Source organism: Sciurus carolinensis, chromosome X, assembly GCF_902686445.1.
Source record: "Sciurus carolinensis chromosome X, mSciCar1.2, whole genome shotgun sequence".
NCBI lineage: Eukaryota > Metazoa > Chordata > Mammalia > Rodentia > Sciuridae > Sciurus > Sciurus carolinensis.
The window spans coordinates 84,736,396-84,808,484 of NC_062232.1; the positions used below are offsets into that span (position 1 = coordinate 84,736,396).

Sequence of the window (72,089 nt, forward strand, 5' to 3'; positions counted from 1 at the left end):
TTATTCAGATCAAGTTATGGTGCCCAAAACAAAATTACAAACTGTGCAGCATCTTACATTATTCTCAGCAGCATAATCTTAGGCCTATCTACTAATTAGAACCTGAGGAAGAAGCCAGGTAACTCTAAAATCACCTCAAGGTGAGACTGAGATACACATGGCCATGGAGATAATCGAGCAAGAGGAATGAAGCAAGAATTAAAGACAGGCAGTCAGTGTAGACAGGTCATCAGGTTGGATAGTGAAAATGAAGGTCAGTTTGGGTCCTGGAAGTTAGAGACCCACCTTGGGAGATTGGAATGTTAATGCCGCCAGAGCCCTTTGATTACCAAGACTGCCTGCCTATACTGCCCTTCCCAGAAGGCTGTTAATGAAGCAAACCCTGAGCAGACAGGGAGCTGCTACTTAATGTCCCCTGGGCTGCTTCCTGCCTGGATCAGTCCATTTGGCCCTTCCCCCTGCCCATCCACTTCTGACCTTTTGGCATCTCCTGCATCTCCTTGGTCTTACCATGTACACTGGATGGGGAAAGGAAGGAGGGAAGAGGGCAGAACAAAGAAACCTAAGATGTATAAAAGGGGCAGGACACTCTCACTTCTTGGGATACCAGGACACCAACTATGGCCCCCTTCTCCCTCCCAGGAAAAGTCTCTGTTACTATTTTAAATAAAACCTGCTTTCTATGCTTGCCTCAGTGGGCTTCTCGATTGTTCAAACTTCAACATTTGAGGAAGCAGAACTCATCACTGATAACTGGCAGTATCAAGAACAAGAAAAATGTCAAAGCATGGAGACCCGACCACAAAGATCCTAAGTACACTGTGCTGCTTTATGAGCTACTATCTCAGATAAGACTTTTGTGTCCCCACATAAAGAGAAAGTCACATAATAGAATCGCTAACTACAGAATAAATGCACCAATTACCTTAAAATCCCCGACCACATCTATTTTATAAAATCAAGTATTTATTTTGTTAAAGACACATTAAGGTGGATTTCAAAATTTCATCTTAGATGTAATGTTTCTAAAAGGAATTTCCATTAATACAAAGATGGAGGTATGAACATAACCCCCATATATTGTGAGAGCTTTGACATCACCATCAAAAAGACACCAGCTGGGGATATAGCTCAGTTGGTAGAGTGCCCGCCTTGCATGCATAAGGCCCTGGGTTCAATCCCCAGCACCGCAAAAAAAAAAAAAAAAAAAAAGATACCAGCCTAATTACCCACCCATGGACAAGGGTTCCACAAAAATTCACTGAACAACAGAAACGGGCAGATTATTGAAAAGCAAGTGCCTGCTCCCTGAACAGCCTTCATTGTCAGGCTCACACAGGAACAGTGGAGGGGAAAAAAGAAGCACTGCAGCTTTTGATTGTTTCTGGTCATGCAGAAATTTATGATGCTGTATTAAGTAGGATCTAATGTGGTGACTGAAGGGTTATGGAAAATAATATTCCTAAAAGACAGCTCTCCAAGAAAAATGGAGGGACACTGTGACTCAGGAGAAGGGAGGGGAAATTGGCCAAACATTAAACCTCTTCCAGCACACTCTTTCCTAATAACAATGGGCCCTAAACCATGACCTTCCCCCATGACTAATTAGTCCTAAACAGAAGCATAGCAAATACCAATGGGCAAGATTTGAGTACTCATACCTGGGATCTGGACTCTTATCTCCCCAGACAATACTGAGTTTCAATCTTTTTATAACTACCCTAAAGTTTTAATTTAAAACTTTAAATTAAAGTTTTAACCTGTTCAACTAGCCCCTGACTGTCAAAACTGCACATACACATCTTCAAATGATTACATCATTGTACCCTCTGTAACTGAGGGTCATTTTCCCATCCAGAAAATGGGCCCCATGGTGCCGTAGTACTCGAAGGAATAAAGGCTGCTCTGAATCCATTGAGGTCTGCCTCCCATCCTATTGCGCTTATAGTGATTCCATGCCTTTTTGTCATATGTGAACATTATTGTGCTTCTGTGTTTTCTTAGCCTAGCTACACTGTATGTTGCTTTATTATGTTATAGGATTTCTTGACTGAGCTAAAGCTCAGATAAGGATATTCCAGGAAAATAGAATTAGGCAAGATCCCTATTCCCATCTTAGTACTATATTCCCATTAGTACTTGTATTTATAATTTACTTACATTTTGAAGAGCATTTTGGGAAAAAGAATTAAACCCTGTCAACTTGAAATGTTTGTGCTGATATGTAAATTCTTTTTTTCAGTCATATTTTATAACCTGTAGGATAAAATTGTTTTGTGAATAAAAATATGTTTTTATTTTTGTTTTTTTTTTGCGGTGCTGGGGATTGAACCCAGGGCCTTAGTGCTTGCAAGGCAAGCACTCTACCAACTGAGCTATATCCCCAGCCCTTGTTATTTTAAATATAAGAAAACACAGCTAAGACCATACTGGGTTGTGAAAGCCTGAATGTATTCCTCATATATCAGAAACAAGAAAAGGATGTCCATCTTTCACCATGTCAATTCAACATTTTACTATCAATTTTATTTAGATCAATGAGGCAATATAAAGCAAATTAGAAAGTCATCTTAATTTAAAAAGAAAAGGGAATTAACTTTATGTGCAAATGGCACAATCTTATATATAGTGAATCCTAAAGAACACACACATGTGTATACACACACACACAAACTTTTAGAGATGACAAATGAGTCCAGCAAAGTTTCAGGATACAATATCAACATTAAAAAATTCAGATGCATGCTGGGCATGTTGACACATGCCCATAATTTCAGCTACTCAGGAGGCTAAAGCAGAAGGACCCCAAGTTCATTTCAGCTACTCAGGAGGCTTTCTTCAACATGAGAGCATCATCTCAAGAGACCTCTCTTATAAAGGTTTCTATTTCAGGCTCTGGTCTCTGTTTCAGGCTCTGCTTGGAGGGAGCCTGATCAAAAACTTGAAGTGTCGCTATAGCAATATTCCAGTTAAATATCACATGATTTGTTTTACACTTTAACAGATATCAAATCAAGAGACAACAGTCATCTCTTGGCAAAAACTGAATTGGAATTGAATTCGTATTCAAACTTTCCTAGAATTAACTCCCATTTGGTAGGGAACAAAGAGTAAAGGGGTCTGTTAATAATGACACCACCAAGGTCCAGACTGTGGGAAAACATAGAACAAACAACTTCATTTCAACAACAATTAAATCGAAGGAGAACTTAACAAGTGACAAACTGTACATTAAAAGAAATTTAGGAGATATAACAACAAATCAAAATGTGTGGTTCTTATTTGAAACCTGATTGAAACAAACAAAATGTTTAAAAATATGATAATATGATACAATTGGGAATTTAAACATGGATTAGACTTAAAATGGTTTTAAGGAATTGCGAATTGTTAGGTGTGATAACTACTGTGCTTTTATGTGCCTGTGTGTGTGAGAGTCCTTATCTTGCAGATATACACTTTGAAATATTTATGCCTAAAGTGATGTTATATCTAGATTTTTCTTCAAAAATTAACTAAGTGTAGGAAGTGGGTAAAGAAAAAGATCAAATAAAATTGGGCATGAGTTAACTGTGGAAGCTAGAGCCAGGTGAAGAGTACATGGGTTTCCATTACTCTATTTTTGGATACATTAGAAGTTTTCTATAGGAGAAAATTAAAATAATATAAACTATAAAGAGAATTCAATTCTCAACCAAAAAAGGAACAAAACTGAAACCTATTAAGAGAATTAGATGGGACTGGGGGATGTACCTCAGTGGTAGATGTTAGGTCGGAATTTGAGCTGCAATATGAAGGGGAACAAAATGACAGGAACCCCGCAGGGGCGCCAAACAGCGACCAAACAGGGGCAGAAAAACTCCACTGACTCCACCTATCACTCATCAGGACCCCCGCCTATTCCGGCCTATAAAGACCCTAGGCAGCAGGGTCACCTGCGATTTTCTCCAGCTCCCCACCCTGATCAGTACGGGGGTCGGGGAAGTTGGAAATTTCGCCTCAGAGTCAAATTCCAATAAAGCTTTCTGTTCGTTTTTGTTTGGTCACCAGCCCTGCCCTGGAGCTGTCTCCTTAGGCATTCTTGTATGGAGAAAACAGTGGGAACTGGCAGCAGGGAGGACCCCAACTTGAAAATTGGGCAAGTGGTACAGATCAGTGTGCATTATAATTTTTGATATCTGGCTCATCACAGATATTATTGCATTACTTCTTTTTCAAATATTATTGCATCAAAATGTTATTTTTTGAACTACTGAGGTTTTTTGCACGCCGTTAATTTCTGCAAACCAGAACTGGTGCCAGAAGATTGGGGAGCGAGGGGAATCCTGGGAACAGGGAGGGCCAGGCAACTCCCCAGTTCTAGAAGCAGGGATGGACAACAGCCCCCTGAAAAGATACCGCCCTTTCCTGCTTTCCTGACAGGCAGAGAAAAGCCTAGGAATACACAGAAGCCACAGCAACAGCGCCCAGGCTGCTGACGTCCAAAGGCCCCCGAGCAAAGCACTGGCCTTGCCGCCAAGCCCCGCCCACTCTGGGCGGCGGGCTGGGGCGTGGGTCGCGGGCGGAGCCGTTGGCGGTGACCGAGCCTCACGTGACCCGCCGCGCGCCCGGCTCCAGCGCCAGATCCAGCCTTCGCTCGCTCGCTCGCTCGCTCGCTCCCTCCCTCCCTCCAGGCGGTGGCGGCGCAGGTGGCCCTTGTGGCGAGCGGGCCGGGGGCGGCCCACACAAGTAGGAGGCGCTGGGGGAGCAGGTAAGGAGCCGGAGGGGGCCCCTGGGGCTGGAGCGAGGGAGCGCACCTTGTGCTGCGGGTCCAGCTGCCTCTGGGCAGAGACGCGGCCAACGGGAGCCGCAGTCCCCGGCCCGGCTGAGGCCCCAGGCGGTGGGCCCCGCAGGGGGCACGGCCCCGACCCTCGGGCAACACCTGTCTGCGCCAGAACCCCGCTTTTCCCACCCCTGCCCCGCCCCCGTCGTCTGGTGCAGAAAATGGTGGTCCGCTCGGGGGCGGGGCGGCGCGGCGAGGGGACTGGGGACGCGGCGGGGAGGGGGCCGGGGCGGCGCCGAGCACTCGGCCCTAGCTGCCCCCTGCGCCCCCGCCTCGGCTGTCTGCAGGTCTGCGGACCAAGAGTCGCGGCGGCGCACCTGGTGGCGAGAATCGGGCGCAGCAGGAGGAGACGGCAAGGATAGGCCCAGGTCGGTGAGGGGGCAGGGCAGGGGAGCGGGGGCGGGGGCGGGAAGGAAGGAAGGAGTGCAGAGCCCGGCTGCGACCTCCAAGCCCCCTCTGCATCCCTGTCTTCCCCACTCCGCCTCCCCTCATCTCTGTCCTCCATTTTGGTGCCTGCGGAGGCCAGGAGATGCATCTGCAGGGAAAATGGTGGGCTTTGGGGGAGGGAGGGGCCGGGGCCGGCCCCCTAGAGGGCGCCCGGGGCCTCTCAGGTGGGAAAACGAACTTGACAAAAGGCCTTTCAAATCCAGGCCTCTGCATTTTCCAAAGTGCGTAGTAGGGCCTCTGTCCTCGGTGCTGATCAGTCCACCACGAATTCACTCCCTTCTCTGTCTCTTGTCTCCTAGGAGTAATGGAGTCCAAAGAGAAACAACTGTTAAAAAATCTCACTGTGGAAAACAACCATAAGGAAAATGAAGGAGGGGAGCAGGCTGTGGTGCAAAATGAAGAGGAATCTTGCCATTTGGTAGGGGGTGAAGGCCAGAAGCCTGGAGGAAATGTAAGGCGTGGGCGAGTTAGGCGGCTTGTCCCTAATTTTCGATGGGCCATTCCGAATAGGAATATTGATCACAATGAAGTGGGAGACGATGTAGAAAGGTTTGTAGGACAGATGATGGAAATCAAGAGAAAGACTAAGGAACAACAAATGAGACATATGCGCTTCCAAACCCCTGAACCTGACAATCATTATGACTTTTGCCTCATACCTTGAATCCTAAGGTTTTATAAACCCTGAGTTTCATAATGTGGCCACAGCTTTAAAATCTTGTATCTTTGTGATTTCCTTTTTCTGTAAAACTTTTGGTGTTTACACTTTTAAGTGTCCAATCGAGTATTGTTTTGTCTCTAAATTTTTTGTCAGCATGGCAATTTCACCAGTTTTAGAAAAATATTCTTTTCATAATATGAAATTAATAAAGCAGCTTAAAAAGCAGTCTATATTTTATCAAGTTCCTCTTTTACCCCAGTCATTGTTTTTGTTAATGATACCTTTCCTCTCTCAGCTACTTGAACTCAAAATTTCACTTGTCTTTGTCAGTTATTTTCCTTGTCTTCAACTAATCAGTAAGGAAAATCATACCTATAATTCAGCATCTGATATCATTTTAAGAATTATACCCTAGTGTTTTTCAAAGAGTGTGAGTCTACCATCTTTATAGAAACACTTTAGTGAATAAAAGGTTTGTGATTGTAAAACCTCTGGTCCCTGCCCACCAACAGAGTGGAGTTATAAAATTTCTATTTTAACAAGTTTCCTAGGTAATCCTGTTGTACTCTGAAGTTTACTTGCCAATTTTTAAGTGTACATGTATCTACATATATACGTATGTGTATATCATGTGTCTGTTGAGCATCAACAATAAAAAGAGGATGAGTATCTGAGTTTGGCAAAACATGAAAAGTCAAGACCTTAAAATAGACTGATTATAGGATTGTTAGGGGCAATAGCAAACTAGAAGGTGTTTGCTGTTCAAGACAAAGTATGGTTGAAGGTCACATTCGGCTTGAGAGACCCAAAGGTCATCATTACTCTCAGCACTTTAATTTCTAGGATCTCTTCTTATCCTGAGTCACATCCTGTAGAGTCTACTGTTACCTCTTCTTTATAGGTGAGGTTACTGGAGTTCAGAGAGAGTACTGGGACTCCCCCGCCCCTGCTTTATATCTTGGGGATGTATCTGGGCTGAGACATTTTCTATATAGGACTGTTTCATCTTGAAATACAGAACATTTGATAAAAGTCTGAGAAACATCAAAGAATCAGCAAAAATGAGACTACTTTTCTTTACATTTTTTATATCTCCAGTACAGATATTAATTGTTAGAATTTGGGGCCAAAAAAATCTTAAAGACCCTCTAGTATAGTGTTTGAGGTAAGGATTGCCTCCTATTGTGGCTCTTGAAATCAGTTTTGTGGGGCATAAGCAAAGAGATTAGGGGCTGGGACTGTAACTGAATGGTAGAGCCCATACTTAACAAGCAGAAGACCCTGGGTTCAATCCCCAGTACACACAAAATCAGTCCATCTCCCACTGGTAGTGTTAAGAATTGTGTTAACAAGCTTTTTTAGTTTTACATGTAGAAAGCGTTACCTTTAAAGTGTATTTTTAACTAGACCACAGAAAAAACAGCCCAAACTTGATTTTACAAAAGAGGAAATTGGGTAGGAAAGTGATTTGCCTTAAGTTACACAGCCAGTCAGAAGAAGAGCTGTGACAACACCACTGATCTCCCAATGCCCAGTTTAAGATGCCTGTTTTCTCACCCCACAGCCTCCATAAAGTATTTGGAAATTATGGCAGTATGTACCAATTGTCAGCCAGCATGAAGAAATGAACATATACAATTATTACAAAATCAGTGTCTTAACGCTCACTATTTATTTATTCATCAGAATCCCTACATTTTCACATTTAAGGAGAATTCCTTGCCTTTCATATTATTTTGAAACTGAAGTGGTCTCTTACCTGTGTAGAGGAAGGGGATGATGGTCTCATCAGAAAATGCGGTGTTATTCTCTGGCACTTAACACAGTGCTGATTGATGTTAAAGGAAAACATGCACCCTTGCCAGGGCTTCTTAGGGAGGATAAATAATAAGGGCAGACATTCTGGGAGAAATAAGAGTAAATGGGCTCAGAATATTTTTTAATACTGAAATAAGCCCCATTCCCTTAATGTTTCTGGGAGAGTGGAATGAAAAGGATAGAACATTCCAGAAGTGGTGAAAGGGAATAGAGTCACAATATAATTGATTTAAAGCCAAATTAATATTCATCTTCTGGTAGTTTTTATGATAATGTCAGATGAGTACAGAACTTTCTAGAAGTAATGTCCAGGGACCATTATCAGAACATGTTTGAAAAAAGCTCACTTTTCTGGGATTTTCTGCAAGGGCACAGGAGTGAGGAAAGAATTTTCTGGAAGAAGTAAAAGAAGGCTAGATCAGAAGGTGATTTAAAGAAAACTGAGCTAAGTGTTTCCATTAATTTATAAATTCTATAGAAGAGACAACTTTGCCTGATCTTGGTAAGTAATACATTTTGTCTTTCTAAGGTGATAACAAAGAAATCAATGAGAGTCTCTAGATGCCAACAAAAAGAAAATATTTTATGAAAATCAAAAAAGTGAATAAACCAAGAACAACAAAAGGGATTACCACATTCATACCTATCAGTCCTTTACATAGTCATGTTTGTAGATTTTTAGTTTCTTGAAGAAAAATGTGCATTTTTTAAAATTTTGAAGCAAGGATTGGGATACATACCTGGTAATTATAGAGAAGAAAGAGTGAGGAGACCTCTAAAAAGTAGAGAGTCAATATTACAAAGCAGCATATACTGCTGCCTTCAGATTACAGCAAATGGACATCACTGAGGGAGTCTAAAAAGACCAGTGATATGAAGTGTGTGTGTTTCTCACCTAAAACTAATACGTTGAAATCCTCACCCTCAAGGTGATGACATTATGAAATATGTTTTTAGCACTTTTATATGAATTGAATCAGAGTATAAAATACTTTGCTCGTCTGGCTTCATTCATCACACAATGATTTTGCATGTAATAACAACATTCTTTTCTCTTGCAAAATGGTGTTTCATGATATAGTGAATATCCATTCACCTGTTAAACATTTAGGTACTTACCAACTTTTGGCTATCAAAAATATAACTAAAACAAACATGCACATAATTGTTTTGTGTGAATGTATGTTTTCATTTTTCTTGGCTAAACGCTTAGGAATGAAATGGCTACATTATATGGAAGCTATATATGTAATTTTTAAGAAAATTCCAAACTTTTTCCCAGGCAACTTTACTATTTTACAGTCCATTAAGTAGAGGAAGAAAGTTTCATTTACTCCACATCCTCACCAACACTTAATGTAGTCAGGTTATTTTTGTCATTTTAAATTTTATTCCAAAGACTGTATAGTGGCATCTTCTAGTTTTAATTTCCATTTCTCTAATGACTAATGATGTTTGGCATCTTTTCATGTGCTCATTAGCCATTCATATATCTCTTTTTTTTTAAATAACCTATTCAAATAGTTTGCTCATTGTTTCATTGTTTCTGAAGATTGAACTTGGGATCTTGTACCTGCTTAGTCAAGTGCTCTAGCACCAAGCTATACTCACATTTTTGCTCACTTTTAAGTGGATAATTTATCCTATTATTACTGAGTTACAAGAGTTCTTTATGAATTTTATATTATTAAAGTTTTTGTCTGATATATATGTTAATATTTCTCAGTCCCAGCTTGTATTTTCATTTACCTAAGTTTCTTTTTTTTATAATTTCTTAGTTGTAGATGAACACAATACCTTTATTTTATTGATTTGTTTATTTTGTGTGGTGCTGAAGATCAGACCCAGTGCCTCACATGTGCTAGGCAAGTACTCTACCGTTGAGTCACAACCCCAACCTTACCTAATAGTTTCTTTTAAAGAACAAAAAGTTCTACATTTTTATGAAGTCCATTTTGTCTACTTTTTCTTTTATAATTGTGTTCTATTAAAGAAATGTGCTGCCTAATCCAAAATTATGAAGATTTTTCTCCTGTTCTCTTCTAGTAGTTACATACTTTAAGGCATTTTGGTCTATGAATTATTTCAAATTCATTTTTGTGTATGGTGGGAGGTAAACTCTGATGTTCCATACAATCAAGTGCCACCATCTTCAACATGAGAACATTCAAATTGCATTTGGTGTTTATATCCAACATAAAGATATAGGAAGAGAGAAGGTCTATGAGAGATTATGCTGGAATTTTCATATGCATGAGGCTTGTAATTGGTAAATGTAACTTCTACTCAGAGTCCAGTGGTCAGATATCAATCACCTAACTGTAATGCAGTCTGGAAAATGCAGAAAATAAGTGTGAAACTCTGTGAAAGATCAAATGGAATTTGATTAACACACATACTGTCTGCCATAGTATCGCAGCATCAGTTAACCACTGACAGAAATTCTTCCAACTTAGACTATTCTGTCTACTATGACATTCCTTAAAAGTTTTTATTTTATCCTACCTGAAATGCTGGCATCACTACTGAAATTAAGGGTCATGTGAAGTTTAAGAGTTATTCTCAGCCTAATGAGAAAAGCGATTAAAATATTTTTAAAATAAAGCTTCCCTGTTTGCTCAATTTCTTATTGAAAGTAGCATCTTCTGGCCCTAGTGTCAGACATAGACAGGAGCTAGATGAGTACATAGTGCACAACAAATGCACTCCAACGTTCTCTTTTCCATGGCTCTTTATATTCTGCCTCTATATCACATTAAGTAATCTCAGAAACTTTGCTTAGTGTGATCCATAAGGATACCATATTCAGTCAACCAGCTAAGTAAAACAATTCAGTTGCATGATATAATGCATTGACTTAGAATCTCTCATATGCACAAATATTCATAAATTATCTTTTTATTAATTTAACAAATTATTATTAACCATCTCCCATGTGTCTGATGTTGTCCTAGGTATTCGGAATAACAGCACTGAACAAAATAAAACAAATCTCAGTCTTCAAGGAACTTGAATTCTTATTGAAGAGACAAGCAAAGCTCAAGAGAAAATAGCTAAAGAATTTGAAGGAGTAAACAAGGTAGATATGTAAGGGTAGTTTTCCAGGCAGAGGGGATAACAAATGCAATGGCTCAAAGTTGAAATAATACCTGACAAATGTAGCAAAAATCATGATCCTTCCCACTTAATTTAATAACTTCAGAAACTAGTCTCTTGAGATATTTGCCAGTGTAGCAAATATATTGAAATAGCAGGATTTGTATGATGCAATATATAAGAATTGTTTTTTATTCCTGCTACCTGGCCACACTTGATTTTGTAACTATTTCTCCTTTCACTTGGGTGAAATCTAGTATATGTCCCATAAATTTTCTGCTTGTAAAAATTTTTTGCTTATAAAGTGAAAATCCTCTCAATCCTAGTCATGAAACAGTTTTCACTCAAAGAGAGCAGAGAGAAAATGGGAAGAAATTAAAGTCTTATATAACTGATACTGTTATGTTCATCTAATGTTGACATTTTTGTCAGGCTGGGGTGGTATTTAAAGTAGACCTTTTATGTGATATCTTTAAAGATTCTTAGGAAGTTCTTATTGTTGAGGAGCTCTCACATGCTCTTCTCTTGAAATGTATAAATACATATTCTTGGACAAGTTACTTTTGACTTTTTTAACCTTTAAGTTTCCAGCAGCATAACTCCAGATTACTATTTCCTTGCTCCTCCAGAAGACCATTGTGATCTGTATTCATGACATCCCCAAATAGTTGTATCTCCTCTATGACCCTTGTCATATATATGGAGTGATTCACATATCCTTTGCCCAATATGACTCCCAAATTCAAACTTTCTTCATTCTGATATCACAATGAATTAGTTGACCAGCCAGTCATACACCTTTTAGATTTCTCAGGGATGACTCAGATACCTACTGTAATACCAATTTCCAGGACCTCCAAATGGTCCTATTAAAGCTTATTACCCTAGGTTTGAGGTGATGAGAAGAGCTCCTGTTCCTCCATCTTTACATGGGGCATTAATGGAATACTATCATCTCTCACTAGAGATTCTCTTCTTACCTTGGAAGACTGAGGTAGGAGGATTGCGAGTTTAAAACCAGCCTCAGCAATGGCAAGGTGCTAAATAACTCAGTGAGACCCTGTCTCTAAATAAAATACAAAATAGGGTTGGGGATGTGTCTCCGCAGTCAAGTACCCCTGAGTTCAATCCCCAGTACCCCTAAAAAAAAGAAAGAAAAGAAATCTTGGCCTCTCAGATGTCTTGTGTAGGCTGTAAGTGAATGCTAATCAAAAAGTAACAAAATCAATAATTCATTCCTTGGTAAGTCTTACTTTCATCATTTTTTTCCCCACTTTTGAATTTGGTAGCAATATAATTGACACCACCTGTCTTGGGGTCTAACCAAAAATGGGACTGAAATAGACAAGGTTCTATTTCCCATTTTAATAATATGAATATTAAAATTCTTATATTCCTTGTGTTTGTTTGCTGTGGTGTTAGTCAACTTTTCATTGCTGTGACCAAAATACCTGATAACAGCCAACTTAGAGGAGGAAAAATTTACACTATGCTCAATGTTTCAGAGGTTCAGTCCATGTTTGGTCATTTCCATTGCTCTGGGCCTAACATAAGGAAGAACATCATGGTTGAAGGGCATGGCAGAGGAATACTGCTCAGTCCATGACATCAAGGAAGGGGAAAAAGAGAGGTGACAGGGATGAACATAGTCCATGGCCACACCCCAGTGACATAGTTCCTCCAGCTGTGCCCACTCACCTATAACTACTACCCAGTAGCCTATTCAAAATATGAACCCAGCAAATAGATTAATCCACTGATAAGATTACAGCCCTACTAATCCAATCTTCAATTCTGAACGTTGCTGTATTGCCTAACACATGAGCTTTTCAGGGGACACCTCCAAGATTCAAATCATAACTGCTATAAGTTTGATTTTCTGATTTCAGTCTTCCCACCCTCCTTACTGTGCATGCTCATGCTTTGATTTATTCTAGTTATAAATTTGGAAAAATGATTGTGTCCACAGGGCAATCGGGAAGGACTGAGAACAATTAGTCTGACTTGCAAGGTGCTTTCAGGCAGGTTATTGAAGATGTTCAAACAAAGCAGAAACACCTTTATTTATATAGGGGAAGAAGAACTGATATAGCTGATAAGGAAGACCCCAGTAAATGTAAAAAGTAGGGTTGCTGTGAGTCAGAGCTCCATTGTCCTGCTTCCTTATCATGGCTTCCTCTCCCTCTTGGATCCTTCATACTGATTATTCTTAAAGCCCTGAATGTCCAGTCCTGATCATATAACATAGGAGACCATGCCAGCTAGAAGTGATCTCCCCTATTCTGGACATTGATGCCAGAACAGATTCTCAACCCCTTTTGTGGACTGTAGTAAAGGCTGAACTTCCCCTTTCCCCTTACCTGTGTGTGTGTGTGTGTGTGTGTGTGTGAGAGAGAGAGAGAGAGAGATATGGGGGTTAGGGAGTGAATGGGGTGGCTATCTTATCAGAAAGTTGGGTGCTAGGGTAACAGGCAGATGGCCATTCTCATTCTGCCTCAGTGGCTTCTACAGGGTTTAGCTGGTGTGTCTGCAGAAATTTTAGTCTTTGGCTCACAGACGTACCTTTTCTCTTCCAACACGATATTAGGAGCAGATGTTTTATTATCTCCTCTGCTTACATGTAGTCAGAAGGAACCTTAATACCATTTTAAAGGAGCTGTTTGACAGGACATCCTCAACTGGTAAAAAGTTGGTGATCTATTTGTGATCAAAAGCTATTTTTTGGAGCAGTTTCATAACATAAGCTATATTTACCTTTGAATTTTACTTAAACCCAACATATTTTATACTTTTTAGATTGGTAATATAGTCACATAGTTCAGTCATAAAACAGAATTAAGTATCTCTTGTTCATCTTGTCTTCATCCTTCCCTTCCTTTCCCTTCCTTACCCTTTCCTTGCCTTCCTCCACAATTCAGTCCTAAAAACAGCAGACTGGGAAGGGCAAGGCACATATCTTTACCAAAAGGGGAGAGAGAACTCTGTCTACCTCACTGGGTGAGAAAGGCATTCATGCTGGGAAGGTGGCTTATTGTAAGGAGTCAGAACCTAAAGATTGTAAGAGGGCTTTCCAGGTAGGGAACAGCCAAGTGGAGGAAACTAGAATTCCATCTGATTGAAGAAGGTATTCACATAGAAGCAGTACATGGCAAACTGGAACAGGATTACAGAGTGTGTGTGTGTGTGTACAGGTTGAGAATACTTATCCATGAAGCTTGGGACCAGAAATGTTTTGAATTTTAGAATGAAAATCTCCCATCAGTGGCATATGATATTTCTTTTTACTGACAGAATCGTCTCAGTTTTCTTAACCATTCCTAATTCGATAAGGAAGGATTTCTTTGTTTTTTTGTTTTCACTTATATTTCCTCCATTGCTAGTTTCCTTTTGTTTATTACTCCTTGATGTTGCCCTTACTATGAAGTTCCTATTCATAATCCTTATCCATTTTGCTATTTAATTGTGTTACTCAAAATATTAGGAATAGTAACCCAAATCTGTAATGTATGTTATATTGTAGTTTATATATATTTTAACATGCATTAAGAATTGTTTCACTTAAGGAATTTGTAATATTCCATAAGGAATTTTCTGATTGCAAAAATAACATGTTTTAGCCAAAAGAGAGAGAGGAAGAGAGAGAGGAAGAAAAGGAAAAGAAATTATAATTAAATAGTGAAAAATGTTCCAAACACTACAGTGTGGTAACATCTTTTCCTTTTCTTTTTTCCAATTTATAAGTATTTTATTGATGTCTTCCCTAAACACAGTTCATTTACACAATGAGGTCTATATTCCATTAATTCATGTTGTAGCACTGAGGTTGCAGCAAGACATAGTTATTAAGAACTGCAACTTTAGATTTAGATAAATTGGGTTCGATTCTTACTTTGTACAATTAGTTTCTTTGTTTCTCATTTCCCTTATCTCTAAAAAGTAATTCAAATATATTTCAATGCAGTCATCATGAAAAGGAAGAGATTTTGAGTCAAAATGACATTTGTGCTTTGTTGTTGGTAGTTGTTTTGTTTTGTTATTTTATTTGTTTGTTTTTAATAATGCATCAGGTTCCAAGCAACGTGGAGTGGTACCTATCTGGGTAGGTCCAATATTAAAGTGGAAAGGAGTACATTATCTACACTTATGTAGGAACATAGAGGGGTTTGGCCCATCAGAGATTTCAAATAAATAAATAAGATTTGTGTCAACTTGAAGACACCCATACAACTACAGCAGTGCCAAGCAATACATGCCATTCCTCAGGTAAGGCCAAGGAAGAGGTCATAGTAGCAGGAATCCAATCTAAGAGTGGGCACTCATCTGTGCTGTCTAAATCTATTTTGAAGCACATACCTTAGATGCTGCCTCCACCAGTAACAGAAGGAGAGGTAAAGGGAACTGAGGCTTTGCATGTGTTTGGGGTGGAGAAGAGGTAATCAAGCATCTGATATTTATTCTATACTCATTACTTCATCTGATCTACTCAGTCCTGTGTGATACTTTCCCCATATTGCACATAAAATAGTATGAAATTAATGTACATATACTAATGTCTTGTTTATACTCCTAGACCAGATTTTCAAATAATCACTTGAAATGTATCATCTTTTTGAGATTTTGCAAGTATTTATCATTAGGTGTTTACTGCTTTATAAGCCAATCAACACATTACTCTCATTTTCTTTTTTTAAAATTTTTTAGAATTTTTATGACACAGACATGTTCTTTTGGAAAAATGAGAAAATACAGATTTGTAAAAAATTCAAAAGAAAACACAACTTTCCTATAAATCTGCCTCTTAGAGGAAAACAAGCATTATTAGTTTTTGGTTTACATCTGCTATGCATATATATGATATATACATATACATATTTTAGATTGAGATACATATATATGTGCTTTGTGTGTGTGTGTGTGTGTGTGTGAGAGAGATTGGGTCTATATATGAATTTTTTTCTATGTAATTGGAAAAATCCCTAATTAAAGTATAGATTTGCAAATGCAGTCATGACAAATCCATGAGCAATGAAATACCAGTGGCAACAGGAACATCTAAATTGCTTTTTTTTTCTTTCTTTTTTGTTTTTATTACCAAGGATTAAACCTAGGGGCACTTAACCACTGAGCCACATCCCCAGCCCTTTTTATATTTTATTTTGAGGCAGGGTCTTGCTAAGTTACTTAGGGCCTCACTAAATTGCTGATGCTAGCTTTGAACTCATGATCCTCCTGCCTCACCCTCCCAAGTTGTTGGGATTACAGGCATGCACCACCACACCTGGCAACAACAGAAACATCTAAAACCAGTACTAGCAAATGGTTAAAATAAGAAGATGAGTAAATGTATGAGTAGAAAATGCAACCAACAATGGAAATGACCCTCTAATAATATCAGAAAAAATAATTTAAGACAAGTCATGTGTGCATGTCTGTAATCCCAGAAATTTGGGAGACTGAAGCAGGAGAATTGTAAGTTCAAGGACAGTCTCAGCAACGTAGCAAGATTCTATCTCAAAATAAAAATAAAAAGGGCTTGGGATGTAACTCTGTGGTAGACTGCCCCTGGGTTCAATCCCCAGTATCAAAAAATAAAAATAAAAAAGAAATAAAGGATGCAAGACAAAAAGCACTAAATGGGATAAGACCACTTCCTATTTTCCTGGATAGATGGTACTTTTCCTTGATTATTATTTTCTATGGCTTCCTGCCCTTTTCACTTCTTCCAAAGGTACCTGTCCTACATTCTGAACCTTTTCTTCATTTTCCTTTGTGTGTTTTTCACATTGAGATTTGTTTTTTCCTTTTTCTTCTTCGAGAAAACAAGAGAGAAGGAATGTTGAGTATGTGCTATTAAGTCCAGCACCCATCTGCTTTCCCAAACCAGGGAAATGGGTACAAATGTCTCCTCTTTCTTCTGTTCCACTCCTGTATTCCTCCAGATTCTTGCCTTTCTCTCATACCCAAAGGGCATGTATAGATTCCTTTGATCTCTCTCAACCATTTCTCCTTTAGGCATTTTTATCAGCCTCTCCCTTGACTGAATGAGGGGCAAGTAGGGGCAGTGTCTCCTACTAGCTTTTTCCTGGCTTGGATCATCTCCACCCCTTTACCCTCTACCCGCAGGGTTACAGTCCAGAGCACTACACAAAACAACCTGCGCATATTCCCAAGCAGTTTTTCTTCCTTTTTGTGTTCTTGGGACATGCCTAATAGACATTCATACCTACAGACAGAGGTACAGAAGTACATAGGGGACATACCCATGAAATAGGCAAGGGTTTTTTCACCAATCTCCTCAAGTCTCAAGGCTTCCCTTTTCTACCCTGCCCCACCTCCATCTCCCACTGACCCACCCTCATCTTCCCCTGTCGCAGCCCTCTCCAGATGCAAAATGCCCACCATATTGTATTAGAGGATTAATCTCCATTTATCCACTTCTCTGAATAAATAGATATCATTTCTTTTGCCTCCTTCCTCTTCATCTCAAAGTCCCTCATCCCTGTGCTTATTGACCATTTCCATATAGGTAGGGTATGAAAGAAGCAGATTATTTACAACCCCCAGTTCTATGTGTTCCCAGATGGCCTTCTTTCTCCAGTCCTTCCCTCCATCCCAAGGATATGTCCAGTAAACAGACCAGGACTAGCCACTCACACTCACACTTGTTTACACCACACCACCTTGGAAGAGGTTCAATTGCTCACATAGAGTTGCTCCTCCTTGCCCTATGGACCAGACACCAGTGCCCCAGTCAGCCCCAGACTGTCTCAATGGGAAAGAGAAGTGTTGCAAAGGGAAAATACCTAGAAAAGGGACCTTATGACTATCTGAGAAAATGGTCACATGAGGGCTTCATCTCAACCCAAACTTCACTGCCCACATCTGTGTCCCCACCTTCAGCTCTTGCTGGCAAGCAGTGCAGCAGGAGCCCCTACCACTCACAGAGAGAACCACCTCCATCCCCATCTCTGCATCTAACTCCTGTCAGCACACTAGTTCTGAGGAGCCATAAGTGGCCTCTCCTCCATATATTTGGAGTCTACCTTTCTTTGGAAGGTCTGTACCATTCCTATCCCCCTAATACACCTACCTCCCCCCTCATTCCCGACAGGCTTTGATTTCTTTTCCTGTCTCTCCACACACAATCTTTCCTCCTGACCCCACCCCCAGCCACCAATGCCCACCAAGTACCTTGCTTTTGTTGTCATACAAGGTGGTAGGGATCTATACTGCAGTTTTTTTTTTTTTTTTTACTAATTCTCATTGCTTCCTTCCATGGTTTCTTTATAAATATAATTTAAATGTGTTCATTTATGAGGAGAAAGGTTTTGTTGTTGTTTGTTACATGGTGCCAAGAATGGACCCAGGGTCTCAAGCATGCTAAGCAAGCACTCTACCACTAAGCTACATCTCCAGCCCTTTTAAAAATTTTATTTTGAGAAAGAGTCTCATTAAATTACCCAGGCAGAGACTGGATTAGGAAACCTCGCGACTAGGGGTCCAGAGACCGGCTGACGGTTCCCAGACACTTGGGGTAGAGAAGGTTGAAACGATGCATCAGATTTATAGCTGCAGCGATGAAAATACAGAAGTTTTCACCACTGTGATTCCTTCCGGGGTGTCCAGTCCAGCCAGGAGAAGAGTCAAAAGCTTTCAACACCTCTTGACCAAGAATGTGGTGATCGAGTCGGACCTCTACACGTCCCGGCCCCTGGAACTGCTGCCGCACCGTAGCGACCGTCTGGACGCAGGCGAAGGCCACAGGTTCAGGCGGCTGCAGAACGCTCGGCCTCCTGGGGCGCATCCCGCCAAAACCCCCTCCAGACCTGTGGAGATTTCTGAACCCAAAGCATCAAATCTGTGTGGGAATCGAGCATATGGAAAATCATTGATTCCTCCCAGTGGCCCGGATCTCAGTGAAATCTCCCGCTGCAGCAGAGGTGGTAGCCACAGGCTCAGAGAATGGAACTGTTCTAGGAAGAGGATTCAGACATCTCAAGAAGATGACGGAAGAGTATCCAGCTCTCCCCCAGGGTGCGGAGGCTTCCCTGCCACTGACAGGCAGTGCTTCCTGCGGTGTCCCTGGCATCCTCCGAAAAATGTGGACCAGGCACAAGAAGTCTGAGTCTGTGGGAGCCTCCAACAGCGCCTTCGAGGCCGACTAAAGGTGACCCCCTCCCAGGTGCCTTGCACTGGCTGAGTTTCACAGGACAAGGGAAGAAAACTTGAGGATTGTGACTAAGCCACACTCACCTGTACTAGTAGCTGGTCCGAACATCATTCTCCCTCACTAACTGATCACCCTGGCTTTGGGCATGGAAAAGGAACGGTCCCTTGAAGGAAAAATAAAACTGTTGGTCTGAAAGTTACTTTGGGAGGTCATAAAGTTTATTTCCCTATCCTTAGGCACAACTATACCAAAAGCAAACGTTGCCAGCCCATTTTAAAGAACTACAAGGGAGAACAAAAGCAATTCCTCTGTTTTCCTTGTGGGCTTTTCCAAAATGTATAATTTCTGACATGAATGTAAAAGCTTGACATTTGAGGGGTTTGTAAACTCCATGGTTCTCACTATTCTCATTTCATATTTATTTCACCTTGATGAGGTACAAATTTTAAGGACAAAGCACTAGGTATTTACTGAATAGTTCTAATATCTACTTGACAGTGTCATCAGAATCAGTTCTGATGGTCATTTGGCATGATTGCATGAATTCTCTGTTCATTTATGTGCAGTTTTTCTATAGAAAAAGATTAAAATTAAATATTAATGTTTTCTTAAGTGGCATAATCTAGTAGAATTAACAATACCTTGATTTGGTACAATGATTTTTGACTTTCAAAAGTGCTTTCCCAGCCATTATCTCTTCTTATCATCACAAAGCCCCCCTTGGAAAAAAAAAAACAATTATTCCCAATCTACAGATGGGGAAATTGAGGCCTCCAGAGGTTATGTGAATAGACAAAAGATGGTGGGATTAGTCATCAAGTCCTCAACTTCCCTCAGCAGATTCCCTGCTGTGCTTACACTAGCAACTGATTTGAGGAACTTTTTAAATGGTGGGCATATGTCTCTGGGGACAACCATGAAGCAAAGAGTCTGATAAAGTTAGAACATGTAAGTGATTTGAATGAATTAGACCATTGCTTATTGGTCTATAGGTCAAAAAAAGTCAAATATCCATTTCATATGGTTTGACCTAATATATAATATTATGCTGTCCTCTGTCAATGGAAATGTCATTATCAATTCCATTTTCAACATCAGTAGCCTTAAAATTATCCCATAATAATAATGGTAATAATAATTATCATTTATTAAATGCCTACTATGTGCCAGGCATGATACTGAGCACTTTACACAAATTATCCTAATCTTTCCAACTGCTGAGTTAGGTGGCTTTATCCATTTATATATAGACACCAGTTCAAAAAGACTGAATGATTAGTCTGAAGGCACCTAAGATACATAGGTGTCCCACTTCAATGCCTCTTTCACATTAAAGAGTCTAGTACATAGAGAAGGACTAGGGTTAGTAATGAATTTTTGTCTCAAGCATTAAAACTAATGGATCGGTAGAGGCTTACTGGAGTGCTATATGGAGGAGGGATCTGAGCTAAAAGAGTGCAGTGATTGATGAGTAATGCCTTGCCTGCGAAGGGGATTAGTGACAGGCCTTGAATAGACCTCATCTGTGACCTAAACTCTGCCTCCTGAAGGCTTGTTTTCTAATTAAGAGGTTTAAATTAGTTCGACCTATTTAATGAAATCAGAAATTCTGTGGTAAAGTTTAGCCTGTGACTGTGTTAGAAATTGCCATGTCTTGGTACAAAGTAGAGTTTGACCATTCAGCATCTCAGACTCAACTGACATTTCTGACAGCTTCACTGTGGTAAGTCTTGCTTTGTGCTCTTTGAATTTCCTGTTTCTGTATCTCTGGGTAAATTACAAGAAGGTGTGGTGGTGGGTAAGAGGCCTGGGCTTCTGAGCTTTCACCTTGCTGATCTCTGCCTTCAGACACTGCGCTAGACTCTGAGCACCTGACCCCAGCATCCAAATATGATTTGGAAACTTGTGTTCAAGGGCTTTTTCACTGAGGGGCTAATCCCAATGAACTGTCCAGTGTCTTACACAGTGTAGAAATTGGGGTCCAGAACAAAGGGAACGAAGAGGTGATCTTGCTGGACCACACAGTCTCCTACAACTATCTATTTTAACTTATTTAATTTATAACTGATGTCTTTTATTTGTATGTGGCAGCTGAAGATCTATGTAGGATGGAATGAACTTATTTATTTTTAATTTAAATATTTCATGGTGAAGTGTTTGCCTTGCATATAACATTTGGCAAATTCAAATAAAATAAAGTGTGCTTTGTGACATTAATAAACCAAAAAAAAAAAATTGCCCAGGCAAGCATTGAATTTGCCTTCTTCAGCCTCCCAAATAGCTAGGATTACCAGTGTGTGCCACCAACCCTGCAAGGAGAAATGTTTTTAAGGACTTTATTTAACATTCTTCTAGTTCCAGATTCAACTCGAGCATTACTCCTTAAGCATTTCTTGGTTATTGCTTTAAATTTTATGTCAGAAACTTTAGAAAGAAGCAAAGTATTTTAAATACCAGTTCAAGTTCATGTTCCTAGGAAGAGGTTGTTTCCCATTAATATTGTAACCATGTAACCACTTCAATATAAATGCTATGTGAAATTTTTAAAAAGATTAGAAAGGAGAAAGATCTCTCTAAAGAATGTGGCGTTGTTTCCACATTCATTAAGTAACTATTAAAGTGAGAAAATATTTTTTGCTGTCTCAAATCCTCAACAAGCTGCATTTTGGCCTGTTTGGTCCCAAAAGTATATATGCAACACACACACACACTCACACACAAACTAGTCCACATAGATGAATTCTGTGTGTGTGTGTGTGTGTGTGTGTGTGTGTGAGAGAGAGAGAGAGAGAGAGAGAGAGATCTATGAAGCCAGATTTGAGGACAGGCAGGCAGTGTCCGTGTAGAATAGGAAATCTGGTCGAATAGAGGAATGAAGGCCATCAGAGTCTGGGAAATTGGAGACGGCCCCTGGGAGATTGGGACATCAGTGTCTCCAGAGCCCTTTTGGTCACCAAGGTTACCTGCCTAACTGCCCCTCCCAAAAAGCTGCAGGCAGGGAATTGCTAATTAATGCCCCTTGGGCCCCTACCTGCCTGAATCCTCCCTGTGGCCCTTCCCGCTGCCATCTGCTTCTCACTTTCTTTGTTATGTCACGGGCATCTCCTGGGCCTAGTCACTTAGGAAGGAGAGAGATAAGGAGGAGAAAGAAAAGAACAAAAAAGACCCTAATCCTAATCTATAAAAGATGTAGGGTGTGCTTACTTCTGGGGGACTCTAGGGCATCAGCCATGGGCCCCTCTCCCTCCTGGGAGAAGTCTGTATTATTACCATTAAATAAAACCTACTTAATATGCTTGCCTTGGCGTGCTTCTCTAATGTTCAAACTTCAACATTTGAGGAAGCAGAACTTGTCACTGGTAAATGGCAGTATCCTTGAGATCTAATGGAAATAGAGAATGGGGAATCCTAACACGGCCTGTCTGATCAGATTCTTCATGTCCCCTCTGTACAGCACTCCTTTCTTTGAGGCAAGGGGAAGGACCCTTTTTGGGATGGGAGTCTTATGATGTACTAAGAGACAAGGTAGGTTGGAGAATTTTTTATGATCAGCTCCAGGACAAAAGGCAAGGGAAGATGAGAATAATATTCTTTAGGTTTTATGTCTTGCTCTGGGTAGTTTCTAAGATCTGCCTTAGGGAATAGAAATTCTAGTTTTTATGGTTTGCCTTGGGGACAGAAAGGTCTGGGGATGTAGCTTAGTGATAGAACACTAGATCATTCCCCACTGCTGCCAAAAGTAAAAGGAAGTAAAGAAAAGAGAGAAAGAAAGGAAGCACAAGACAGGAAGCTAGGAAAGTCAGAGAGAAACTTTACTTCTGAAGCTGTTTCTGAAGCCTTCACTTTAGAATATCATATTTTCAGCCCCAAGATATTCTTATAGGTGTTTTACATTGCTGAACTGAACTGGACAATCCAACTTCTTTAAAAGAAATCATTCAGTGTTGGTTTATACTCATATTAAAAACATTTGTTACTGTGCATGGTGGTGTGCACCTGTAATCCCAATGACTCGGGAGGCTGAGGCAGGGGGATCACGAGTTCAAAGCCAGCCTCCGCAAAAATGAGGCATTAAGCAACTCAGTTATACCCTGTCTCTAAATAAAATACATAACACGGCTGGGGATGTGACTCAGTGGTTGAGTGCCCCTGAGTTCAATCCCCATTCCTCAAACAAACAACATCAACAATTTGTTGACTAAATGATAATAGCAGCTGTAAATCATCTTAACATGTGTAACTCAAATACTATCATTTCTGAAGCACTTGCTACATACCAGGCTTTAATTGGATGTTATTCTTTAATCCACAAAAAACATTTTTTGAGGCACATGCTGTTATTGTCCCAATTTTACACACACACAGAAAACAGATATATATTTTAGATAACTTGCTCAGAGTCACACAGCTAGTAATTTGTAAAGCTGAATTTGAATCCAAATTGGTTTAACAACTTCACATTGTGATCAGAGTCAATGCTATTTTGTAGTCCTCGTGAAATGTTGGTATCCTTCAGGGTTCTTGCTTAGACCTTTTCTTCTATAAGTGTTTATATTAGCTTTCTATTGTTAATATAACAAATGGACATAAATTTTGTGGGTTTGGGCAATATAAATTTATTATGTTCTGGAAGACAGAACTCTGAATTGAGTATTACAAGACTAAATTTAAGATGTTGACAGGGCTGTTTCCTTCTAAAGGCTCCAGGTTAGAATTTGTTTCTTTCTTCTTTCAGCTTTGTTTGGTAACATTTCTTGGCTCAAAATTTCTGCTTCCATCATCACATTATTGTGGTTTTTATTCCTCTGATGTGAAATCTTCCTCTGCCTTCCTTTCAAGAATGCTTGGGATTATATCTAGGGTCCACCTAGATAACCTTCCCATCTCAAGTTCCCTAACATCGCATTTGCAAAGTCCCTTTCAGCAAATAATGTAAACTTTACATGTTCCAGGGATTAGGACCTAGATATGTAGGTGAGGGGGTTATTCAGTCTATCGCAATGTTCAAATGATCTTGTGATTTTTCCCTACCATGTAAGCACTGACTCTCAAATGTGTTCTTTCAGCATATGTATCTCTCTCTTGAGTTCCATACTATTTTGTGTGTGTGTGTGATTGGGATTAAACCCAGGGTGTCACACGTGCTAACACAAACTCAATCACTGAGCCACAACTCCCCCAGTTCCAAGGGATTTGTTTACCTAAATGTCTCACTTTGAAATATATATAGCGTCTCTCTCAGTCCTTCTTTCATCACACCCAAAATCTCTCTTTGGAGCTTCTACCTGAGTTAATGATAACCACGTTTCAAGTAGTGTCCAAAGCCAGACTCTGAGTGTCCACAACATTTTTGTTATTGTTGGTGTTGTTTTGGTACTAGGGATTGAACCCAGGAGCAACAGCCCCTTTTCTGGTCTCCCTACCTAAAGAATTGCTTCTATTCCTTAAAAGGATGATTCCAGAATACCATATAGAAAGATATCACATTCAACGTTCATTAAAATAGCCCTGTGAATTTGGCATATCTTTAAGAAATCTTCAGTCTGCAAAAGCACAGTTCTTCAAGACAAAAATAAACTGACAATTTGAGAACGTTTTCATACCAGTTTTTGTTTTGGTACCAGGGATTGAAACCAAAGGAGCTTAATCACTGAGTCACATCCCCAGTCCATTTTATTTTATTTTATTTTTTATTTTGAGACAGGGTCTCACTAAGTTACCTAGGGTCTTGCTAAATCACTGAGGCTGGCCTTGAACTTGTGATCCTCCTGCTCCAGCCTCCTGAGTTGCTGTGATTACAGGTGTGTACAATAGTACCTGGTTCCTATTGGTTTTGAGCTGATGTTAGAGATGACCTCCACCTATGGATGTGGCTCTTTGGGGTGGGGCAACATTATATTCCAAGAGAATACTCTATTAGAGCCCTAATGCAATTCTAATCAGAATCTAGTTTCACCTTTGGCCCTTCGTGTGAATAGAGAATACAGTAATTTTTTAAAACTTTTTAGTTGTAGGTGGACAATATCTTAATTTCATTTATGCATTGTTATCTGATGCTGTGGATACAACCCACTGACTTGCACATGCTAAACAAGTGCTCTACCACTGAGCTACAATTCCAGCCCCAGAACATAGTACTTGTACTTTGGATTTTTTACTCTACTTCCTTCCATCCCTCTCACATCTTCATGCCATCTGATAATCCATTCCCACCATTGCTAAGTTTCCTTTCATTCACTCTCTGAATAGTTTTTGGGGGACTCCCAACCACTGTTTTTATCCCACACTAGATGGGGGTTGAATGTAACAGAGCCAACCTTGGTTTTTGTGACTCTCCTTTTTTGATACTCTCATTGCTTAGAAAACAGTTCACACATTGTCTTTCCACATTCAGATCTGACACAGCTGATAAGAGAAGAATTTTGAAATATTTAAAAAGTTAAAGGCCAGAGAATGTAGGGAGGAAAGAGATAAGAGAAGTTCATCTTAACTCATAGCTTCGAGCTAAATCAGCAAAGAAAAAGAAAAAAGAAACTGCTTCACATTCCTTTCCCATATGCCAAAGATTACTCATCAAGGCCACATATCATTCTGGTTTTGGAACCAACCAGAAACTAGCAAAACTTTTCTCTATGTACTAAACTATCCCAGGGCTTTGCCCACTTCACATTGCTCAGTCCCCCACTTACTATAGCCAATTTAGTTTCAGTGTAAACAATTTATGTTTCTTCTCCCCAGAATTTCATTAAAAATCTCTGGTTAGGTCTGGTGGACTTTTTTTCCAACTACTATCTGGTTATGCTGCTGCTGGCTTAGGGAATTTGCCCCACGACGGGTCCTTCCACCTTTTAGTTAGCATCTGTACAGCTCAATAAATTATTTTCAAAGGCTTCTTAGTATTGAAGGTTTTATTTAACACAACAAATTAGGTTTTTTCTTATTAAACTACATTATCCTTTTAGTCTCATTTCCCTAAGGTTGCTCCTAGTCCACCTTAATTAGATGCTTTGATGTTCTCAGTTTCTCCGGCTCTCTTCCTCCCTTTGCAGTCTGTTCATATCCATGATGTATAGCTATTGCTATCTTAACTCTAAAAAGAAGTCTTGGAGACATGTGGTGGTCTTTCCCAACAAGCTGGCCCTATGAATTGGCTTCTTATTTATTTCCAGAAGCATAGCTCAGCTAGCTGTCCCTCTCTTTTTGTTCCTCTATAAAGGGGTTTGTGTAATCTATCATTTCATGTTTACATATAGCCAAAGTTTTAAAATCTTGTTGCTTACTCTAATTCAGTTACCTTTTCCCAAAGGGTTGACAGATATCACTGCCTCCCTTCTTGATCAATGTTTTATTTTGAAAAAAATATTCAAACAAAATATTGCAAGGATAATATAGCAAATACATTTTTCAAGAATAATGAAAGTACTTTCTATATCTAGATTACATTCACCAATTAATATTTTGCAATTACTTTATTTCTGTGTGTATATATATTGTTCATCACTGAACTATTTCAAAAGTAATAATAGATATCATAATACTACATCATTTTATCTCCTAATGAGTATTCTACAACAACAATACTATGGTTGTGGTCACATTCAGAAAATTTAGCACTGATATAATACTATTACCTGACCTACAGTCTTTATTTAAGCACTACTTTTAATTGGGATGTATTTTAATCTCTTTTAACCTAGAACAGTTCCACAGCTTTCTCTCTTTCATAGCATTAATATTTTGATGAGAATGTGAAACAACTGAAATTCTCAAACTTTACTGGTATGAGTATAAAATGGTATGGACACTTTGTAAAACCGTTTGACAATTTCATATAAAAGTAAATATCTACCTTTCCTATGGCCAAGTCATTACACTTGTATTTTCCAAGAGAAATGAAAATGTGCATTAGGATTTTATTTATAATAATAAAAAACAATACACATATCCAATAACATCCAAATGGATAAAAATTTGGTTTGCATTTGCACTTGGAATACTGCAGCAATAATTTTAAAAGAATAAATTGCCAATATACTCAGTTACAGAGATAAATATTTTTTAATATGTACAACAAAAAATTTTATTGGGTGAGATATTTTGGGTGTTTTTGTTTGATTTGTTTTTCTTCTTTTTTTTATCTTTACAGACTGCATTTTGATTCATTGTACACAAGTGGGTTACAACTTCTCATTTCTATGGTTGTATACAATGTAGATTCACACCATTCCTGTAATCATGCATGTACATAGGATAATGATGTCTGCCTCAGTCCACTATCTTTCCTTCCCCTACCCCCTCTACTCCCCTCATTTCCTTCTACACAATCCAAAGTTCCTCCATTCTTCTCGTGCCCCCCCCCATGATGTATCATTATCCACTTATCACAGAAAACATTCGTCCTTTGGTATTTTGGGATTGGCTTATTTCACTTACCATTAAATTCTCCAACTCCAAAAGATGAGTGTTAAAAGCATTATAATGAATGAATGACACTAGACAAAAGAGAGTATCTACCATATTATTCCATTTATCAGAAGTTCTACAAATGTAAATGGTAATATAAATTCATGGAAATAACTTGAGTGATTACTGGGAGGGAAATGGTTGGGAAAAGCTTTCTGGAGCAATTAAAATGCATTATTTTACATTTGTATTTTAAATACAATTGTATTTTAATCATAGGATTAATATCCACACATTTCCCTATATGTAAATTTTATCTCAATTTTTAAAGAGTGTAAATTTGTAATGGCTAATTTGAATTGTCATCTTGACTGGATTAAGAGATGCCCATGATTAAGAAGCTTCTGGGTGTGTCCATGAGGGCGTGTCTAGAAATGATTGGAATGTGGAATAGGAACTGAAGTGGAGCCTCTCCCTGAGCATGGGCAGCACTGTCCAATAGGATGGAATAAAAGCTGGAAGAACAAGGAAGCAGATGCAGATGTAAGCTCAGCTCTTCTTGAACAGGTTCTTGATCGCTGCTTTGATTGTCTGAGGATATTGGACTCTCACTTCTTCGCTCTTCCAAAGCAGACACTGCCAATGATTCTCCAGGTAGTTTCCAGAAGCCTTAGTCTCTGGCTAGTGTAGCACTGTTGATCCCTCTTGTTCTGGGGCTTCTGCCTCTTGGACTGCGCAGCTACTGGTTCTTATAGCTCTCCAGCTGCAGACGGTCATTTTGGACTATCCAGCTTCTGGTCATTTAAGCCAATCTAATAAACCCCCCTTTGTAATCATACTTCCTGTTGATTCTGTTCCTTTAGAGAACCCTGACTAATACAAAATTAGAATATGAGCATCATGAAGACAAAAACTTTGTTTTGCACACTGCTTTGTCTTAGCATCTAGCCAAATGCCAGGGTAGTTCACAGGAGTTCATTAAATGTTGAAATAAAAAAGAAGCAGGCCTTGAAATCATCTGTATCAATAATTGCCAAATGCATATTGGAGATGTTCACTCAACCCTATGTAATATAGGTATAGTTTATACTTGAAACCTGATATTTATCCAGTTCTTACATTACTAAGACTCCTATAGGTCAATTATAAGAGTTTTGAAATAAGAAAAATGACCATTTCAATACAGACTTTTCTGATGCTAAAACCTCCACTTTCCCTGCTTTTTTATACTCTCTCTACATAAATGAACCTCTAGGATTACAAAATAGATTGGCTAAAAGTGATGAGTTGTATCCATGCAGAGTTATGTTGATATGCTTTAGCAATAATATATTTTTTGGATCCAAGTGGTCATTTCCAGCAAGTAGTTGAATGTGGAGTCTTGAGAGAAAAGTCTGGGATGTATAAATGTTTTGGTTAGCACAGTCTAACATATAAAAGTTGGCTTCTAGTAAATATTTGTTAGATGAGTAAACCAATGAAATATGAATTTGGTAGTCTAGAAAATTCAATTGAGAGCATATCCTTTCAGTATTCTGTTCCTATATATCAATTAAATGTTTTTGAAAATCACATTTATTTCTATTTTGAGAAATTAATTACTTACAGAATATTCATAAAGTAGCAAGGAAATGCCATCATGCTACCAAGGCAGAACTACAACATAAATAAACAAGGGAGATTGTGGCAAGGAAGGCCGTCCATAGAAAAGGGAAGTTTCTTAGGACACTCAGAGGTCCAAAACTTATACTAGATCATTCTCAGAAGTAAGATTGAAAATAAACAAATAAGGAATTGATACCTTTACTTTGGTATGGGGGATAGAACCTGAGGTCTCAGGTATGCTGGACTACTATTGAACTATAGCCCAGCCCCACAAATGAGGCATTGAAAGAACCAAGAGCCCCTATATCAACTAAAGAGAAAGGAAAATGGAAAAATGCAGTTTTCCACCTTAAGATACCTTAAAATGTATATATGTATTTATACATATATATATTTGGGGTGGGTACCAGGGATTGAACTCAGGGGCATTTGACCACTGAGCCACATATCTAGCCCTATGTTGTATTTTATTTAGAGACAGGATCTCAGTGAGTTGTTTAGCACCTCACTTTTGTTGAGACTGGCTTTGAACTCTCGATCCTCCTGCCTCAGGCTTCCAAGCCACTGCACCCAACTAGATATTTTTTTTAAATATCTTGTGTTATGTTTTTGATCTGCAATGTTCCCTAAAGGCTCATGTATTGAAGGCTTGGTGTTCAATGCATCAATGTTCAGGGGGGTGGGCATTTTGGAAAGTGATTAGATCATGAGAACTCTAATCTTATCAATGGATTGATCCACCAATGGATTCATAGCTGAATGGAGTATTGATAGGTGATGGAAATTGTAGGAGGTGGGACCTATTTGAAGAGAGTGGTTCCTTTGAGGCATGCCCTTGGGAACTCTATCTTGTCCCTTCACCCTTTTCTTTCTTCTACTCTCTCCCCGCCCCCTCTCTTTCTTTCTCTCTCCTGACTGTCATGAGGAGAGTAACTTTCCTTCCCCATGCTCTTCTACCATTATGTTCTGTATTGCCTCGAATCAAAAGCAATGGAGCCAACTGATCATGGACTGAAACCTCTGAAACCATGAGCCAAAATAAATCTTTCCTCCTCCTTGTTTATTTCTCAAGGTATTTTGTCATAGTGATAGAAATTTGATTAATACCCTCCACATACTCACTGAAAAAAGTTAAAACTGAAAATATAGAGGATACAGAAGAAGCTATTAATTTCCAATAAAAATAATCTAAAATATTCACTTCACATATTTTGCCATTTATCCTCAACTTCTGTGTGTTTTATAGCTATCATTTTCATGAAATATTATGTCAAGAACAGCTTTCTGTGTCAATTACATATCTATATATCACATAATTCATGACAAGATTGTCCTCAAATTTTCAAATTTTCTGGAAGTTAACTAAATAAAATGGAAGTGTGGAGGTTTTTTATTCTCATCTTGCAATACAGAAACAACACCAGAGTGCATAAAAATGTAAATGCACACAAAATTCAGTTATGACTTTTAAAATTCCAAATGAATAAGTTATTGTATTTAACTGGTTTAGAAATTGCTTCTTTTATGCAAGGAAGGTTGAACACAAGGAACAAGCTTTGGTTTTTGCTTTAAAAGGGTTATATTAGGTCAAGGAAGCACTTACTGAGTTCCTATAGGAGTATTATATCAACATCTCCACTTAATGATGAAAATGGTGATGATGATAATGATGATACTGACAGTGATGATGACTGCCAATATAACATTCTTTTACGGTCTATTATATGCCTGGCATTTCATTTAATTTACTATATTTACTTTCCACAACCCAGTCTCATTTTATATATGAATATAATTCATTTTATAGATGAATGAACCAATCTCACCTCACACTTCTTATAGGCAGACAATCCAATTATAACCAGTGTTTTCCCATTATAATAGGTCTACCCTTTTAGATAATGGATTATTTTCAAGTCTTGGCAAATGAGTATTTCAAATTTTCAAAATGTGTATGTAACCTGTGCCCAAACAGAAGTCTTTGAGTATTCATTCAACAGCAAACCTTGACCATGATAATAATAACAGCAATGATGGTGGCAGAGAGGAAATTTTGTGTTTGATCTAATCTTATATGTTGGGACAATGTGAAAGACCTGGTCTCCAAGAAAGTGGGTGTCCCCCAAGAAAGAGGATGATTAATTTATGGAGAAGGTCACATACCATTAGAGAGAAGAACCCAAACTGGAACCCAGGTTTATATGGCTCTAAAGTCATATACTTAATCAATTTGCCCTCCTAAACCCAAGGATTTGAATTTTGTTTTCATCTTACTGCCCATTCAAAATTTTAGGATGTCAGAAATGTGCTAATGTTTCCTCAGATAACAGACTTGGGGAGGAAAGCTTTATGGGATTTATTCCTCCACCATCAATGCCTTAGAAAGTATTTTTACACCAGCTCAGTCTGACTGCCTTCATTCCTGAGTCAATGGCTAGGTTTACAATGCATGTGTGCTTTCAGACAGAAGGTGACACTCCTCTTCTCCCAAGTTGCAGGACCATGTGCCTTTTGTGAGCTCCCTTTACCTGAGGTCTCCTGTACTCCTGGGCCTGGGCAGACTCAGACTTCAGATGCCCTGTGCCAGGCAGACACAGAGCTAAGTCATCACAGAACCAACAAAACAGGCCAGGGCATATCCTAGGCCCTTCCGGGAGTCTGGGCAAGGTGGGTGGGAGAGGGATGGGTGAGATCTTGTCTGCTGGCTAACCTCATTTTGCCCAATTATTTTGGAGGCTACTTCACTGGATGCTGAGGGAAGGGTCATCCCACCCCTGCTTCTACCCCATCTTATCTGGTCTCACCAGTGTAGACACCTGTCTGCTCAAAGACTACCCTAACCAGTTTCCAGCTATGAAGCTTTGGGGCCTCCTCCTCTCCAAAAAGATCCCCCAAAGAGAAAGGGCAAAGGAGGGAAAGGCAGCATGCTCTGACCTGCAGTGTGGACTGTTGTTCTCCTCCAGGTAAGTCTGTTCCTCACAGCTCGGCCTTTGGCTGCAGAAGGCCTGATGTCTACTGCAGACTGGAGCAGAGAAACCAAAGGCAGACCCAGTCTGGAGAGGAGTGTGGCTTGAGGGAGCTCTTCTACAGCCTGCCTACACCCTGCTACCCATGAGGGCTAGGGGTTGGATGTCTTCTGTCTTATAAAACTGGCACAATGAGTCCCTGGAATCTTACAGGATTCTAGCCCTTCCAGCATCCATCAGGCTGCCATGACCTTAAAGAATGGTCTGGAGACATGAAGAGCTCCCCCAGATGGTATCATATGGTAAAAAAATTAAAACAAGTACCAAGGGTATAGTGTTGGCTCAATTTTGTGAGATGATTATAAAAAGAGAACTTGGAATTTATTTCTGATATGTTTTACTCATATTGGAGAAAGAAATTTACAGCTAACCATGGTGTTCAGTAAAGACAAATTCATTTTACATTACATTTCCTCCCCTGGCTTCTTGTCTTTGTCAACAGAAATCTGTTAAATTTCATGTATCTGTCATTCCTTTTCTTTAAAACCCTTACCCAAAAAATATACTTGTAGTAGGATTTCTACTTCTTAAGTTTCAGTGAATATTCACCAATATTTTCTTACGTTTTGTGGTTCATATTTATAATGTTGGAAAGCAACTATATATACCAGGGGTTCTCATACTTCATTGTGTATCATAATAACCTGAAGGAGATTGTTAGCTATATTATTTTAAAAGCCATTCTCCCAAGTATGAATCAGTGGGACTTCTGTGGGACCCAGAAATCAGCATTTTCAGGATGCTCCACAGCTGACTCTGGTGCACAAGATAATGCAAGATATTTGGTAAAACATTGGGAGTGCATTTCAATCTTTGCCCTGTTTCTTTCTGAAATTGCTTTCATAACTCTAAAAGAAATCAAAAGCCTTGTAAAGGGCTGTGGTTGTGGCTCAGTGGGTACACTGCTTGCCTGGCATGCCTGAGGCACTGAGTTCAATTCTCAGCACCATATAAATAAATAAAATAAAGATTCGTCGACAATGAAAAAATCTATTTAAAAAAGTCCTGTAAAAAATAATTCGGCAATACAATTGGGTAAAAGTGCTGCCTCCTAAGTAATAATCTGGTTCCTTAGTAATAATGATTCAAAATCAATTAAATATTAAAATATGATATATCAGTTAAACACCCACAAGTATGTGAGGGATATCAGGAGGAAAACAGTTTGATCTACCATGGCAATATAGTCACTAACATTTATATAGTAGCCATCGTATTTCAAGTATACTTATCATATTCTTAGTGCCTTTGAAAGTTTTTGAGTTTTCCCCCTCAATTCAACAAGAGATGGAATGGAGAGGGGGCTGTCCAGTAGACACACACACACATGCAAATAAAACCTTTTGTCTTAAAAATATTTTTATGTTTCAGGGGAATAGGATGGAGAGTAGGGGACTCTTCCTTTAGATCTGTTCCCAGTATCAACTTGTGCAGTTTGCAAATGTCCCCCAAATCTCCTGAACTAATAAGGCAGGCCTGTCAGGAGAGCTCAGGGAGAGATCATCTCACAAGAGGACAAAACCTTACTCCTTGGCCTTAAAAGCAGCAACTCTGATGACAGCATGACACCTTTCACTCAAACTTGTATCCCAAATGGATGCATCACATCAGACTCCTATGGACACAAAGGATCCTGTGATTGACAGCAGAAGTGGCTGTTTGGCTGGGCACTGTGCAAGACATTGATTGCAGCCCCAGCAACCCTAGAGCAGTCCCACTTATCGTAAGCATCACTATAAAGCAGAGAGAGTGTGAAGAAGACAGTGGAGTTCAACACAGAGGACTCCTGGAAACTCAGTGGGGTTTTGCCACTCAAGGCCTCAGTGCACCAGCAGGGGAGGGGGCCAGACAGGGCAAAGGACCCAGCAGGAGCAGCAGCCATGGCCACTATGCATAGTGGGACCCAGGGTGGGGGGAAGACAGGCGTGAGGCTCGATGGCTGAGGACTAGCACAAAGCCCCCACATCTCATCTGCCTACTGAACTTGTTTCTGAGCACAGATTGAGTCAGACCAGGCCCTCCCTCAAATAATTGGGGTTCTGTAGCATAGGTGGAACAAGGTCTCATCAAGCACTGCTCAGAGTTACTGGATCATTGCTTCCCCACAGTGTCCCTGTGAGGCAAATATTTTCCCCATGAAAAGACTGAGTCTTAAGCAACTGTATCTGTAATGATTGCCAGTTTTATTCCTCTGGCAAAGAAATCCAGAGGTAACTTGAGGTTTACATTTCATTTATAGTTGTTTCATCAAGAGTTTAGGTGCCCCCATTGCCCTTACAAGCTAGTTGCAAACTATTTTTGATTATTACTTATTAAAAAATTCTCAATTCTTTGTGTGTGTGAAAGGTGTTCATTAAAAAATACACATAAGCAAAAAGCAAAACAAAAACAAAACTTCACACAAAAATAAGCACAGTTAAGTTTTTGAGATATGTATGTATGTATACACACACACACCCAATTTGGAATTGTATCCTACATATGTGAGCTGATACTAAATATGCTGCTTTGTAATCTGTTAACGTTTTACTGTACATACGGAATGAATGAACATATTTCCATGCATATGTGTGAAACTTTCCAACTGAAAAATAAACCTGGAAAGTAGGTCAAAATCCAATGAGATGCTGGTAACAAGGAAACTACCTAAAACAATATGGCCATGTAACTAAAAGTAAAATGAAGGTCAAAGATACATCAGAAAATGCTAACAAAAAGAAAGCAGGGGCTAGATTTTAATATCAGACAAAAAGGAATTCAAGGCCTGAAGCATACAGGATAAGGACGGCTACGTGAATGTCTTTGCTTCCAATGCATCATCACAAACTTGTTTCTTACTCTTCTGATCTCTTCCCTAAGCCTTTCCAACTCATCTACTCCTCTTATCATTTCTTCAGGGTCCACATGCCTAACAGGAGTGTCCTCTTTAAATCCCTGGCCAGGTTGTGCGGGCCCTCCTCTAAGGTTTCCTTCTGCTTCCTGGCTTACATTTTCTTGGGAAGGTTGAGGATTTCCTTCTGTTTCCTGTGGTACATCTTCTGAAGGATGGTCTTCTTCTGCCTTTGGCATGTTCTGTGGTTTTCCTTCATTTTCTTCACAAGACTTTTGCATGTTGGATTTTTTTTTATTATTTCCTTTTGGAATAAATTAATCCTAGGAAAAAAGGAAACAACAACGAGGTGCCAGGCAGAAACTGGCCAGGGTATGTGTTCCCATAGTAACTGGTTTTTCTGATTCAGGTCCCTAATTGTCAAAAAAAGTTTTCCAACTAGACAGGGCAAGATCTTCGGGCTCAACTCCCCTGACTCCACCCCTTCCTCCACCTCCCTTCCCTCCCCTCTGGCTCCAGCTCCAGCCCACCATTTTCCCAGCAGGCCCTGCTACAAGCCTCTCCCAGCACTGAAAAGGGAGCAGCGCGGAAGCAATTAACCCTTCCCTCACCTCTGGTCTCCCACACTCCCGCCCTTTCGGGCTTTCCCAACCTGCAGCCTCTCACCTGAGACAGTCCAGTCTCTGGCTTCCCCTCCCCCTTGCACGTCTCTTTGGCCTCCCCCACTCCCCCGCCCCATTTCCGCTGCAGGCTCTGCTCAGGCCTCCTGAGCTTAATCCGGATGGAGAGGCTGCGGCGCCCCCGGGATGTGCTTTGGTGTCATGTACACTTCCACCCCCACCCAAAGGAACCTGAAGCAATTGCACCCTTCCACTGACCTGCAGGGATCCAGGAGATTTTCCTCCCTCTTCCCTCACCTCGATTTGTGTCGCGCCCAAAAGACCAAGAGTCCTGTAGAAGAACAGGAGTACTTGGTGAACAAGCCAGTACCTGGATCAAAAGGTCCCTTTTAAGATTATAGGCCTTGTTGGTCTAAAGTTTCCCTCGCCCTCATCAGCTCCCTCCTTTTATGACAACCCCGCCCTCCTCAGTGCCCACCGTTTCTCTGCGAGACAGCAGGGAATGAAAGAGGCAAGTTTTTTCTACATTGTTTCTATGCCTGTCTCTGTGTCTCTGTTTGTCGGTCTCTCTGTCCTCTCTCTCTCTTTCTGCCTCTCGCTCTCTCTCGGGACCCTCAATTAGCTACCCTTCTCCCTTTCCACCCCCCAGCTACCACCCCCTACCAAACAACCCAAGGTTTCCTGCACAAAATGGGAGTTTGGAGGAACAGTAGAGTAGGGAAAGCAGTGAAGGATTCTCTTGCATTCTGCTCTCTGCCGCCTCTACACCACACTCTCAAGTCAGCGCCCCCACCTTTATACTACCTTAAAGGATCCGGGTCACTTTTCTCTTTCTCCAGCAGAAGCGAGCTGCTACAGGGAAACAGGGCCTGGATTGTAAGGACTTCTGCACACGTCGACTCTCTGTCACGTGAGTGCCACGTCATCAATAAGCTCGGGTCCTCAGTTACCCCTCCCATTGACACTGAACCCCGCCCCCTACATTCCCTCCACTAGATACTGTCAGTATTTCCCCCTATTTGCCAATCAGAGACAATAAAACTGCTATCTTCACCCTGGAGTACCTATTCGCCTCTCTCGGATTACCAGGGGAGATCTGCCTTTTAGGATTAATTAACCATTTCTCCTGCTTTAGGGAATCATCTTTCTTTCTCCCTTGCTCTGGGGAATCATCTCTTTCTCTCTCCTACTCCCTATTCACCCACCTTCCCTCCCCCAAGGCCCTATAGTCCATATTCCCTGGAATTTCAGCCGGCATTAAAATGAGTGAAGGTTTTAGATAAGGGGCAAAGAAGCTGGAAAAGACTGTAGGGGTGAGAGTGTGGGATTTTACTAGCCCTTCTGAATAGTTTTCTGGTGTGTTCTGATTTAAACAGTGTATTTTAAAATTTATATTTAAAAAGGATACTTCATAAGTAATATTTAACACAATATGGAAGATAAATTAATTTAGTTAAATTAATTTTTAAAATTTCAAAGAAATTTTCTAGTGGCTACAAATTAAATGATAGTACTTACAACATAGTGATATGTTAGAACCCTTAAAAATCTGACTAAAAGAGCATCTTTTAACAATTGACTCCCAAATTAGTCCGTGGAAGGAGACCTGGTTTTATCTTGTTAGCAACTTCGTATAGGTAATCCTCTACTTTCTATTTCTGGCTAAAATCAAGTTCTCAAGTGCTAAATGTCTGAACTTTCCATTGATGACTGCTGTGGGCTCCTACTTGTGTTTAAAATGAAATCTTCATACAGACCTCCTCTCCTGTCCTCTGTAGGATCCAATGCCTTTGTCAATTAGATAAGTCCACTGCTCATCTTAGCCTCCTTTTCCACTGAATGAACCTTTTTGGAACTCAAATATGTTTGTTGGGGAAAATGCTGTTGTTGAGAAAGAAATGTTTGTAGGGAAATAACTCTTATAATGAAACATTGAAAAAGGAGAGAGTTCCCTATATCTCACCATTGATTCTGAAGCTGTTAAGCCAGTAAAATTTTATTCATTCATTTGTGGATCTCTTGAGATACTCTGATATTATTCACTGTACTCCACTTTTAAAAAGAACTATCAACACGCATAATTGTCATGATTAGAAAGTAGAGGTAACATCATTACTTTAAAAAATACTTTTTGCTCAAAGAAGAAATCAATCTCCCTGTAACCCAGAGTCCATTGGTACCAGGAGATGGTGTGGTTCCTGGAATGGCAATCTTGTAATGGAGCCAGCTGGAGAGCCAAGTGAAGGGCGGGTGGTCTCTTGTCTTGGTTGATTGCAGCAGAGTACCTCAGCTGACAATACAACGTACCAGGGAGAACTAAAAGGTTGTAAAAAGTAAACATTTTGTTGGCTTAATGTTTTATAATTTACATTTAAGCATGAAGAATTTATTGCACAATTGAAAGACAAACTTTCTCTTATTTGATGGAGAATTTTTAATGTAAGTGTACTGAGCAAATTATAGATTTAATCATTATCTATCACCAAATGTTTCCATTCTTTTAGTTGTTACCAATTAGTGGGGGATAACTCTGATCTTTAAAAATATGTATTACAAAAGCAAAATCAGCTTTGTGCATATGCACAATTCTGTTAATATCAACCAATGTATAAATTGTTCAACCACTATTACAATCAGAATATAAACATATTTTAACCTCTTCTCTAAACTCTAGCAATCACTGATTTATTGCCCATTATTATAATTTTGTCAGCTTTAGGTTTTTATATAGATGATATCATATAGTATGTAACATTTTGAGACTGGCTTGTTTCACTCAGCATAATCCATGGACATCCATTTAATTTGTTGTGTGTATCAGTAGTTCATTCTTGTCTTTTTAATGAGTGTTATTCTGTTATTTGAATATTCAACAGATTGTCTATGGACTTGTGGAAGGATATGAGCTATTCCCAGGGCTAGGAAACTATGAAGAAAGTTGCTATAAACATTCATGTACAAGTTTAGGCCCTTATTATTTCATATCTGGACTACCTGTCTGCAGCACCTCCTTTCTCCCTCCAATCTGCCTCACACATTACCATCAAATTAAATTTTACTCTTTCCTACTTTCAACTGTCAGTCTCATGCTCATGGTCTTTGGATGGTAGTCCCACCACCACAGAATAAATCCTACACTGTTCATCTTGACATTAAGCATCATCAGAATTGAGCCCCAGGACACTTGTTCCCAACACAGTGATACATTTTCTCCCTCACTGATTGTGCCCCAAGTATGCCCTATTTATCCCTCTCATGTCCTTAACATGCTATTTTCTTCCTACTAACTGCTCACTTTTTCTTCCTAGGTCCTGGTCCAGCTCATTCTTAAAGGCCAGCCCCTCATCACGCAGCCTCTGAAGCCATCTCACCTGGAAGTAATCTCTCCCTCCCCTGCTCATGAGGTTTGCATCTGTTGTGTAGCCCTTTCTCTCTCTCTCTGTGTGTGTGTGTGTGTGTGTTGGGTGTGGGGCCTAACCAGGCAGATGATCAGATGTGCATTGGGGGTGGGGATCAGTGATCATGCTTCAGCTCTAATTGCTTCTGTTGTGGTTCTTGTAATGTTAACCAGTATGTTTCCCATAAATTTTAGCATGGGGCTGGGAATGTAACTCAGTGTTAAAGCATTTACCTAGCATGCAGGAGGTCCTAAGCTTGATCCTCACAAGAAAGAGAGAGAGAGAGAGAGAGAGAGAGAGAGAGAGAGAGAGAGAGAGAGAGAGAAAGAGAGAGAGAAAGAGGAAGGAAGGAAGGAAGGAAGGAAGGAAGGAAGGAAGGAAGGAAGGAAGGAAGGAAGGAAGGGAGGGAGGGAGGGAGGGAGGGAGGGAGGGAGGGAGGGAGGAAGGAAGGAAGGAAGGAAGGAAGGAAGGAAGGAAAGAAGGAAGGAAGAAGATTGATCTTCAATTGGGCACCAAAAATTGAAGCACAAATTTTATTGTCCTATCACCTGTTTATTCTGTTTATATGTATTCAGAGCAATCCTAAAGCCATTTTTCTGGTGCTGTTGGTAGAGGATATTAACCCTGTTTTCCTAAATACTCACAAAAGAGAAAGATCAGTCTGCTCACTGGTGTGCACCTGGCAAAGAATAAGGTGATCCTCAGACCTTTACCTTCATTCCTGTCCTTGGATCATTTCAGTGCATCCATGTAACCCTCAGATGCCTTTGAAATTAAGTTAATCACCAAAGATTTTAAATATAGATAGTTTTTTGTGGGGGCAAAGGTATGGGGGATTAAACCCTGGGGTGCTTAACCACTGAGTCACATCACCAGCCCCTATTATTCGTATTTTATTTAGAGACAGGGTCTCACTGAGTTGCCCCTATTATTCGTATTTTATTTAGAGACAGGGTCTCACTGAGTTGCCCCTATTATTCGTATTTTATTTAGAGACAGGGTCTCGCTAATTTGCTGAGGCTGGCTTTGAACACAGTCCCTCCTGCCTCAACCTCCAGAGCCACTGGGATTACAGGTGTGTGTCACCACGCCTGGCTATAGATAAACTTTTAAGATGTTAGCATTCTATTAAACTAAAAAAAATTCTTTTTTAAAAAAAGGAAGAAAAAGAGATTTTTCTTGGTACTAGAGATTGAACCCAGGGGTACTTAAACACTGAGCCATATCCCCAGCCCTTTTTATTTCTTATTTTGAGACAGGGCCTTGCTAAATTGCTGAGGCTGACTTTGAACTTACAATCCTTCTGCCTCAGCCTCCCGAGCTGCTGGACATACACCACCACGCCCAGCACACATTCATTTTAACAGTGATGGCATGGGTTCTGGTGAGTGGACACACTGGCCCTCTGAGCAAATCAATGTTCTGGTTTTTTTGTACCAATCACCCACTAGAGAGAATTCCAAAGGCCGAAAGTTCTCCAGGTTATGTCAGGGGAGGAGGAAATAGGCTGTATTTTACCATTCGTGAGTATCCAGAAAGCTCATATAAAAGACTATGATATCCAGAAGAGGGCTATGTCCCTTACTAAGCCACTTCAGTGTCATGTATTCTATGACTATATTTACAGGAAATCCTCCTGCATATTCCTTCATTGCTATTTTTAAAATCTTAATTGATGTGTAATAGTTGTACCTATTAATGGAATAAAGTATGATATTTTGATACATGTATACATATTCTGATGACCAAATTGCAATAATTAAACTTTTATCACCTCGAGTATTTTTCATTTTTATGAGAACATTTAAAATCTACTCTTCTAGGTATTTTAGAATATACAATCAATTATTGATAACTACAGTGACCTTACTGTACAATATAACACCAGAACTTATTTCTCTTATCTAATTATAACTTTATATACATTGACCAATGTCTCCCAATCCTCCCTTCCCCTTTATTGCTGTTTCAAAGCTCATCCCATAGAACTTGAGCTGAACATTGGTCTCCATCACTTCTCTAGCATACTCTGTGTTACTTAAAAACATTCCACCCAACATGACAAATGTGCCTCAGACTCAAAGGTTTAGCTACATAGTGTGTACTCAAGCAGTCTCCATCTAAAATGGTTTTCCCCTCAGAGTGGAAGCAGAATTCTGCACATTCTATCACTTTATATAACTGAGGGTAGCCCACCCATGTTTTTGTGCAAGTGATAGAGTACAGGCTGATTTCCACTTAGATTACTTTTACTCTTCTGCTATCCATCATATCACCACATTCCCTGACATAAGGGAAGTTAGGCATGGGTAAGTGTTCTAGTCACCTTTTTGCTGCCGTGACCAAAATACCTGACAAGAATTGCTTATTTGGAGGCTCATGGTTTCAGAGTTCTTAGTCCATAGACATCTGGCATCTGGCTCTAGTCTTCAGGGCGTGAGGTAAGGCAGAACATCATGGTGGAATAGTGTGGCAGAGGAAAGCAGGTCAGGACATGGCCACTAAAAGTCACAGAGAGAGGGAGAGAGAGAGGGAGAGGGAGAGAGAGAGAGAGAGAGAGAGAGAGAGTTTTCCTCGATGTGGACAAAATAGAGACCCCAAAGTTATGCCCCCAATGATCCACCTACTCCAACCATACCCTACCTGTCTAAAGTTTATCCCTATCAGTGAATTAATGCACTGATTATGTTGAGGTTCGTTCTCACAACCCAATCATTTCACCTTTAAACTTTCTGGCATTTTCTTGCACATAAGCTTTTGTGGGACACCTAACATCTAAAACATAACAGTAAGTTTGCACTATTCAGATTAGCCATTGGTAATATCCAGGTAAATGATCTTAAGGCTCCACTTCTGTAATACTTATTATCTCTTCCATATAAATTTTTCACTATCTAAACTCCCAGCTGAATGATGCACACTTTCTGGTCATCTAGGGCATAATGCTTAAGAATTACTGTGAACCTGAAGTACTACGTGCACTTCAAATGTGATATGTGCCATTTCAGATGCCCATGAGTTGGTCTGCTTAGATTTTTCATATGTAGCATTATACTCAAGATCTACCTCAGCTACATTCTATATACTTATTAATAAAAAGTCTTCAGATTGCTTTGCTTAAAGTTTGAGATTCGAATCTACATACAGAATCTTGCTGGGTTAATAAGAGACATGCCTCTGCTGTGCCATGACTTGAGCCAGGCAACTTTTTCCTGTGGTAGAAGCATAGATATGGGTGAGAGAGCATGGTTACTATAGATTGATTGCTTTTAAAAATTAAATTTATATTGGAAAGAAAGCCTTCACTAACCTCTTGATTCTGCTTTAGCTCTCCATGACACATTATCCTTTAGATCAAATATTTACACATCCTAACACCTTGCACTCTGTTTTGTTGGCTTCCTACTTTGTATCCCTCACTAGTTTGGAAGTACCAGAAGTACAAAAACTGTTTCTGCTTCAACTTTGTAATGTTTGAATATCAAGTTGGTGGAGATAATTAAAATTTCCATTACTATGGGAATGGTTAAATAAATTATCCATACTGTAAAAAATTTTCAGATTATAAAATAAAATGAAATAATGTGCATATAGTGAATTTTTGAGTGAAAGTATTACTTAGAGAATGGTCCCAACACACATAACACACACACACACACACACACACACACACACACACACACACAGATATGAGTATCCTTTAGTGACATCTCAGTTTGTTTCCTCAACAAGTTAGTCATTTTCATTGATTAAAAGGGTTTTATTTTGGCTTCTTAAAACCCAGTCTAGTCTATTTTTAAAACTTTTTATTTTGAAATAATTTTAGTTTTAAAGGACAGCCTAGTTTCCATTATACCCCATACCTAGTTTGCCTAATAATTATGATACATTTATAAAAACTAAGAAATTGATATTTGTGTAATGCCATTAACTAAAGATTTTATTCAGATTTCACTAGATTTTTCTTTAATTTCCTTTTCTTGTTCCAAGATTCAACCCAGGATACAGTGTTTCATTTATTTAGCATGTCTTCTTAGTCTTCTCTACTCCTAGACTTTTCTTGTTTTCTATTCCCTTGACATGTTTTAAGAGTGAGGTATTTTGTACATTGTCCCTCAATTTGGGTTTTCTGACTTTTTTTTTCATGATTCGATTTGGGAGAAACCAGAAAGGTGAAATGTCCTTTTTATCATAAGGTCAGAGTTCTTCAGTACGCTACACAACCTAGCAATGGTTTTGGTTAATGCTGTCTGTTGGATTTTTCCCCTTTTCAAGTTACTATTTTCCCCTGTTGATATACTATTTGTTAGAAGCAAGTTTCTGCCCATACTGGAGCAGAGGAGAATTAAAATGACTCTTAGAAGGAGGAATAGCAAATAATTTATGGATATATGTTTGAAAACAACCACAATAATTACAAAAAATATTTGGGAACAAGTCATTCGAGACTCTGCATATATCCTGAGGATTTTCCTGCAGCAATTACTTCTGTGGTATCTTGATGGTACTTTTTAATATCCCCTGTTCCATCTACATATAATACTCAAATTATTTCATAAGGAAGGTATTTCCTTACAAAAGTCTTTTCCTTAACTCATATATTTATTGATATGATTATTTGCTTCTATCAGTACGATTCATGTATCTTTAGTTCTTTGGGTTATAACTTAATACTACCATTATTTGTTGTTATTTCTCAAATTGTTCCAACTTTAGCATTTGGAACTCTGTCAATTTCCCATCCTTTTTCTGTTTTCTTGCTTTCTGGCTCTACAAAATGTTTCATGTTTTTCTCATATTTTTTTCCCAACCTTGTAACTAGCCATTTCTCCAGGCAGTCCTGTTTAATTTTATCAAATAATTAAATTTAGTTATTAATATCTGGGTGCTGGGTGTGTTTGTTGTTATTGGGTGTCACTGATTCTAGGACTTCTCAAATGATGTAGTAAGGAAATGCATGCCTGTATTATACTACACTGTATATACATACCTGAATTTATTTTATATATACATATGCATAAGTTCTTACTGACACATTGACTCAAATCCATTACCACAGGTATTCATTTTGCTCATTTTTGCTTCTACCTCTGATGATGAGAAACTTGGTGACCCATATCTATAATTTATTTACTTATTTCTTTAACTAATATATAGGTCAGATAGTTTAAGCAGGGTGATCATGTACTCCTGTGAGAAACCACTTGATGCTCTTCCCCACCCCTACTCCTAATAGGGTCTTTTACATTTCTGTAGATCAGCCTTTTCATAATATCATAGAAATGTAATCATAAAACACTTATCCTTTTGAGTCTGGCATCTTTCACTTAGAAGATTACATTAGAGATGCATACAAGAAGCAGCATTTGCTCATTTAGTTACTGAGTAGTGTTCCACTTTTATAGATGTACCACAGTTAGTTTATATTTTTACCAGTTGTAGAACATTTGGAATGTTTCCATTTGGGGGCAATTATGAACAAAAGTGCTATAAACATTTATGTACAGGTTTTTGTGTAATCTTAAGTTTTACATTCACTCGGGTAAGTAAATAAATAGCTGGGTTGCTTGGTAATTATATATTTATCTTTATAAGAAATTGCCAAAATATCCACTAGGCTAACTATATTATTTTGCATTTCCACAAACCATGAATGAGAATCCCTTTTGCTTCTCAACCTCACCAGTATTTACTATTGTTTCATTCTGGTTTTTTTTTTTGCCTGTTCATTTTATGCCACTGTATTCTGTGTATAGTAGTATCTAATTGTGATTGCAATATGTATTTCCCTCTTTACTAATGATGATGTGTATCTTTTCAAGTGCTTATTTGTTGTCTGCATATATTCTCTGATGAAATTTCTGTTCATGTTTTACTCTCTCCCATTCATTTTTGGGAATTGTTTTTCTATTTTGGGACTTTAAGTGTTATTTATGTCTCCTGGACTAAAGCCCTTTATCAGGAATGAGATTTGTGAATATTTTCTTCTAGCCTGTGACTTGTATTTTCATTGTCATAACAATGTCATAGAATGAAAGCTCTTAATTTTTATGATGTTCAATTTTTCAAGTTTCTACCTTTTGATATTGTATCTGAAAATATCAACATAACCAAGATCATACAGTTTTTCTCCTATTTTATAGAAATGTTATGAATTTGCATTTTACATTTAGGTCTATGATATTATTTGGTTGCTTTTGTGCAAGATATTAGGTATGATTTAAGTTTTTTGTTGCCATTGTTTTTATAGATGGATGTACAGTTGTTTCAGTGCTACTTGTTTGATAAGATAATTCTTTCTCCATTGAATCCTTTGTGCATTCTTTGTCAAATATTGATAGATTATATTTGTGTGTGTTTATTTCTGAGCTTTCTAATCTGTTCCATTGATCTATATACCCACTATTATTCTGTTGTTAAACTGTATTTGTTACTATGGCTTTATAGAAAGTCTTGAAATTGGGTAGTAAATGCCTTCCAACTTTGTTCTTTTTATTCAGAATGTTTGGTTGTTCTGCTTTCTTTGACTTTTTATTTCAATTTTACAACTAGCTGGTTGGTATCTACAAGAAAATTTTATTTTGATTTTCATTGGGATATACACCAAACCGAGGATTACTGACTTCTTAAAATTGCTGACTTTAGATTATGTAGAAGGAAATGAGAGGGAGGGGGTATGAAAAATGGTGGAATGAGACAGATATCATTACCCTATGTACATGTATGATTACACGAATGGTATGAGTCTACATAGTGCACAACCATAGAAATGAAATGATGTACCCCATTTGTGTACAATGAATCAAAATGCAGTCTGTAAAAAATTTAAAAATAAATAAATAATTTTTTAAAAGAAAACAAAAGAATGTTGACTCTTCCAACTTATGAACAAGAAATATGTTTTCCTTTTAAAATGTCTTACTTGTTTTTTTTTCAGTGTTTTATTGTTTTCAGCATATAGGTCCCATGCATATTTTGTTAGAGTTATACCTAACTGATCAATTTTTGGTGTTTTGTAAATGGCATTTTGAAATTTTCAAATTTGTATTGTTCACTTTTGGTTCACTTTTGGTTGACCATGTTAACCTTGATAAACTCACTTCTTATTCCAGTTATTTTATTGATGTCTGTTTCCTCCACCTCTTTGCTGGGTGAAACCTCTTATGTTATTGCTCTTCATAGGGCACAGTCAATTTGTTTTTGCAATCCTGACTTTGACCATGTCTCTCTAAAAACACCTGGCTATTAAGTTCCACTAATTGCCAGCTGATTGCTTTATTATTTTCAATAGTACACTCATGCACAGAGTGCTCCACAAATGCTGTGCAGATTTGCAGATTTGCAGATTTGCAGAATTAAATTTGGACTCCTTTTCAGAGACAGTTTTTTTAGATCAGTGTTTGACATTTGTTTTGGCCCCAGGGGAACTCTATGTACCTCTGTCTTTCCTTGGTTCTCTCTGGTAAATTAGCTAGCCTAACAATTAATGAATATTTCTAATAAATCTACTGACCTCTTAATTGCTTTTCACCACAACCTCCATTTTTTCTACATCTTATTTGTGCATTATTGTTGTACTTAATTATGGAATTTGTTGTTATATATTCACACATATACACAATATAACAAGATAATTCGGTCAATATCACTCCCCAACACGCCTTTCTTCCCCTCCTCCTGATCTCTTTCCTCTACTGATCTCCTTTTGATTTTCATTAGATCCCAGTACCCCCTCAAAACTTTCTTTTCCTTTTTCCTTTCTAGCTTCCACATGTGAGAGAAAACATACAATATTTGACCTTCTGAGTTTGGCTTATTTTGCTTAACATTATGTTCTCATGTTCCATCCATTTTCCTGCAGATGACACAATTTCTTTTTTTTTAATTTATAGCTGAATAAAACTCCATTGTGTATATATACCCCATTTTCTTTATCCATTCATCCATTGATGGACACCTCAGCTGGTTTTGCTATTGTAAATTGTGCTGCTATAAACATGGGTATGCTTGTATCATTATAGTCTGATGACTTTAATTCTTTAAGATAAATAACAAGGAGCGGTATAGCTGGGTCATATGGTGTTTGATGTCTATTCTTTTAAGTAACCCCCATACTGATTTCCGTGGTGATTGTGCTAATTTACAGTCCCACTAACAGTGTAAAAGTGCTCCTTTTTCTCCACATTCTCTCCAGCATTTATTATTGTTTCTATTCTTGATGACTGCCATTCAGACTGGTGTGAGATGAATAGTGTAGTTTTGATTTGCATTTCCCTAATTCCATTTTTAATAGCACCTTTACCCTTTGACTTCTCCACACCATATGGCAAATGAAGTCGCTTCCTTTGAAAAGAAATTTGGAGCTCTCTTATTGAAAGCCTGTTTTTCCCTCAGCAAAATGTCTGATCCAAAGCCCTAGAGCTAAGGATAGGGACAGTGGCACAATTTTTTCTGAGTGATACTCCTGCTTTAGAAACAGGCTACTTGATTTGGGGGTGGTCTTTCCAGCTTGTCTCTCCCAGGCAATTGGAGACCCCTATATTTTCAGCACTCTGTGCTAAAGATAAAGCAACTTTCTAATGAGTAGGGACTTGGCAGAAGGGAGTCCCTACCACTCAACCAAATTTACTCAAAACCTGGCCTCTGTAATGGATAATTCAAGGTAGAATGAGAAGTTCTGTCATCTGGAAATATACTATGACTTATCTTTCCATTGTGGGGTTGGGAGAGAGAGAGAGAACTCTGTTCTTGGTTGTACCCTGCTGGAGTGTTTTCATCATGCTGAGACAGGCAGGAAAAGGAAAAGGGAAGGAGAAAGTCTTATTTATAATGCCACAGATTCTCATTGTTCCTATTAAGTTTTTTTTTTTCCACTTCAACTCTTATTTAATGATAATGATTTTTTTTTTTTGCAGAATACGAAAATGATACAGAACATCTGCCCCTGGGTCTCAGGAGCTTAGTGTGCTGATGGATAGTGTTTCCATATTCTTGATCCAGAGTTCAAAAAGACTAACATGATGGAGGCTGGCTGCTCCTATGTGTTTCTACTTGATTTTAATCAAATTCCATGCATATAGTAGCTGATGTCTATTTCACATAAATGTCATTAACTTTTTTTTTTTCAAGTAATTCATTCAAGGTTATGGCTTTACTTTCTTTTTTTTATTTTTTTTACATTTACATAGGGTAATGATGTTTATTTTATTTTTCCCCTCCCCCCCACCCCTCCCACCCCTCTTTTCCCTCTACACAGTCCTTCTTTCCTTCATTCTTACCACTCTCCTTAGCCTAACTCTAAACCTAACCCTAAACCTAATGCTAGCCCCTCCCACCCCCCATTATATGTCCTCATCCGCTTATCAGCGAGATCATCCGTCCTTTAGTTTTTTGAGATTGGCTTATCTCACTTAGCATGATATTCTCCAATTTCGACCATTCGCCTACAAATGCCATAATTTTATCATTCTTCATTGCGGAGTAATATTCCATCCTATTAAGTTTTAGTAGATTTTCTTGATGAAATGTTTCTTCATTTGCTGTGTGCCCTTAGGGTCACTTCGAAAGACTTTAAATGGTTGTGTATATATATACCAGTTTCACTGGGGAGTGGATTTCCAGATATCCTCATGTTGCTATGCTAGAGTGGAGCAATGATCATGAGTTTAAATTCCCTGTCTGATAGCTCCAAGATCTCTACCCTATCTGATTCAGCTTCCGATGATTGCTTTGTCTCTTCATGATGTTTTATTTTCTTGCCTTTTTGTATATCTCATAATTTTTACTTGAAATCTGGAGAGGTATAAGGCAGTAATCCCTGAGGTAAATGGATTTTACCCTGGGTATGTTCATATCTTTCCTTCAGCTAAACTTTTTAAAAATATTTTTTTCATTGTCAATGGACCTTTATTTTATTTATATGCAGTGCTGAGAATTGAACTCAGCGCTTCACACATGCTAGACAAGTGCTCTACCACTGAGCTACAACCCCAGCCCCTTTGCTAAACTTTTAATTGTGGAGATTTACTTTAATCTAGTCAGAATTTGGGATGCGTTTATGTTTTTTATCATTTGTCTTCAGTGTTTTTTTTTTTCCATTTGACTTTACGTGCTACTCCCCAGGGGGGAAAAATCTATCTCTTGCTACCCTCTTCAGGCATTTTTACTCAATATTTTTAGCATGGTGTTGGAGAGCAGGAAGGACATTCTGTTATCTTCTAATCAATCAGGTCTTCATTTTAAGCTGGTATGAGAACCTGAGTTTTGGTGATATCACAGCCCAGACTCTTTCTGTAGTGGATTGTAGTATATAAGGAGTTGGGGCCTCTTCTCAGGAACATTTCCCTCCTTATTACAAAAGCATTTCTTAGGTTTGGGAGGGTAATGAGGGAGAAGTAAAGTTGATATCTCCTGTTTATATGGTCTTTCTTAGCAACATTGGCCATCATCTATTGACTCAACAGGAATGGGTGTGATAGGTTCAATAGTATTCAATATTGAATAGTATTCAAATAGTATTCTCTTTCTTATTAGTCATAAAACTGTACATTTCTCCTGTTCTAGAGACGACCAGACAGGGCTGGGGTTGTGGCTCAGTGGCAGAATGCTTGCCTAGCATGTGTGAGGCACTGGGTTCGATCCTTAGCACCACATATAAGTAAATAAATAAAGATTAATCAACAACTTAAAGAAAAAGAGGATCAGATATACAGAGGTTTTCATAGGGATGGAAATACAATTCCATCACATAAAAATTTAAAGTACTTGTTCTGTCAAATACAGTTGCAATCTGGTTTTGACCAGATAATGTGTGGTTAAGGTTGGAGGGTTGCAGTCTTCTCTCAGGGTCCAGTGAATGAGTCACCAGAACAGTTAGGGTAGAGATGCAGTTGGGAAAATAACCCCAACCTTCCTTGCTTAGACTCCCAGAAGGGTCTGTGTATTGCATGGGTATTTTTTGGGGTTTTCATGGTGACCCCAGTTCTGTGTCTGCTTTGAGAAGTGTTTCTGATGTTCAGGTCATCCCAGGCCCAAAAGTATAAGACCTTAGGCAGAGAGAGGCCTGTCTGTAGGAACGTGCAGTCTTACAGCTCAACAGAAAAGAGGTGTCACCACGTTTCTGAACACCCACACTCTCTGCAGACACAGCTCATAATTTGAGGGTCCGTGTAGTCAAGCTGTGAATTGGTGTGAAAATGCCTTTTTAAGGCCTTGATAGTGGAGGACGCAATGTCATTGTGCCATTGTTATTTAAATTTGTCATCTGAGTAAACTACTACTTTCTGGCATCCTAAAGAACTGATTGGACAATAAAGTGCAGATAAAATTTATTTTTTCAAACTCATCATTTTTTATTGTAACCACTGTGACTGCAGATAAAATTTAAATTCTTGAGTTTGCACAAAAAACTTATTAAGGGTTGTCACATTAGAGCCAAATAATACTGGATTTCATTCTGGGCTCTTCCCCTTATGTGACCTTGTATAAATTTCTTATCCTCTTTGAGCCTCAATTCAGTCACCTATATAGAGGGCATAATAAAGCCTCTCTCAAAATTGCTTGTCAGAACTCAAGGAGCTTAAAATATGTAGAAGTAGTCTGTAAACAGTAGTGATTTATGTCATTCTTAGACCACAGTGTAAAAACTGAGTGTGAGATCTCTAGGAATTATTTTGCTCTGTTGCAGTGGCATCATAAAACCCATCAACTGTGTTCTTGGTCTGGGTCTCTGAGGTGCTCCAGAGTTTCTCTATCCCCAAATTTCATAAAGTTTGAGAAATAACCTATGCCATGTTACACCACTGAGGCTTTGGAGTTGTTAGCTACCTTAGTGTATATAAGCTTAGATGAATCCAGCAAACAACAAACTATCACAAAATTCAACAATTCCACTCCTGTGTATATACCCAAGAAAATTGAAAACATACTTAACACAAATACTTGTACATAAGTGTTTAGTAATGATATATGCTGCAACAGAGATGAATCTAGAAAACATGGCAAGTAAAATAAGCCAGATATAAGAAGCTACATGTCATGATTTTGTTTATATGTAATTTCCAGAATGGGAAAATGTAGAGAAACAGAAAAGATATCTGTGCTTGCTGGGTGCTAGGGGCATGGTGTAATGGGTACACTATTATGTGCTAGTGGGTGTAGGGTTTCTTTTTATGTTGATGAAAATAACTATCCGGGAACTAGGCAATGTGGTGGTTTCAGAACTTTGCTAACATACTAAAACCCATCAACTTGAGTACTTTAAAGGGGTAAATTTTATGGCATGTGCATTGCACTTCAATAAATCTTTTAAAGATAGCAGCATACTCATATTATTCAGAAATATGGAGGTAAATAAAACTGAAATGTTTATAGTAGTTGCTTCTAGGGATTGGAATGAGAAATGGCAAGGCAGATTGCAGTTTTAATAATAAATTGTTTTGTATTATTATATTTTAAAATTCTGTGCATGTATCTACTTGATAAGAATCAAATTGAACTAAAAGTGGAAGACACACACATATTGTGGAGACAAATCAGAAAAGATTATGATGTATCAGGTCTAATATGGAAGCCAGGATTCTGCATTTTCAATAAGATAGCTAGAATACTGATGTAGGTGGTCAGATAGTAGCTAGCAAGCTTTGAAAATCACTACTATAGCCAATGTTAAATCAATTAACAATGAATTATGGTATACTTCCTCTCCTACTGTGTTCCTTTTTAAGAGGCAAATTTCAATTACTAAAGAGTGAAATTACATGCTCAAGGTTATATATTTAATCGAGGGCAGAACTGGGCAAAGAACTGAGGTTTTCTGACTCAGTAGTTTATTTAGTAATTAATTAATTAATTTCTGTGTTTTGCTGTGCTAGGAATCAAACCAAGGGCCTTGACATACTGGGGCAAGCCATCTACCAGTGAGCAAAACCCCAAGCCCTTCAAATTAATTTAAATTTCCATTATGAAGAGTACAAAATAAGTAATATTAATACTTTGCTTTGAATAGAGCAAGTCTAGTTGGATAATTATAATGCCTGACAAAATATTATTCAATGTATTACAAAGCATTTCTCCATATCTCATGTCAAGATGAACTATAAAGTTAAAAGAGGGATGTTATCCCCAGTTCAGAAGGTAATATAGTGGATTTCAAGTTACCGGGGATTCTAGGGAAAGGAAAGGGGTTTTCTTACCTCAAGGACTCCAGCCCACCACTAGTAGTGGGACCCTCAGAAGGGCATAGGATCCTAGGGGCACAATGCCCAGCAGATATGGCATTACCCAGGGAAGGATGCACCTACCTCTCAGATTCTGGGTCCTATTGCTGGACACAGGTGATGCCTCCCTCAGCCCTCCCTCAAGTGTTTAATCCAGTGTTGCTAGTGCAGGGCAGAAGGTAGGAGCTAATCCAACACAGCTCCTGCACTTGGCACTGCATCTGATCTAGTCCGCAGGTCTAGAACTTTTCTCCCCATTTCACAGACAGCACACTGTCCCTTTAAACAACCTTTAGGAACCACGAGGTTGATTACTCCAACCTCAAGTCCTAGAGGTAATGTGAGTTTTACCTATCATTTTGTGTTCTGAAAACAATTTGAGTGTCTTCCTACCTTCATAAACTCAACAAATAATTATTTTAATTGTCTAATGTACATTGGTTTCCTATTGTTTATTTTTTAGTATTTGCTTTATGACAAAAACAACATGTTTTTTAGTGGAAAAAATATAGATGAGGAAAAAGTCCCACCACACAGAGAAAATCATTATTTTTCTTTGGTCTACTCAGTTTTATAGTTTCCCCTGTGCATGGATATATTATGTAACAATATATATTCTTTCAAAAATTACCTGATACTGCATATGTGGTTCTGAAAAACTGGTTTTTATTGTTGTCTTACAATAAACCATGAACATCTCTTCCATGCACATGGGTGAAAATCCTCTACTAAAAGACAGCACTATAGTTAGGTCAAAAGTCTGCTGGTAACAAGAGTGACACCTAAAGGTAAGTATCAGCATAAGGTTAAAGCACATAGCCCGGCAAATGCCTGCCAGGGAAAGCAGGGCTGGCAATAATCCCATCAGAGAAATTGTAATTAAAGGCCAAAGAATTAGACATATGGAACATCTTCTAAGTCCTTCTGGCCCCTACCTCCGCCTCTCACTCCCCTGACACCCCTTTGGCCCCTTGGGGCGAACGCATCCTGAGCATCTCTTTGCATCCAGTGAAAACTACCCATTTTCTGTTGTTTTTTCCTTAGCTCTTCCTGAGCCCTTGACACATCTGCACATTCTCTCATCATCTCCTCACTGCTCAGATGCCTGTCCTGTAAGTCCTCCTGAGAGTCCTTGGGGGAATCGTCGGTGCCCCTGTCCGTTTTTCTTTTTGCTTTCCGGGGCACATAATCTTCAGCCGGGCGCTTTTCGGCGGCCCGAGGCTCGCTGGCTGGCTTTGCCTGGGATTCTGGCTTGCCCTCACCTGGTGGCTTGCTCTGACCTTCCGACTTGCCCTGCTTTTCTGCCTTGCCCCCATCTTTCGGTTGTCCCTCCTCATCTGGCTCTCCCTCATCCTCTAGCTTGCCCTCCCTTGCTGGCTTCCCCTCCTCGTCTGGCTTTTCTTCTTCATCTGATTTTCCTTCATCTTCTGTACTCCCTTCATCTTCTGTCTTTCCCTCATTCTCAGGCTTTCCTTCATTTTCTTTGTAGAATTTTTCCATGTTGAGATGTTCTCTTTTTCCTGTCCTAGGACAAAGAGGAGACACTGAATACTGAGGGCCTAGTGAATGGAATACAGTCCTGATAGTACTTACCTTTCTTGAACTAGGGATCTCCTGACCTATCCCACCTTCCAGGTGCACTCCCACCCTTACTTTCCATCCTTTCCTTCCCACTTTATATATGTTCACATGAATCAACCTTGCAGAAATTTCTACAAGTGTTTCTTCCTGCAGAAAAGGCAGGAGGAGATATAATGAGAAATGTGGAGAAGAAACTTGATAGTAATATTTGCTCTGGCCTTGGCTATGCCCATGCCAGTTTTAACTGGGGACTCCCAAACTACACAGACTGGAAGGAATCCGGGGCAGTTTTCTCCTCCCACATGCTCCCCTCACCTGCAGTTGTGAGATTCTAAAAACTACAGACAGAACAATGGCCAGTTATCAGATTGTGGGACTATTCTTATATCCCAAAGGGACATTACAAATGCCACAACCTCCTTTCTCTTAATTCCTTATTCTTCCCTCTGTCCTCACCAGGCATAAAGTATCATATTCCCTTCGGGTCTTGACAAAGGTCATGTATCCTGAAACTGCACTACAGAGGATTGGAGGAAGGGTGACTGGTAGTGGCCTTCCCAACTTGTGCTCTGGCTTAAGGAACTCTTATTCCCAGGGGTCCCAGGGCAGTTACTTTCCCCCACTGACCTGCAGTCTCCACAGGTCTTTTCTCCTCTTTTCTTTGTTGCTGTCCACAATCACAGACCTGAAGACCTGTAGAGAGACAGGAGACATATGGTGAATGAAGGATTGAGAGAGTGAATGGCAACTGGGACACAGATTTTTTTCAAACTATTTGTCAAATCTTATCCAACTCTTATCACCCTCTACCTTTTCCCTTGCTTTCTCAGATTCTCCTTCAATAGTATTCCCCTAAGACTCTCACTTATCTATTACTTGGCAATGGGAACAATTATTTATGAAGTATTTCAATGTTACTGAATCCCCCCCAAAAGTCCTATGTCACCTTTTCTTATGCTCAAATGAATGGGGTTCAGGACATGATGTTCTGAAGGAGGATCCTACTGCACTCAGGTTTCTGCATTCCAAACACTCCATTTCCCTATCTGCACCCAGATATCACAAAGGCCACCACTTCCCTGAAAATGGAGATTACAGGAGCCTGAGCAGAAATGACCACAGCACTCCTGTCACCTCCTTCCTCCCCACATACACATTAACACCACATTTTCCTGCAATGAAAGAGACAAGTCATTTCCAAACTCAGTAGAATTTTTGTTCTGTATTACCTCCTGGCAATCATCCCTAGTTCAAAAGCCACTCCTCCTCAATAGTGTGTTAGATCTCCAACCAAACCTCTGTTCTTCCCCTCTGCAGCACCTCCTCTCCCCCACCACTGACATATCCCCCTAACCCTGGCCCCTTTGGCCCATCATTTCTGGCTCCAAAATGGATGGAGGGTGGAGAAGACACAGGAACAACTTTAGGACTGAATGGGTTGCAGGGTCCACCCTCCACATCCTGGGGTGACAGCCTGTGCCCTCCTCCCACCACCTTGCAGGGAATAGGCCATTTCCTCGCAGTGCTCTCCATGGCCTTCCATCAGATATAGATCAATCACCTGCTTCCTGGGAGATCCTGCCTGGGACCCATTCTCTACCCCTGAGCCCTCTGGAGCTCACCATCACCAAACCCTCCATTTCTTGCACCAAATGGGTGGGCATCTGGAAAGGAGTAGAGAGAATACAATCCTGGATCCGTGCAGGATTTTGCCTTCTGTCATCCCTACCCCAGGGGTCCACAGGCAGCGATGGATTTGTAGTTATCCTGGGAATATGATTCCTTCTCACATTTCCTTTCTGTCAGAAGCCCAGATTTCTCCAGATCTATTCCCCAACACTCACACAATTTTCTGCGCCAAAATGAATGGGGGTGGAAAAGGGGCAGTGCATGGAAAGCGGAAGCGATACTCTGTAGCCTCTGTCCCTTACCATCCCCACCTCAGCGACCCCCGGCTTGTACCGACCTGCAGGTCTATAGGGCAGTTGCCCACCTCTGTCCCTTAATCTGAAGTCTGCCTTCTTCCGCGGCAATAGGGAGCTGGTACCTGGAGGAGAGGGACTTCTGCACACGTCGGCTCCTGATCACGTGAGAAAAACGTCATCAGTGGGCTCGGGTCCCTAGTTTCCCTCCCACCAACAGAAAGTGCGTCAGGAGCCAGCCCGCTTCTTCCCTTCACAACCACCCCCGCCCCCGCCCCCTCTCTCCTAAATCCCACTGCGTGAGGTCCCGTCTTTCATTTTGGTTTTTGCTAAACCCGGAGGTCAAATGTGGTACCTTCACTCTGTGTTGTGTATTTATTCTTCTGTGGTTATCAGACAGGGGTGCAGGTTCTTTTAGAACTACTGACCATTAATGCCTCTCTGAGAAATTTCTTGTCATTCTCCTTTTATCCCAAGGCACCTAGTCCTTCTGTCTACTTCTTCACTCAGTCACTGATGTTCATTCTTTCTGTGGTTCAGACCTTCATATAATGGGTACAGGATGGATCATCAAGTAGGGAAGCAAGTAGTCGAGATAGAGATTTGAATTTTCTTTGAAAAATTTTTGCTTGATTTTATTTCATTGACACCCCTGAGCATAAGTTTTTCTTACAAATACAACATTAAATAAAACCTTTTCATTTGGAAGCATGCTAGACAAAGACCTATGAGCTATACCCCCAGCTGTCATGTTGCATTTTTTAAAAAATAGTTATTTAATATTCCCAATTAAATACTGGGTTCCAGGTAGACTTACCAGAATCTGATGGTTGACACAATGTCGCTTTTGAAAATTTAGGCCAGGGCCATTTCATTATCAGAGGTTTAGCTTTGCACAAAGGAAAGAAGTGTGGGAGGGAAGTAGACAAGTATGTGGGGCACACAGAAAGATAGCTTCATGCTCCCAGAACTATCAAGAGCAGGGAAGATGCTGTCCCCTTACCACTGCCCACTTTCCAGAACCTCCCCCTGCTTTTAGACACCTGACTCTATTGGTCACTTAAAAAATACATATGGGGAGGTAACCAAGGTGGTGACCTGAGCAAATGCCTTTGACTCTTCCCCTCCCGCCCCCAAACTCCCACAGATACAACTCAGGCACAGGAGAGAGGAGAGCGCTATTCTACTGTGAAAACTGGAACAAATCCCTTATAAATCCCAGCAGCTAAGTATTTTCATGAAGCTTAGAAAAGTCATTGCCGGAGGAAGAGCCCACCAGACCTGCCTGGTCTTGTTACCAATTTTGTTCCCAAACGCTGTGTCTTTTCCCTAGTTCTCAGAATTGTGGAACCACTAACAAGAGTGAGCAAGATTGGTTAGGTATAGAAGTAGGAGAGAAACTCGCAAAGCAACTTTCCACCCCTTAAGGATGGGAAGTTGTAGATATAGGATAAAATAAATGAAAGGGTGGGATAGGCTAATAATGTGAAGAATACTTATTTGTTTTATTATAGTGAAGTTTGAGGATGACTGGCGTTCACTCTGGCAGCCAACTGAGATCTAACAAGTTTTAGCAAGTTCACCTGAAGATTTCACGCATCCTCTCCTTAAAGACAATCAAGATTTGGGTGGGGTAGAAATTCAGCTATGTCACTTAGGCAGTACAAAATTAGGGCAGGGTAACAGACTCTGACTTTATTCACAGTGCACTGGTGGAAGCCTCCCTAGACTGGTCTGCGGTTTCCTACCTGACTTAGAAGCTGCAGCCTGCTGTGTCTCTCAACTCTGGTATCTTTACATCCAAGACACCCAGGAGAAACCTCGCGTTACTGCAGAGATCATGCCACCAGTCCATACTCATCCTAGTGATCTCTCAGCTGGCATCTAAAGAATTCTAACATGCCCTGAACAACATGAAAACAAGCAAATGACATCTTTGCTATTGCATATAGGATGATTGAACATCATAACAACTAGTTAAAAATAATGAAAGTACAGAACTAAATAATAAAGATTTAAGCAGAAATGAATGAAGTACGGAATGGAAAGCATCTAACTGATAAATTCAAATCCTGATTTTTTTTTAATTAACAAAATAGATCACTATCTCTCAAGCAAAAAAAAAGGCACAAATGAGAATATCAGGACAAAAATGACCTTTGAAACAGAAGAAAAATTTTGATAAGACATTAATTACTTCGCAGGCCTCTATACAATTAAGTATGTTAACCGGGATGATATAGTGAATTTCCCAAAAAACACTGCTTTCCACAATTGGCTCAGTAGTAAAGAAAGCCTAAATGTACTCGTGTCCATTGTAAAAGAAAATAGAGAAAGTTAATAAGGAACAAATCTACAAAACAGCATCAGGCACACCTGGAGTCATGGGGGAATCCTGTATCTCACAGTTTTAGAGACCAATAATCTTAGTATTACATAAAATAGAAAAAGATAAGAGATGGAAGGAGAATTCTGAATCATTTTACAAAACAGATTTAACATTGACACCTAAACCTAATAAAGAGAGTAAAGGAAATTGCAATCTAATCCCAAAAATAAATATGTAATAAACAACAAATAAAACAAATAGAATCCAATACCAAGTTAGTATTAATATATAAAATATTATTTGTTTGAATTTAATTCATTCATTTGAATGCTTTCGATTTTGTTGATATAACTGTTGCAGATGTTGAATTTTCCTATGATCATTGCTGTATGTGTTGTACTATAGATTTGAATTTGTAATATTTTCCTTATCATTTTTCAGGTTTTTTTCTAGTTTGCATATTCCCTTTTGTATAAAAATCATTTAATAAAAGGTTTAATTTCCAAGGGGAAAAAAGGAATTCTGACATGCGAACCTTACTGATTGCCCTAGACCAGGTATTCTCAACTGAAGAAGACTGTGACTGGCTCAAAATAGTGTGAAGTGTTTGCCTATGTTTAGAAAATAGTGGAGTATATGCACGTGTGTGGGAAGAAGATCTGTACCCTAGGAACATAAGGAAAGCTCACAAATAAGCAAGTTGATATAATGAAGAGGTACTAGCTATGAAATAGAGAAAAGACAGAAAGGAGAAGTTGCTACTTGGGAATGAGATGGGAAGGGAGAGAGACAAACAGTAGCTGAAACTTGTTAAAAGGAGCTTGCTTACTCCTTGAGTTCAGGCAATATTATCCTATGAATCCCCTGAAATTATCTATGAATTTATGTGTGGAGGGATGATAGGGGAAGGACAGTATATGCAAATTTTATTTGATGTCTACATTTGGCAAAAATAGGGTCTATTTCTCTCATTAGATGTTCAAAGGGGTATATAATTTGTAAAAGATGAAGACCTCTGGCCTAGAGAATATACTTTCATATACATATTTTTTTAAAAAAGCAGGACTATATTTATTCTCCTTTATATGGGAAATTTCTATAACATAAAATTAACCATTTAAAAATGTTCAGTTCAGCTGCATGTAGTGCATTGAAAATGATGTGAAACCATTACTTCTACTTATTTCCAAAACAGTTCCATCTACCCAGAAACAGACCCTACACCCATTAAACAGTCATTCCTAATTCCTGATCCTCTTGGTCCCTTGCAATAACTAATCTGCTTTTTGTCTCCATGGGTTTACTTATTCTGGATATTTTATATAAATTGATCTATTCCATGGGTGATATTTTGTGTCTGGCTTCTTTTATTCTACATAATATTTTCAAGGTTCATCCACGTGGTAGCCTGTACAATTCTTTATTCCTTTTATGCACGAATAATATATCATTGGATATACATACCACATTTTATTTATCCATTCACATGTTAATGGATATATGGGTTGTTCCTAACTTGACTGTCAAGAATAATGCTTCCATAAATATTTATGTATAAGATTTGTGTGGGTGTATGATTTTATTTCTCTTGGGTATAAAGCTAGGAGTGCTTACATTTTTGAGGAACCACCAAACAGTTATCCACAGCAGCTGCAGTAATTTGCATTTGCACCAGCAATGTATAATTGTTTTCAATTTTACCATATCTTTACCATTTTAATTTCTATTTTTTAATATTTATCATCCTACTGGGTGAAAAGTGGTTTTGATTTGCATTTCCCTAACCAATAATGATGTTGAGCACACTTTTCATGTGCTTGTTGGATAGTTGTATAACTTCCTTGAAAAAATATCTCTTCGAGTCCTTTGTCCATTTTTTAAATTGGTTTTTTGCCTTTTCATTGTTGAATTGTAAGAGTTCTTTATACATTTGGGATACATAACCCTTATCAGATATATTAATTTCAAATATTTCTTCCTATTCTGTAGAATGTTTTTTTAATTTCTTGATAATGTACTTCAAAACATGAAAATTTTGTTTTTAATTTTTGAGAAGCTGAATGTAGCTGTTTTTCTCTTGTTCATGCTTTTGATGTCATTTCTAATAGTTTATCACCAAATCCAAGATCTTGAAGATTTACTCCTCTGTTTTCTTCTAAGAGTTTCATAGTTTCAGCTGTTACATTTAGGTCTTTGGCCCATTTTGAGTTAATTATTGTATACAGTGTGACCAAGAAGTGTATTTTTAATGTATATTTTTAGTTGTAGGTGGACACAATATTTTTATTTTATTTATTATTTTTATTGGTGCTGAGGATTGAACCCAATGCCTCACACTGAGCAACAACCCCAGCCCCCAAGGAGTGTTTTTTAAAGATTGTAAGATTCTGGCAGGACACAACATACTTTCATGTGGAAAGATACATCAGGACTTTTTGTTACTTACAGCTTCAAACAAGAGAAGGGTGCCAGACAGGACTACCACAGGAGTTACAGCTGAATAACAGTTGGAGTTGTAAAGAATAACTTACATATGGCATGTGGTGGGTATTCAGCTAGGTTTTAGTGCCTCCCTATGGATTGACTAATTTGAATAATTTCTCAGGCTTCAGGGCATAGAGTCTGTCCCTAGCTGTCTGGTGTCTGGGTCCTAGGCAATTAGGGCTGGTTCATAATGGCCAAGAGGGTGAAAACTGGATAAAGGAAGAAGTTTGGAGTATGGAGTTAATCAGCTTCCCAAGAAGAACTGAAAGGCCTCTAGCCAGGGTCTCAAAATTGCAGTAAGAATTAATATAGAAATATATTACAATTATCCCCTTAATGTTTTTACATCATTTTAACTTTAGTTACTTGGGATATTAAGTAGACTTAAAAAAGCATTGGAACTATTTTTTATGAGAGTAAAAAGAAGGAAAGCAAGTAAAAGTATGAGGAGTCCTTGGAGGTCAGTTATAACCAATTTTCCTACTTATGTAACAGCCAAAAAATAGATTTGAAATTTTCAGCATTTCTAATACTATCTGGTGGAATTATAAAGTGTGTTAATAATATGAATTGTTTATATTTTGTGATGATCAATTCTTGGTGGATTTGTTGGGTCAAGGTGACAGGTTCAAAAATTATATTGTTGGAAGGAATAAACTGATAGTTAAATAGATGCAAAGTTTTATGGTATTTGTTTATAAGCAAACAAAAGATAATAGTTGTGGTGGTCATGGTTGTATATGTAAGGCAGGAAGAAACTGGTAGAAAGCTGAAGGGGAGGGAGTAAGGTAAAGTGCTGGGGAATAGGAAGTCTCTTCCCAGGCAGTCAAGAATTGAAGAGTCAGTTGTCTCCTGAGGGAAAAAAGAAGCAATGTTCTCTATTAGTTTTCATGGTAATGCCAACAGTATTAACCTCTTCTGGATCTCCCTTCAGGCATAGGAGTATGGAATTGAATACTATACATCATTGGCTAATTAAGCAATGAACTCAGGAAACAATAGAATGTCTAATATCAAAAAGAAAAGGAAAGCAATAAATTTCTTGTGTCATTTGTCAGTGTTTTAGGAAAAGTAGGATATGGGCATTAATGGGGTAGTAATCTCAACCCAATTGGGTGGGAGGCCAATCTAAAAGCTCCCAAAAGTCTCAGGTTTTTCCCAGAAGGATTGAGAGAGATTCTTCCGCAAATAGGTTTTGAATAATATATTCATATATTTGGGGGCATGCTGTTAATGTGGTTTCATGTTTTTATTAATCGAAATATTCATGGGGCCAGTCATGGTGGCACATGGCTGTAATGTCAGAGACTCAGGAGGTTAAGACAGAAGGATGGCAAAGTTTGAGTCCAGCTTCAGCAACTTAGAAAGACTCTAAGCAATTGAGCAAGGCCCTATCTCAAATTAATTAATTAACTAATTAATTAATTAATTTAAAAAGGTCTGGGGATATGACTCAGTGGTTAAGTGCCCCTGGGTTCAATCCCCAGTATCAGAAATTAAATAAGGTTAAGGTTGGAACTTTAATATTAGCCTCTAGTCAAGTCTTAAAATGTAACCAGTGACTTTGGACCCCTTGCCTCAGATGTCAGTTTGATTAGCTTTGACAAAAAGAATGAGGTGTTGTGGCTGTAGTGTGTGTATTATCCAATCTTCGTAGCATGTAAACTCCAGCTTTTTCCATATTTGGTCAAAGCAATGGCTTATTTTAGGGTTTTGGCCTCAAGATTTCAAGCCAGTAAAAACACATAGACCAATAGTAACAAAATCAATATCCAACAGAATTGTAAGCAGTTACACTTGTGTGCAGTTTCACTTTTGTTTCTTGAGATTGATTCCCCCCAGCGTGCATTATTTTCAAGGAGGGTGCTATAGTTTGGATGTTAAACATCTTCCAAAGCTTCATACAAAAAGGTTGGGGACTCAAGATAGCACCATTTGGAGGAGGTATGGACCTTTTAGAGGCAAGGTCCTATGGTTATTGGAGGTGTACCCTCCAAAGTGATCATGAGACTCCAGGTAGTCCTCTCTCTCTCTCTCTCTCTCTCTCTGTCTCCCTTTCCCTCTCCCTCTCCCTCTTCCGCCTTGTAATGTGACCATTCACTCTGACATGTACTTCTGCTAACCCCTATGCCACCATCAGAGACCAAACCTATAGGACCCCCTGATATTGAATTTAAATGTGCAGACCAATGAGCCAAAATATACTTTTCTTTCCTTCATGTGTGGCCTATGTCAGTTATTTCTTTATAGTGATGGAAACCTGACTAAATACAAAGGATTTGTTTTGTTTCGTAATTATGAGATATGTTTTTGATTCCATTACCATCTTCAAATGTGATTTTTATTTACTAAGAGGAATTGTCTATCTCCCTTATTGGTAGTCTATAATAAGGACTATGGAGTGACCCTGCACAACTAATTTTAATCTTCTGGAGGGGAGCAGAGATAGAACTCAGAATAATTATCCACTCCTTATAAACAAAATATTGAGGAATGGATTTTTAAGCTGGTAGAATTTCAGTCTCAAATGGATCTCAAATAAGATTGACAGGTACCTGACCCATGGTTAACAGATCTTAGAAGAGTGTGTACCCTTGATCTGTCCTCTAGCACTACATGATGGACAAGATTAAAAAACCTGTAAAGACAAGGAGAGACAATATTAAAGGGTCTCATGTGTGATGATTGGTTATAAGCATGGAAGTAAAACAAACTTTTTCTGAATATAGGAAAGGGTGATGGGAAAGGTTTTTGTAACATTAGTGTAAGGTGTGGGTTGGAGAAAGATCCTTGAATTAAGAGAGATTAAGCCTTAGGACAATATAGAGACCCATTCAGAGGTCCAGATAAGAGGTTAAAAGGAGTTCTAGGAAATCATTATGTCTTTCAGTTACCTGGGTCCCATTGAATAGTTAAAAAGTTCTATTATAAGCTTTTTCTAAGAGTCCAGCATTATACATTTTGTGATGTGAAATATGTGCCTTGGTTACTATTAGTAATGTCCAGAGCTCCAAAGAGAATGAGGAGTGTCCTGATGAGACCTGGTATTATGACCTTAGTATATGTAGACATGTGATCATGATTTATATTTTGGTTATCTGTGAGGCTAGAGATTTCTGTACCTTAGATGGGGACAGTCTTATACTCAAGAATTTGTAAAAAAAAAAAAAAATCCATGTAGGCCATTTGTTATCCAGGGCATTCAGTGCTATGATAACTTCCTAATGTTTGGTCAATTGTGCTGACTCTTGTTGCCTACTCTTTATCAGGCACATCCTGGTTACTGAATGGAAAGCAAAAATATTCCACTGAGTTCCACAACTTATAATGATGGCAATGCCCTTCTTGCATTCTATGAGTTCCCATTGACTTTTACTTAGTTAAACCCGATGGGCCCTCCAGGTGTCTAAGGATTCTGGAGAAGGGTGACATCCTCTAGCACCATGATATCTAGCAAAGGACTAAGGACTGGGGATGCCATCCTCTTCTGCAGGTGGGTTATGCCAGGGTGTCCATGTTTGGCTTCATTCTATCAAGGAGGCCTTGGTAGATGTGCCAAGATTTTGGGTTCTTCTTCTATTATCCAGGGTATACTGGACAACTAGATACACAAAGAAACAGGCTCAAAGTCTATAAGAGGCTTTATTTCCAGGATAGCCCAGAATGTGTCCAGAAATTTTAGCTTTAATGGTATATAGAATGGATCCTATAAGATATGTTTATCACATTAAAAGTCCACAGGCAACTTATGGCCACCATAAGTGGTTCAGAGCTATCAGGAGGCATGAAAGGAAATTGCTAAGATCTTTACAGTGAAGGAGTCTCTGAGGGCAGTAACAAGAGTGCCTGTTGCTTTTAATTTGAACATATTTTAGATCCTTTTGTTGGAGAATACACCCATTTAAAATGAGCTGATTTGTAGAAAAAGCATCAGTGAGATTAAGTGAAATTTGTAAATGAGGAATATTTTGCTTCCAGAATCCAAAAAGCATGAATAGATAAAAATTTTTGTTGTTAATGAATGTGTCAAATGAATTTCCTTGGAGAAAGATGTTATTGATGTAATACCATACTTCTATAACTGGAGAAAGGTGGTTGCATTTAATAACTTAACTGTAAAGATTGTTATGACAGAGTTGTTAAGTACCTCATGGGAAATCTAATAAAATGTTTATTGCATTCCTTGAAATTGAAGGCAAACTGCAGCTGAAAGGCCATTAAAGTAGTTCTGAATCGATATACTAGTGAAAACTATAATGGCAAACTATTTACCAGTGGCTGGGAATTTATAGATAGTAGTTTTAATAATATTGGGTATTGAATATAGGGGCATTAAAGGATGGAACCACAGCATCAAGGTTGTAGTAATCTATACTAAGTTGTCGTTCATTTTTTCTTTAGGTTTAAGAAGAGGTAAAACTGGGGTGCAAACGGAGAAGCAATGGAGATAATTACTCATTTGTTAATTAGGTATTATAAGTTTTAATCCTTGAAGTCCCTGTTTTAATATACATTGGACCATCTATATTTACTGGGGGTCCATGGGTACCATTTTATAAAGTCAATTTGTAAGTGCCAAAGTTTTAATTTAATTTAACTTAGTTGTTGTGTCAGAGTATCTATGCCCACTATAGGGCAGTTTAGAGCAATGGGTTCTATTACTATGAAAAATTTAGACAAGGCTATATGTTAAATTTTTCATTGTCTTATATTTAGATATTTTCATAAGATTTTAGGGAAATCATGTTTAAATTTAGGAAGATCCCCAGAAATAACTGTCCTTTGAACCCATGAAACTTTGCCAATTGACATTCTACCAAATATTAAAGATTCAAAATATATGTTGTAGGTGCAAACACACACACACACACACACACACACACACAAATTTTTGTAGTTGCATATGAATTTTAGTATTGACATTTCTATTTTGATTTTGTTTCTTCTGTATTTCTATTTTTTCCTCCTTTCTATTTCTATTTCTATTTTCTAATTATTTACTATTTCTGCAAATAAAGGTCATTTGGATTTTGATAGGGATTTCATTGATTCTGTAAAACAATTTGGACGATTTTGTAATCTTAATGATATTAAGTCTTCTGATTCACAAATATGGAATATATTTCATTTATTTAAGGTCTGTATTAGTCTGTATACCTGAGGCAGGCTAGCTTTATGAAGGAAAGATAGTAATTTATTTCACAGTTGTGGCAGTTCAGAAGCATGGCACCAGCATCAGCTCAGTTCTGGTTAGACTCTCATGATCAATGGTATCACAGTGGCAGGAGCATGTACAGGAGTAAGAGATCACAGTGCCAAACAGGAAGCCAAAAAGCACTTCAGGAACTGTGCTTGCTCTTATAATAACTTGATTTTGCAAGAGCTCAAGTGTCCCATGAGAGCTACTTCTGATGGCAGTTCCCCCCAATGATCTAAGAACATCTCATTTGGTCCCATGCCTTAAAGGTTTCACATCATTTTGCCACAACAGCAGACCAGGGAACAGGCTTCCAACACCTGAAAACTTAGGGGATAAGCCACATCAAAATCATAGCATTATTTTAATCTTTTTCATAAGAATCTTTCATAATTTTCACTAAGTCATAGATCTACTTGACTAAACTGATTCCTAAGTATTTTATTCTTTTTGATATTTTTGTAAGCGAATATGCTTTTTCATTCTTTTTTTTCAATGTTGGTCTATAGAAACATAACATTTTTGTGTGTGCTTATATTGTATCTTATAATTTTAGTGAATTCATAATTATTCAATCTCTTGTTGCAGGTATGTTCAGATCTTGAATACTTTTCTAACTGTTGTTTTATACATTTGTCCTTTCATATGGAGAAAAAAAGGGAGTTTTAAATCAAAATTGTGATAACACTGGTTTTTATATATGCCTGTGTCTTTTCATTTCAACCTGAAATACTCCCGTTAGCATTTTATTGTCATGTCCCTTCAGTGTTCGTGAAATCTGATTTTGCTTATCTGAAATATCTTGACTTCTCCATCATTTTAAAATAATAGTTCTCCTAGATATATAATTTAGTTTACTGATTTTCTTTCAGCACTTAAAATATATCATCCTACTGCCTTCTGACCTCTGAAGTTTGTATTGAGAAATTGACTGCTAATTTTATTGAGGAGCCCTTATACGTGTTATCTTGCTTTTTTCTTGAAGTTTACAAGATTCTTTGACTTTTAAAAGTTTATTAAGTCTAAGTGTTTATCTCTGCGTTTATCCCACATGGAGTTCATAGAGTTTCTTGGATGTGTAGATTCATGTGTTGTAACAAATTTGGAAAGTTTTCACCTATTATTTCTTCAAATATTCCTTTGTTCCATTCTCTTCTCTTCTTGTGGAACTCATATTATGTTGGGATGTTTGACATCTCAGAAGACTATTTGCCTCTTTACATTCTTTTTTCCCCCTTTGTTCTGCTGAGACTAGATAGTATCAACTCACCTGTCTTCAAGTTCATTGATTATTTCTTATGCCTCATCACAGTCGGGAAAAACATTTAGTCTTTATACACTTATTATGTATATTTCTAAAGATGCATTTTTTTGTCAGGGTATATATTTACCTATACTTGGTTGTTAAGTATTTTAACCACTTATGGATTTGGAATTTTAGCAAATGTTTTTTACTCTCCATAGAGATGATAACATGCTTTTTATTTTTCACTGTGTTAATGTAGTTAGTTACATTTTCTTCAAATATTAACCCTACTTTGGCTACCTGTGATACAACTTATTTGGTCATAATGTCTTATATTTTTATATATTATTGAATTTGATTCTACTAATGTTTTTTGATTTGGGGATCTTTTAAAATATTTTGTTAATGCATTGTAGTTATACATAATAGTGGAGATAATTTTGAATATTCATAAATGCATTTACTAATTTGTGGGGGTGTACAAGGGATTGAACTCAGGGGCACTCATGATCACTGAGCCACATCCCCAGCACTATTTTGTATTTTATTTAGAGACAGGGTCTCACTGAGTTGCTTAGCATCTCACTTTTGCTGAGGCTGGCTTTGAACTCATGATCTTCCTGCCTCAGCCTCCAGAGTCTCTGTGACTAATTACAGGAGTGTGCCTCTGCACCTGTCAGGTTTCTTCTTTTCCAATGTATATATTAAGTTCTATGAATTTCCTTCTATGTGCTTCTTTTATCATATCCCATAAATTATCCTATGTTGAGTTTTCATTTTCATGCAATTCAAACTATCTTCCAATTTCTCTTTATTATTCTTGTTCACTCTCCTCTCTTTCTCTCTCCCCTCCCTCACTTCCTCCCTGTGTTCTGGATTTTGAACCCAGAGACTTACACATGCTAGGCAAGTGCTCTACAACTGATTGTACTTTCAGCTAATTTCTTTTTTTCATTTCATTTCTTTAAGCTTTGGGTTACATTTATATCTGTTCCTAATTTAAAATCTGGGGATTTTCCAGAGATCTTTCTCTGATTGATTTCTTAGTTAATCCCACTGTGCTCAGAGAACAAAGGTTTTATAATTTCAATCCTGTTAACATTGTTGAGACTTATTTTATGGCTATGAATATGGGCTACCTGGCAAAATATTCCATGTGCAAAACAAATGTACCTACTACTATTGTTGGTTGCAAGTTCTGCAACTGTCAACTAGGTCAGGTAGTTTTGTGCTGTTATCGAATTATGTTGATTTTCTGTACACTCATTCCATCAGTTTTTTAGAGACACTTGAAATCTCTGAATTTATTTGGGGATTTGTCTATTTTTCCTTGAAGATCTGTGAATTTTTGCTCCATGTATGAAGCATTGTACTACACAAATGTTTAAGACTACTGTCTTAACAAATTCGCCAATTAATAAAATTATGTAATGACCCCATTTATTCTTGGTAATTTTTGCTCTATAATTTATTGTGCTGTGTATCAGTATAGCCTTTTAAGTTTTCATTAGTGTTATTGATCTTTTCAATTCTTTTACTTGTAACCAATTCCTATCTTTAAATTTAAAATAGGATTCTTATAGGCAGCATATAATTGTTACCCATTTATATTGACTTTGACAATCTGATTTATAATTGAGGTGTGTAGAACATTTACATTAAATAATTATTGGTATATTTGGGTTTATATCAACCAACTTGTGATTTTTTTCCCTTTGTCTCACCTCTTCTTTGTTCTTTTTCCTGTAATATTTTGACTGAGTATTTTGTCACAGGAGAGTGGGGAGCTGAAGATCCAAACCTCAGTTTTTGTGTTCCAATGAAAGAAAATTTAAATTCAGACACCAAAAGCCATGGAATAGTATTTATTATAATTGAAAGTAAAGTAAGGCTCAAGCAAAAAGCACTCTCAAGAGGGAGAGGGGGCTGTTTCCAAGCCAATCAGATGTTTATCTCCTCCTTCATGTGCAGTGGGTAAGTTTTTGACCCTGGTCAGTCCACTCTGGAACTGTCCTTGAGGCCATCCTATTGGGGGAACTTCATCTACAAATCAATTCTATGTTGATGCAGGTGCTGGGCTCAATGACTGGAAAGACTTAATCTTAGTGCATCTGTGCCTTTAATGAAATTTCCCTTCTGAAATACATTGAGAAAACTATGGCCATAAATCCTAACTAAACAATGAACTCAGTAAACCCTGACAGGAGTTAGTCCCATTGATCTTGCTTTCTTGAAGTATTTCTTAATAAACTCCCTTTGTTTCCACTTGTTGACTGTTAGGGCTAGTACACCTGTTATTATACTACAAGTTACTTGATGGTTCATTAAAGGCAATTTCAAAGAACCATGTGACACTGCTATGTTATTGGTTCACATTTCACTTCTCATTGCTGTTAACATTTGGGTAACTCTATTTTATCTCATACATTCTTATTAGTTTTAACATTTTAGTGGTTGTTTTAGGGGTTATATCGTAAGTAGTTAACGTATCAGGATCTAACTTTGAATTGTATTAAACATATAGACTACAAACCTTAGAACCTTGTACTTACATTTCCCTTCTTCTGGCCTTTGTGTTATTGACTTACATTTACTTCCACATGTTATAAATCCTATAATATGCAGTAAGTTGTGGACAATCAAAAGGTGTGTGTTATTTACTCCCCCTTTCAGGTTTGCTCTACACTGTCTGACATTTAATGACTGTAAACTACTGTTTCATATATTTTGTCCAGATTCTAGATGCTTCAGTTAAATAATATAGTTACTATTACTCCATTTTCATTGGAAGCATAAATGTGGCTTCATGTTTTAAATGTTTAACCATAAAGGCTTTGATTCCACTTTTAACTACAGTGCACCTTCTATGCCATCTGTGTCCCCTCCTTGTTCAAACTGCAGTACATTCTTTCCTCACATAGTAACCCTTACATTTATTGCCTGAATTTTTTCAATGAAAATTTGGAAAGTTCAAAAACTTATTACTTCATGTGGTCCATACAACAGTCACAGAAGATGATTATTATTTTCATACTACTGATAAATTACCTCTAAAGAGATGTCTCTCATTTCTAAATAACAAAATCCCAAAAGTGAGCTAAAATTGAGATTCCACAACAAGTGTTTACTGAGCGCTCATACTACTTTTATAGGGTGAGCAAACTGAATGAATAATGTCATGTATGCAAACATGTGAAAATATGGTTAAAAATAAAAATCCCTTATAGTTCCAAGACAAAAAAAGCAACACTATTTACTTTATATATATATATATATATATATATACATAAATACATAAACTGTATCTATTCATAAGTAAGATTTTAAGTAAAAAAATTAATGCTTTTTAAAATTGCTTTATTAACTTCACAATATAATAATCAGCATCTTCCCATGCAATGTGTAAAACTACCCTGCTGACAGAAACTTACAAACTGGGTCAACACATAAAGTTCAACTAGAAGCTGGTGCCAGGAGACCCACAAGATACAAGTAACATCAAAAGGATCACAATTAAAGTTCATCATATATGTAAGTTTAGGAAGCAGGGGTTTCTTTGTTAACTTCAAGGAAAACATCAGGATTCAGGGCATAAGGCAAAACTCATCATGATGGTCATGGTGTGGGGGGTCAGTGCTAACTGCACGCAGGCTATGACTCAACTGCCTTTCCCTCAGCTTTTCCATGAGCTGTCTCACCTCCTCCCCAAACCTTTCCATATTCTCTTCTCTCATCCTTGCCTGTGGCTCTCCAAGCCTGTGCATTAGGTCCCATCTATAGTGCAGGATGGGCTGCCTAACACGGAACCGCCTACGATTTCCTCTAGGCACAAGGTATTCACCAGCTTCCAAAGGGAGTGCCAAGGGCTCCCCTTTATTAGCATCTTGCTCTTTTTCACCTTTGTCTTCATTTTCCTTATGGTTGTTTTCCACAGTGAGATTTTTTAACAGTTGTTTCTCTTTGGACTCCATTACTCCTAGGAGACAAGAGACAGAGAAGGGAGTGAATTCGTGGTGGACTGATCAGCACCGAGGACAGAGGCCCTACTACGCACTTTGGAAAATGCAGAGGCCTGGATTTGAAAGGCCTTTTGTCAAGTTCGTTTTCCCACCTGAGAGGCCCCGGGCGCCCTCTAGGGGGCCGGCCCCGGCCCCTCCCTCCCCCAAAGCCCACCATTTTCCCTGCAGATGCATCTCCTGGCCTCCGCAGGCACCAAAATGGAGGACAGAGATGAGGGGAGGCGGAGTGGGGAAGACAGGGATGCAGAGGGGGCTTGGAGGTCGCAGCCGGGCTCTGCACTCCTTCCTTCCTTCCCGCCCCCGCCCCCCTGCCCTGCCCCCTCACCGACCTGGGCCTATCCTTGCCGTCTCCTCCTGCTGCGCCCGATTCTCGCCACCAGGTGCGCCGCCGCGACTCTTGGTCCGCAGACCTGCAGACAGCCGAGGCGGGGGCGCAGGGGGCAGCTAGGGCCGAGTGCTCGGCGCCGCCCCGGCCCCCTCCCCGCCGCGTCCCCAGTCCCCTCGCCGCGCCGCCCCGCCCCCGAGCGGACCACCATTTTCTGCACCAGACGACGGGGGCGGGGCAGGGGTGGGAAAAGCGGGGTTCTGGCGCAGACAGGTGTTGCCCGAGGGTCGGGGCCGTGCCCCCTGCGGGGCCCACCGCCTGGGGCCTCAGCCGGGCCGGGGACTGCGGCTCCCGTTGGCCGCGTCTCTGCCCAGAGGCAGCTGGACCCGCAGCACAAGGTGCGCTCCCTCGCTCCAGCCCCAGGGGCCCCCTCCGGCTCCTTACCTGCTCCCCCAGCGCCTCCTACTTGTGTGGGCCGCCCCCGGCCCGCTCGCCACAAGGGCCACCTGCGCCGCCACCGCCTGGAGGGAGGGAGGGAGCGAGCGAGCGAGCGAGCGAGCGAAGGCTGGATCTGGCGCTGGAGCCGGGCGCGCGGCGGGTCACGTGAGGCTCGGTCACCGCCAACGGCTCCGCCCGCGACCCACGCCCCAGCCCGCCGCCCAGAGTGGGCGGGGCTTGGCGGCAAGGCCAGTGCTTTGCTCGGGGGCCTTTGGACGTCAGCAGCCTGGGCGCTGTTGCTGTGGCTTCTGTGTATTCCTAGGCTTTTCTCTGCCTGTCAGGAAAGCAGGAAAGGGCGGTATCTTTTCAGGGGGCTGTTGTCCATCCCTGCTTCTAGAACTGGGGAGTTGCCTGGCCCTCTCCTCTGTTTCTGGG

At 39.1% G+C, this 72,089-nt stretch overlaps 4 protein-coding genes and 1 pseudogene across 6 annotated transcripts; 2 read left to right on the forward strand and 3 right to left on the reverse strand.

Annotated features, from left to right (window-relative positions):
* The first annotated feature begins 4,522 nt into the window (after window positions 1–4,522).
* Window positions 4,523–6,156, forward strand: Bex4 (brain expressed X-linked 4). The gene is made up of 3 exons (XM_047536109.1): window positions 4,523–4,750; window positions 5,110–5,190; window positions 5,569–6,156. The coding sequence occupies exon 3, from the start codon at window positions 5,574–5,576 to the stop codon at window positions 5,931–5,933; it is 360 nt and encodes a 119-aa protein (XP_047392065.1). The 5' UTR covers window positions 4,523–4,750; window positions 5,110–5,190; window positions 5,569–5,573; the 3' UTR covers window positions 5,934–6,156.
* A 12,006-nt stretch (window positions 6,157–18,162) lies between these two features.
* Window positions 18,163–19,617, forward strand: LOC124972026 (vexin-like; annotated as a pseudogene).
* Window positions 19,618–34,210: 14,593 nt separating this feature from the next.
* Tceal8 (transcription elongation factor A like 8) lies at window positions 34,211–36,403 on the reverse strand. 2 transcript variants are annotated; one of them, XM_047536271.1, is made up of 3 exons: window positions 36,303–36,403; window positions 35,757–35,829; window positions 34,211–35,201 (listed from the first exon to the last, which is right to left on the reverse strand). In XM_047536271.1, exon 3 carries the CDS (start codon window positions 35,157–35,159, stop codon window positions 34,806–34,808), a length of 354 nt encoding a protein of 117 aa, XP_047392227.1. In that variant the 5' UTR covers window positions 35,160–35,201; window positions 35,757–35,829; window positions 36,303–36,403; the 3' UTR covers window positions 34,211–34,805. The 2 variants fall into 2 exon arrangements, with proteins under 2 accessions (XP_047392227.1, XP_047392229.1); XM_047536273.1 differs by having other exon boundaries at window positions 35,757–35,868; window positions 36,303–36,330.
* Window positions 36,404–52,741: 16,338 nt separating this feature from the next.
* Window positions 52,742–55,786, reverse strand: Tceal5 (transcription elongation factor A like 5). Of its 2 annotated transcripts, none has more exons than XM_047536556.1 (3): window positions 55,661–55,786; window positions 54,322–54,387; window positions 52,742–53,633 (listed from the first exon to the last, which is right to left on the reverse strand). In XM_047536556.1, exon 3 carries the CDS (start codon window positions 53,611–53,613, stop codon window positions 53,008–53,010), a length of 606 nt encoding a protein of 201 aa, XP_047392512.1. In that variant the 5' UTR covers window positions 53,614–53,633; window positions 54,322–54,387; window positions 55,661–55,786; the 3' UTR covers window positions 52,742–53,007. The 2 variants fall into 2 exon arrangements, with proteins under 2 accessions (XP_047392512.1, XP_047392511.1); XM_047536555.1 differs by having other exon boundaries at window positions 52,742–53,638.
* Window positions 55,787–70,205: 14,419 nt separating this feature from the next.
* LOC124972021 (protein BEX1) lies at window positions 70,206–71,882 on the reverse strand. The gene is made up of 3 exons (XM_047536101.1): window positions 71,661–71,882; window positions 71,221–71,301; window positions 70,206–70,848 (listed from the first exon to the last, which is right to left on the reverse strand). The coding sequence occupies exon 3, from the start codon at window positions 70,841–70,843 to the stop codon at window positions 70,457–70,459; it is 387 nt and encodes a 128-aa protein (XP_047392057.1). The 5' UTR covers window positions 70,844–70,848; window positions 71,221–71,301; window positions 71,661–71,882; the 3' UTR covers window positions 70,206–70,456.
* Window positions 71,883–72,089: the final 207 nt, after the last annotated feature.

Bases quoted from the DNA above. Each gene is read 5' to 3' on its own strand.
- Tceal5 (XM_047536556.1), bottom strand. From the start codon at position 53,613: ATGGAAAAATTCTACAAAGAAAATGAAGGAAAGCCTGAGAATGAGGGA.
- LOC124972021 (XM_047536101.1), bottom strand. From the start codon at position 70,843: ATGGAGTCCAAAGAGAAACAACTGTTAAAAAATCTCACTGTGGAAAAC.
- Bex4 (XM_047536109.1), top strand. From the start codon at position 5,574: ATGGAGTCCAAAGAGAAACAACTGTTAAAAAATCTCACTGTGGAAAAC.
- Tceal8 (XM_047536271.1), bottom strand. From the start codon at position 35,159: ATGCAAAAGTCTTGTGAAGAAAATGAAGGAAAACCACAGAACATGCCA.